This window comes from Triticum aestivum, chromosome 6D, assembly GCF_018294505.1.
Source record: "Triticum aestivum cultivar Chinese Spring chromosome 6D, IWGSC CS RefSeq v2.1, whole genome shotgun sequence".
Classification (NCBI taxonomy): Eukaryota; Viridiplantae; Streptophyta; class Magnoliopsida; order Poales; family Poaceae; genus Triticum; species Triticum aestivum.
Window position 1 is genome coordinate 492,439,598 of NC_057811.1, and position 72,089 is coordinate 492,511,686.

A 72,089-nucleotide genomic window follows, 5' to 3' on the forward strand; every position below is an offset into this window, starting at 1 on the left:
ATTTGCATGATATCGCATGCTTCGCCTGGGGGGGACATATTCTGCACCTTCTCCTTGTCCCATCCAGTACTTGTTTCATTTAACAGATCGCCCACTCTAGTGATGCCCGTGACAAACACCTGGCCCAGTGGCTTCAGGCTGCCTTTGCGCGGAATCCAGTTATCATGATGAATGCGCACTCTGGATCCATCTCCAATACGCCAAATTAGCCCCTCCAGGAGTAGTTCATGGCCGTGAATGATGCTTCTGAACGTGAAAGATCCCCCATCGGGGCAAGTTGCATTGAGTATGGAGCTGTTAGGGTAGTACCTCGCTTTGAGCACTCGCGCACACAAAGAGTTTGGCACCTGCAGCAGTCTCCAAGCTTGCTTGGCAAGCAAAGCTTGGTTGAAAACTTCCGTGTCCCTGAATCCAAGCACTCCTTCTTGCTTTCTCGAACACATTTTATCCCATGCAATCCAATGTACTCTTTTCTCACCATTGGCTTCACCCCAGCAGAAATTTGAAGAAATAGATGACAGATTCCCGCACATCTTTTTGGTGAGTTGAAAGCAGCTCATAGTGAAAGTAGGAGTAGACTGTAAACCTGATTTGATCAAAACCTCTCTGGCCATCTTGGATAGGCCCTGCCCCTTCCATCCTGAAACTTTCCCCTTTGCACTCTCATTTACATATTTAAAAGCTCCATCCTTGGATTTCCCTACCACCGTTGGTAGTCCCAAATATCTCTCACTGAGAGCCTCCGAAGAAATACCCATAGTTTGCTTAAGGGCCTCCTTTTCCTCCTCCGCACACCCATTTCCAAAGAATATCGCCGATTTCTCCAAGTTTACTTTTTGTCCAGAGGCCGCCTCATAATCCTGTAGGATAGCACGAAGACAAAGAAAGTTGTCGTGAGACCCTTCCAGAAAAACAATACTATCGTCAGCAAATAGTAAATGAGTGACCGTGGGGCCAGTGCTCCCGAACGATACACCCTTGATCCTTTTCTCCTCTTGTGCATGCTTCAGCAAAGCTGAGAATCCCTCCACACAGAATAGAAACAGATATGGTGACAACGGGTCCCCCTGCCGTAGACCCCTAGACGGCAAAAAACAGTGTGATAGGCCACCATTTAGCTTAACCGAGAACCTTGCTGTTCTGACACACCTCATGATCATCTCTCTCCAGTGAGAAGAGAAGCCATACTTTGTCATCACCTGGTCTAAAAAGATCCACTCTACCCTGTCATAGGCTTCCATCATATCCAGCTTAATCGCACAAAGAGTTTTCCTCCTCTTTCTTTTCCTAATTGCGTGAACGCACTCATAAGCCACCAACACATTATCCGTGATTAATCTCCCCGGGATGAACGCGCTCTGCTCCTCCGCAATCAACATCGGTAGCACCACCTTGAGTCTGTTTGCCAACGTTTTTGATGCAATCTTATACAAGACGTTGCATAGACTAATTGGTCGGAACTGAGTGAGTATTTCTGGTGAAGCCACCTTGGGAATCATCACGATGATTGTATCGTTAAATCCTTCCGGCGTCGTCCTCCCCGCCAAGAAATCTCGTATAGCTGCACACACCTCCTCTTTTACCAACGACCAGTGTCGTTGGTAAAACATTGTCGGAAAACCGTCTGGTCCCGGGGCCTTCACTACTAGGAAAAGGGCTATAGATGAAATGGCCACTAATGGCGCACCAGACATGTGGTGCGCCACTACTATATAGCAGTGGCGCACCATGTGCTGGTGCGCCATTAGTGTGACACTAATGGCGCACCAGACAGACGGTGCGCCATTAATAACAATTTTTTTCCCAAACATACTAATGGCGCACCAGGGCACAGTGCGCCATTACTAGTCACCAGGGTACAGTGCGCCATTACTAATTTAAACTAGTAATGGCGCATTGTTCCCTGGTGCGCCATTAGTGTTTTTTTTTGCAAACACTACTAATGGCGCACCACCAGCAGGTGCGCCATTAGTAACCAGGGTTACTAATGGCGCATTAGGTGGTGGTGCGCCATTAGTAATCTGGGACGAGCTAGATATTTTGGACAGCCACACCTACCCACTCACTTTCCCCACTTCATTCTCTCCACCTCCTCCTCCAAGCTTGTCTTGGCTGCCTCCTCCTCCTCACCTCATTTGCACCATAAATTCATCCAAATTAAGTGGTTAAATTACCTTTTTTGATAGGTAAGTAAGGGGGAAGCTATCTTTATGTTGTTCTCCCTCTCGAACAACGTGCACATGCACTTTTTATGGCCTAGCTAGATCTATGTATGTTTGTGGTGTTGCATATGTTTGTGGTGTTGCATATATGTTTGTGTTTGCAGGTACCGGTATTTGAAATGCGATAGTGGCCAATATTTTGCCGGAATGTTGATTCATTTCCGTTTCGGCGAGAATTTTGGCACTATGCATTCTTTTTTGTCCTATTTTTAGGGAAAGTCATGCCAAATTTTTTCTTGGTTCTAAAATATCGTTTTGCTCTACCCCGCAGGCGACCATGGTCCGCACGATGACCGAAGGCATCGTGAATAGGTTTTTGAGCTCCGAGAAGGCCGAGATGCTTGAAAAGAACGAGACGGAGACAAGATGTCCGTGTCGAAGATGCAAGCTGAAGAGCCTTATTGCGGACCCAGATTCCGGGCAGGTGCGGGACCACCTGCTCTTGCGTGGTTTCATCGATGGCTATCGGTGGCAAGGTGATGAAGATGACTATGAAGTCGTCCATGGGGGTCGGGCAAGAAATGAGGATGGGCAGCAAGACAACCACCGCGGCTCGGGCGGGCGAGAAGACGAAGAATCTCCAGGACATGATCACGACGGTGATGCTATACACAGTCATCATGTAGAAGATGCCGGACATGATGATGAGGAAGATGCGGGAGCAGACGAAGGGCATGATCATGAAGATGAAGATGCCGGCGGAGCAGACGACGATGGACCATCGATGGGCTGGGTGCAGGACCCTCATATTCAAGAGCTGCTTCTCAAGCAGACGGATAACGCAAAAGCTGCCGCCCGAGAGAAAGCCAAGGTGGATCAACTGGAGATAGACGCGGTTACTCCATTGTATGAAGGATGCAGGCCCGAGGATACCCGCCTGAAAGTAACGCTCATGGGTCTAGAGATGAAGGTAAAACACAAAATGACCGACGCATGCTTCGACGAGAACATGTCATTCTGGCGCGAACGTCTTCCCAAGGGGAACAAGTGCCCGACCAGTTTCGAGGAGGCGAAGAAAATCGTGTGTCCTATGGATTTACCGCACGTGAAATACCATGTGTGCATGAACAATTGCATCATTTATCGGGACGAGCACGCGGAGTCTACCATATGTCCGGTGTGCGGCGTCACTCGATACAAGAAGAGGAAGAAAGCTCCTCGAAAAGTGGTGTGGTACTTTCCGATCACTCCTCGTCTGCAGCGGTATTTCGCGGACCCTAAGGTAGCAAAGCTCCTACGTTGGCACGCGGATAGGGAGGAGAAGAAGCGAGAAGATGACGCAAATGATCCGGAGATAAATAAAAAAGACAAGATGCTGAGTCACCCTAAGGATGGGAGCCACTGGCAAGCGTTGAACTTCGAACACCGAGAATTTGGGAAGGATCCAAGGAACATCGTGCTGGGCGCGAGCACCGATGGAGTCAATCCGTTTGGCAGCCAGAGAAGCACACATAGCACCTGGCCTGTGTTTGTGTGGATGTACAACCTTCCCCCCTGGTTGTGCATGAAGAGGAAGTACATTCACATGAGTATGCTAATTGAAGGGACGAAACAACCAGGGAACGACATCAATCTGTATGTGGGGCTGCTGAAAGAGGAGCTAGACACGCTGTGGAAAACGCCAGCCAATACGTGGGACGCCGCAGAGAAAGAATATTTCCCTATGAGAGCCGCACTGCTCACGACGGTGCACGACTATCTCGGTTACGGATATCTCGCAGGGTAGGTGGTCCACGAATTTTCTGGATGCGTCAGGTGCATGGATGACACAACGTATCGCCATCTAGATAGAGATCTCGGTTCTTCGAAAACCGTGTTCATGGGACATCGAAGGTGGCTTCGCGATGATGACCCGTGGAGGAAACGCAAGGATCTGTTCGATGGTGAAACCGAACCCCAAAGACGCCCGCGTACGAGGAGCGGCGAGGAAATAGACGAGCTGTTGAAAAATTGGAAAGATTGCCCACTGCCGGGAAAGAAGTAAAAGGCGCCAGAGCCGGGAAAGAAGCGAAAGGCGCCAGAGCCACTGCTGAAGGTATGGAAAACAAGGTCAGTTTTCTGGGACTTGTCGTACTGGAAGATCCACCGTGTGCCTCACAGCCTTGATGTCATGCATATCACGAAGAACGTGTGCGAGAGTCTGCTTGGTACCCTGCTCAACATGCCAGAGAGGACCAAAGATGGGCCCAAAGCAAGGGCAGACTTGAAATCAATGGGCATCAGGGAGGAGCTTCACGCTAATGATGATGATGATGATGAGGTGAAGCAGGACACGGAAAGTCGTCGCAAAGGCAAAAAGGCCAAGAAGACCGGAAATGACTTCCCTCCCGCGTGCTTCACTCTAAGTCAGGAGGAGATCGATCAGTTTTTCACCTACCTCGTAGGAGTAAAACTTCCTTACGGTTACGCGGGGAAGATAAGCAGATACCTAGACTCAGCGAAGCAGAAGTTCAGCGGGATGAAGTCTCACGACTGTCACGTGCTGATGACGCAGATACTTCCAGTTGCAATCCGTGAGATCATGGACGCGCACGTCCGTGAAACGCTATTTGGCCTATGCAACTTTTTCGACGTCATCTCTCGGAAGTCGGTTGGCGTGAGGCAACTCAGAAGGCTACAGGAAGAGATCGTGGTGATACTATGCGAGCTTGAGATGTACTTCCCGCCCGCATTCTTCGACGTTAAGGTGCATCTGCTGGTCCATATTGTGGAGGATATCATCCAACTCGGGCCGACGTTCCTGCACAGCATGATGCCGTTCGAAAGGATGAATGGTGTCATCAAAGGATACGTTCGCAACATGTCACGTCCAGAGGGAAGCATAGCCAGGGGCTTTCTGACCGAAGAGTGCATCTCCTACTGCACGAATTATCTAGGCATCGAGAACCCCGTTGGTCTGCCCATCAACAGGCACCTCGGCAGGCTCGCTGGATGGGGTCACCGTGAGGGTCGCCGCGAAATGCATGTCGACTTCGATGGTCGACTCGCCAACTTTGAAAAAACAAACCTAGTCACGCTACAACACATAGACGTGGTCGATCCTTGGGTGGTAGAGCACAAAACCTTTATTGAGAAGACGTACAATGACCGAGGCCAACAGAGGACGGACGGAGATATAATCAAAGAGCACAACTCATGTTTCACGCGTTGGTTCAAGCAGAAGCTTCTGTCGTACCCTTTACATGAGGATTCTTCCGCGGAAGAACAACTCATATTCGCCTTGTCACAGGGCGCCGAGCACAACCTGATGACGTATGAGGCGTACGATATCAACGGCTACACATTCTACACCGAGGACAAGGACAGGAAGAGCGATGGTTATCAGAACTCCGGGGTAACGATGGAATTGTTGGGGAACGTAGCAGAAATTCAAAATTTTCCTACGTGTCACCAAGATCAATCTAGGAGATGCTAGCAACGGGAGGGGAGGAGTGCATCTACATACCCTTGTAGATCGCGAGCGGAAGCATTCAAGAGAACGGGGTTGATGGAGTCGTACTCGTCGTGATCCAAATCACCGATGATCCTAGCGCCGAACGGACGGCACCTCCGCGTTCAACACACATACGGAGCGGGGACGTCTCCTCCTTCTTGATCCAGCAAGGGGGGAGGAGAAGTTGATGGAGATACAGCAGCACGACGGCGTGGTGGTGGAAGTAGCGGGATCCCGGCAGGGCTTCGCCAAGCGCAAGCGGGAAGGAAGAGGTGTCACGGGAGGGAGGGAGGTGCCAGGGCTTGGGGTGCTGCTCCCATGCGCCTCCCCACTATATATAGGGGTGGAGGGGGCTGGTTTCTTGCCCTCCAAGTCCATTGGGGCGTTGGCAAATGTGGGGGAAAGAAATCCCATCATTTCCCTTCCCCACCCATTGTTATCCCCCTTTTTTAGGGATCTTGATCTTATCCCTTCGGGATATGATCTTATTCCTTCTAAGGTGGGATCTTGGTGCGCCTTGACCAGGGGTGTAGGGCCTTGCCCCCACTACCCACGTTCATGTGGGTCCCCCCATGCAGGTGGGCCCCATTTCGGAACCTTCTAGAACCTTCCCGGTACAATACCGAAAAATCTCGAACATTTTCCGGTGGCCAAAATAGGACTTCCCATATATAAATCTTTACCTCCGGACCATTCCGGAACTCCTCGTGACGTCCGGGATCTCATCCGGGACTCTGAACAACTTTCGGTTAACCGCATAGTAATATCTCTACAACTCTAGCGTCACCGAACCTTAAGTGTGTAGACCCTACGGGTTCGGGAGACATGCAGACATGACCGAGACGACTCTCCGGTCAATAACCAACAGCGGGATCTAGATACCCATGTTGGCTCCCACATGTTCCACGATGATCTCATCGGATGAACCACGATGTCGAGGATTCAATCAATCCCGTATACAATTCCCTTTGTCAATCAGTATGTTACTTGCCCGAGATTCGATCCTCGGTATCCCAATACCTTGTTCAATCTCATTACCGGCAAGTCACTTTACTCGTACCGTAACGCATGATCCTGTGGATAACTCCTTAGTCACATTGAGCTCATTATGATGATGCATTACCGAGTGGGCCCAGAGATACCTCTCCGTCATACGGAGTGACAAATCCCAGTCTCGATTCATGCCAACCCAACAGACACTTTCGGAGATACCTGTAGTGCACCTTTATAACCACCCAGTTACGTTGTGACGTTTGGTACACCCAAAGCATTCCTACGGTATCCGGGAGTTGCACAATCTCATGGTCTAAGGAAATGATACTTGACATTAGAAAAGCTCTAGCAAACGAACTACACGATCTTGTGCTATGCTTAGGATTGGGTCTTGTCCATCACATCATTCTCCTAATGATGTGATCCCGTTATCAATGACATCCAATGTCCATGGTCAAGAAACCATAACCATCTATTGATCAACGAGCTAGTCAACTAGAGGCTTACTAGGGACATGTTGTGGTCTATGTATTCACACATGTATTACGGTTTCCAGTTAATACAATTATAGCATGAACAACAGACAATTATCATGAACAAGGAAATACAATAATAACCATTTTATTATTGCCTCTAGGGCATATTTCCAACAGGAATCCTACACCGGTAACGACAAGGACAGATACTATGGAAGGATCGAGGAGATCTGGGAGCTGAGCTACGCTGGAGAGAAGGTCCCAATGTTCCGTGTCAGATGGGCCAAGAGCGTCATAAAAGAAGACCGGTATTTCACCACCATGGTTATACCCGAAGCCAAATCCAAGACCGCAGGCGCGAACGTCACCGCGAAAAATGAGCCATGGGTACTGGCTTCCCAAGTGGACCAATGCTTCTTCATTACCGACCCGTCAAAGCCCAGTCGTGTTGTCGTGAGGAGAGGCAAAAGGAAGATCATCGGAATGGATGGAGTTGCCAATGAGCAAGACTTCGAAAAGTACGGCGACCCGAAGATGGAACATGACGACGACGATGAAGTATCAGCATACACCACAAGAAGAAGCAGGACCACCCTACCTAAAGGACGTCCGTTCAAGAGAATAACTCCATTTACAAAAAATAAGGGCAAGAAGATTGTGAACAGATAGCTAGCTAAGATCGATTGTTCTTAAATTGTAGCCTTCATTTCTCGATTGTATTTCATGGGCACTTTTTGAACTCATGAATATTTTTAAATTTCATGGACACTCGATCTCGATCCCCCTCCATCTCGATCGCTATCCCACCTCGCCAGATCAGGTCCCCCTCGCAGCCGAGCACCCCCCGCACCCTCTACCCCGCTCCACCGGCCGCCGTCGCCGACCCCCCCCCCCCGCACCCTCCCCCGCTCCACCGCTGCCGACGACCCCCCGCACCCTCCCCGGCCCGCTCCACCGTCACAAATGAATGCAACTAAAATTGCAAAAAAAATTGATTATATTTTCAAATAATAAATTTGATGATTTTTTTCATATTCATAAATATTATTACTGTTTTTATAAAAAATTATTACTGTTTCATATTCATATTCATTTTCTAAAAAATTATTAGATGCAACAAAAAATAATAATAATAAAAAGATTACTAATGGCGCACCTTTGGCTGGTGTGCCATTGCTATATAAAAAAAAGTTTACTAATGGCGCACCGACCGTGGGTGCGCCATTGCTATATAAAAAAACATTCTAATGGCGCACCGCTTCTTGTGCGCCATTAGTAAGTTTCCCCCCTATAGCTAATTCCTCACTCTCCCTCGCCAGTTCCCCTTCGTCCCTCTCCCTCGCCAAGATCCACCCGCGTGCTGCCCCGACCCATGACGCCGCCGCCCCGACCCCCGCCGAACTCCACCCCCGCCGCCCCCCACCACTGCAGCTCCCCGGCGCCGCCGCCCCCGCGCCCCCCATCACTGCAGCTCCCCCGCGCCCCCGCGCCCCCCACCACTGCAGCTCCCCCGCGCCGCCGCCCCCGCGCCCCGAGCCGGAGGAGGAGGACCAGGAGGAGGTCTTCCTCTTCGACTACGAGGACCCGTACGAGCTCGGACGCCCTCGAGCCATCCCTTCGACGCCCGCCGATTTCCTCCGCCTCGGCCACCATCGCCACCGCTCGACGCCGAATTCGCGCCGCCTCGACTAGCTCCGGCTACCCCGAGTCGCCCTCGACCTCCCCGGTGAGCACCCGAGCCGCTTCCCCCTCTTCCCCCTCTTGATTTCCTTCTGATGTGTTCTAGGGTTGGGGGTTGGAGAATTTTGGACAAGGAAAGGGGGTTGGAGAATTAAGTAGCTAGGGTTGAGGGTTTGCAAGAGAAGAATCTTCAGGCTTACTCACTGTTCAATTTGTTGCTGTGAGTTTGAATTTGCTGTTCTCAGTACAGTAGTTTACACTGGTTGTCAAGCTGTAGAGGAAATTCAGTCAGTGGATACGAAGGTAGAGAAAAAATCCAGGACAAAGGTTGTACACTGCTGCTAAATGATGAACATATTATAGTGAAAATTCAGTTTGATGCCATCAAATTCATTTTAGTGCCTGTTATTCAGTTATGACTCCTTCACTGAAACTGTAGTGTTAGCTAAAACTGAGATGTAAACTAAAGGAGTTTGTGATTTGCAGAAGCTGTAGCATACTCCAACAAGTGATAAATGAACTTGTATGTCTCTTTGGTTTGGACAGTCGTTCAACTTAGATGTAATCGATGCTATTTATTAGTAGGACCATGAATCGTGCTATTAATGTCTTGCTTTTCTCTTCCGATCCTTTTGTTACATACTTATATATTGCTTATGTATTGTCTGTTGTTTGGCTAGTGCATAGAGATGCCATCGTATGTCGTGTACAAGGGTAAGGTTCCCGGAGTCTACGACGACTGGGAGGAGTGTCGGAGACAGGTTCACCGTTTCAGCGGTAACAGTTACAAAGGGTACACCACTAGGGCGGAGGCGGAATCTAGGTACGCGCGCTATCTAGCGGGAGAGAGGAGGGAGCGTTGGAGGAACCGGATGAAGACCAGTTTCATCGCGATGATGCTCATCGTGATGACCGCAGCTCTCTTCTATGTGATGGTAGTTTAGATGATCGATATCGACTTGTAATGTGAAGACAAACTCGCTACTCGCGGTCTCGAGACTTGTAATGTTCTATGTTTGTTCGGTCTTTTGAATTCGGAGACTAATATGATGAATTGTATTCGGAGACTAATCTTCTATTGTATTCGATGAATCTACTGTTGCTGTGTGGTGCTGCTTATATTCTGTCCAATAATATATTTTGTAATCTGTGCAAAAATCAGAAAAGAAAAAAATCCCTAATATACATACTAATGGCGCATCACCCCGACGTGCGCCATTAGTATGCCAAAGGATACTAATGGCGCATCACACCGCAGTGCGCCATTAGTATGCCAAAGGATACTAATGGCGCATCACCCCCAGTGCGCCATTAGTATGGCAAAGCACATGGGTAAATATGGCCCCCTGGGAGGCATACTAATGGCGCACCGCCTGATGCGCCATTAGTATACCAGATACTAATGGCGCACCAGTGGTGCGCCATTAGTAAAAAATACTAGTGGCGTGGTACTAGTGGCGCACCAGTAGTGCGCCATTACTAGGCAAAACTGGTGCGCCACTAGTAGGTCTTTTCCTAGTAGTGCTTCGTTGGCCCCATCTGAAAAAGTGCTTTCTCAATCTCCTCGTCTGTAAACAGAGCTAGCAGCCTCTCGTTCATATCATCCGTCACTGTCGTTTCAATGGGTTGTAAGATCCTGTCACCCTCCCGCGATCCCTCAGATGTGAACAGCACCTCATAAAATTTGCCGCCATGACTCACATGCCCTCATCATCAGTACACTTCGATCCATCCTCCCTCCTTAATGCCTTAACAGTATTTTTCCTCTTCCGATGCGAAGCTCTATTCTGAACAACCGTGATCTCTATCCACCAGCGCAACACATGTTCTCTCTTATGAAGGTGATGTGATGTTATCTAGCTCTGTTTTGAAGTTCATCTCTCTTATTGGTTAGTTTCTTATTATTGCTAATTAGTTACTTCTAATGGAGTGGAGTTGCTTCTGTTTAGCACTAAAATTGCCGCATCTAGCATTAAAGTTGCTTTTGAAGAAAAAAATCATTGAAACATATCATGTGTCAGAACCCGTGCAACAGACACCATCTGGGGAACCCGTCCCGAACGCGTGGGGAGCCAGTGCAGTCAGCTTAGGGGGTGTTTGTTTCCAGGGACTTTTTGGTGTAGGGACTAGAAAAAGTCCCTCTTAGAGACTTTTTAACCAAACAGGAGGGACTACTAGGGATTAAAAGTTGCTTTTTGGGACTAAATGAAGAAGGCTCTCAAGGAGAGTCTTTTTTGGAATTTTTGGAACTTTTCCAACAATGCCCCTCCATGCACCCATTGCCCCGCCGCCCCATGGTGTTGTTTGGTTGTTATTTTTCTGTATACTAGGGGTAACATGGTCATTTAATAAGCTTTAGGGAGAGACTAGGGACTTTTTAGTCCCTGGAAACAAACAGGGAGGAACTTTTTAGGGACTAGAGACTTTTTAGTTGGGACTAGAAAAAGTCCTAGGACTTATGAACCAAACAGGGCCTTAATTTGCTGCCCTTGACCCTTGGGATCTACACGAGCCGGATCATGTGTCAGGACCCATGCAAGACACATAGTCTGAATGGGTTGGAGGTTCCCTTTATTTATTCTACCTTCTAGAACTGGTAAACCCAGATATTTTGGCTCAAACACTTCCTGAGTGATTTCTACTATGCTTTTAATTTCACTTGATACTGACACTAGGCAATTGTCGGAAAATAAGATTTAACACATATAAGGGTTAATGAGTTGTCCGGTTGCTGCAGCATGTGTTCAGTACCTCTTTGACAATTGTCGCTTGGTCAGCCATCGCACGAAAGAAAAGCAATGTGTCGTCTGCAAACAAAAGATGAGAAATATCTAGGGCTCTTCTGCAAAATTTTAACGCCTCCAATCCATCCTCCCGAATTGCTTTATGTAATAATGCAAACAAACCATCAACCACAAAAAGAAATTAGGGAGACAATGGGTCATCTTGGCAAAGGCCCCGTGTATGGGTAAACTGGGTCAAGAACTTCCCATTAAATTTAACAGTATTTGACGGTTTTAACACACTCCATGATACGGTCAACCTATATAGCAGAGAATCCCCATTTCAAAAGAGACTTTTCCAAGAAATCCTAGTCAACGTGATTATAGGCCTTCGAGAGGTCCAACTTATACACTCAATGGCAATAATTGTGCTATCAGTGATAAGTCTCCCTGGTATAAAAGCACTTTGATTTTCTGATATAAGATCCGATAGTAATGGACGAAGCCGGTAACCAAACATTTCGACAGAATTTTATATATCACGTTAGACAAACAAATACGTCTAAAATCCTTTAGGTCAGTTGGTGAAGATACCTTAGGTATTAGAACAATAGACGTGTCATTAATTCCAGGTGGCATAGAACCGGTCGCAAAAAAATCCAACACTGCCGCCATAATTTCTTCCTTCAACACTTGCCGGTTACGCTGGAAAAACCCTCGCCCGAAAACCATCCGGTCTGGATGCCTTGATGGGTCCAATTTGGAACAACGCATCAGACACCTCCTTCTCTGTAAAGGGGTTATTAAGAATATCATTCATTTGCTGCGTCACTTTAGACTCGATGCATCCCAACAGAGCGTCCGCAGACAAAGTAGAGTCCTTGGTGTAAAGTTCTTGGAAATAAGAATTTGCCATCCGTTCCATGTCACTCAGAACTGTACACCACGTGCCATCATTTTTTTGAAGGCGGCGAATATGATTTTTTCCTTGCTGTCCACACCGCTTTTCTATGAAAATACTGGGTATTCCGGTCGCCCTCTTCAACCATGTGATTCGTGACCTCTGAAGCCACAACATCTCTTCTCGGTGGAGAAGTTCATCCGGGACATACATTTTCTCTCTAATCAATGATCTTTCTGCATTATTTAAATGCATATCTTCCAGTTGTGCGTGCAAGACTTCAATCTGCTTTGTAACCTGACCGGTGTGCTCCTTACTCCAGTCCCGTAACTCCTTCATCACGTCTTTTAAATTCGAAGCAACCTCACCAAGATTCCCTGCACATTTCTTTGACCAGGCTTGCACGATTACACCAGGAAGGGCCGCATGTCTTTCCCACATGATTTCGTACCGTCCGCCACCTCCTCGACGTTTGTCGGCTTTTGGCGCTTCGACCTGAACCAACAATGGAGAGCGGTCTGAAGCCGAAGATACCAGGTGGCGCGCACGAGCGTCCGGAAACAAATCTGTCCATGCCTCAGTCCGCGCAAACTCTATGCAAGCGCACTTGGAACATTCCTATTACCAAACTGATTGTTGTTGTATGTAAAGGGCACACCTAGGAAACCAATATCCATCAACTCACACACTTGCAAGCAATTAATCACGAAACTCCTCCACGTCTGACTCTTTCTCTAATACGGAGTACCAGAGATCATACCCCATGCGTAGCGATGGGCGGGGACATGTTGCAGTTATTTCAATGAGACACTTCTCCAATATCGGCTTGTGGAAATAGGTTCTCCAATATCCACATGTAGTAGAGCTATAGCCAAATGAAACAAAATGGTTCTTATGTGGCTCACAGGAGGAACCAAAACAAAAAAGGTTTCTTATCTGGCCGTGGGCATGTGGAAATAGGTTCTCCAAACCAAAATATTTTGAATAGTGAATAACGATGGAGTGCAATTCCTTATGCCAAAGTTGAAATAAAAAATCATTTAAACAAGAAAATATAAAATTGCAACGTTCGCCTATTACAGTTATGATGAACCTAAATTAGAAGAAGAGAAAGCAACCAAAAGAAGTGAAATACCACATTCCATCCAGGGTTCTTGTCTTTAAGGCCATTAATCTGACGAAGCAAATCTGGACGCAACAGGGGCACTCATCATATATATCATCACCAGTTCATTTTGCCGACCTCGGGCAGATTGGTCTCAAATGCCTTGACAAGGTTCCCCATGAAGGTCCGCGACGCTACGGTCAAGTTCACCATCCTCTCCCTGTAATCTTTGAACACCTTCTTCACCATCGAGACATCAGCGGCCTCGCCCTCACCATGGGAGGGGAAGATCTTCTTCCTGTCCACCTCGGCGCACTTGTGCAGTTGCTCCAGCGACGCGTTGGCCTCGGCCTGCAGGTAGTCGAACAGCTCGCGCTTCTTGCTGTCGCGCTCCGGGTCCAGGTAGTAGCCGTACGCGTGCGCCCACCGCAGCACCCGCCGGCCATAGACGATCTCCTTGTACGCCTCCATCACGAACTCAAGCTCAGTCACCGCCTTGACGCCGGCCGCCGCGGCCATCTCCTCGAGCTCCGACCTCTCCAGCTTGTCCATGTCCTGATGCGCCTTCTCCAGCGACTTGAGGTTGCCCGCCCACCGCTCGTAGTGGAACAGGTACCTGTCCAGCGACGCCCTGGCCTGCCGCGCTGTCGCCTCCTCCTTGGTCTCCACGGCGGCCTTGCTGCCGGTGGCGTCCCTCCTCGGCCGGTAGATGTCGCCCTCGCAGGCGTAGTGCTCCTGCGTCCCCGCCGGCTTGAAGCAGAGCCAGCAGAAGTGGTGGCCGCAGGGACAGCTCATGTGGTTGCAGCCATTGTTCTTCTCGATCGCGCGCCGGCACTTTGGGCAGACCTTAGTGTTGGCCAGCATCCAGTTCGCCGTCTCCGAGTCGGACTTGTTCTTCGCCAGCCACGCGCGCACCGTGCCGCACGACACCGGCCGGTGGGCCTCCTCGCCGCAGCTCCAGCAGAAGCCGTGCCTGCACTTGCAGAACACGTCCGTGGCGTCGTAGCCGGTGCAGCCTACGAACTCGACGGCGTGGGAGCAGCCGGCGCCAGGGCACCACTTGATCCGGCCACCGCTCTCCTCCACATACGACCGGAGCGCGAACCGTGCGTACCGCTCCCTGTCGGCGGCCCCGGCGACCGCGTCGATGAGGCCACGGACGACGGCGGCGGAGCAGGCCGGGTCCGGGCACCGCAGCGAGAGGCACCGGGGGCCGTCCCCGACGGCGGCGCCGACATACCCGCGCCAGCAGCCGCTGCAGTAGAAGTGGGAGGAGCACGACGCCGATCTCGTCGCACCTGCGGGGTACCGGTCGAAGCAGATGGCACAGATGAGCGGCCTGGGGCTGAGCGCCGTGGCAACGACGGGGGCGCCGCCGCCCGACGGCAGGCCGGCGGAGTCGCGGACGCGGCGGTCGTCCGAGAACCAGTCGTCCTGGAGGTTAGAGGGCATCCACTTGTATCGCCGGAGGAGCAAGGCCGCGAAGGCCGGCGGGATCGAGAGGACCTCGGCGATGCCGGCCGTGTCATCCGCCTGCCGTTTGAGGACGTCGTCCTCGGTTAGGACGACGTACGTCACTGGGGCGACGTGGACCCTTGTTTCCTCCGCGTCGCTCATGTATTCATCATCGTCGTAGACGCCGCCGCTGTCATCATCGTCGTCGTATTCATAGATGCAATCCTCGCCGTCATCCTCCATCTCCATGCAGTCGCTGTCTATTTCGCGTCTCTTGTTGCAGGAGCTCTGGCCGTCTCTTTCGCCTCTCTTGTTGCAGGAGCTCTCGCCGTCGACGCTATTGTAGCCGGATGCCATCCGCGCCGCCGGCTAGTGGCCTAGGGAAGCCCGCCCGTTCTTGACGAGGGTTTAGGGTAACCCTAGCGCACGTCGCCTAACCAATCTATGCTGCTTGACTTTCTCAAACTACTTTTTATATCCTCTAACCACTTTATGCCTTATTTAAGGACAAATCCTTTATCCCCAGTTTAAATCTGGGTGTCGCCTGACAAAAAAATACTTAGAATTTCTTATTATACTGATTGAACACGACAAATTCTTGCCCGTCGATAAGTACCTTGTTTTTAGGGGTGGACGTCGATACGTACCTGACGTTCGCTGTGGGAGACGTTCGGTACGATACTTTCCCCAGAACGAACGTTTTGTCGTTTGGTTGGACAACCTACCAGCCCGAACGCTCGTGTCAGCAGCAGCCAACTCTTCTAGGCCTTCTCGCCCAATACAATCAAAAGCAAAAAAGTTACAAATTGTCCAAAGCCAGACTGGGGGAGCAACTACTTAACGAGCGCTCCTTCGGGAGCCTCGCAACGATTAGCGCCACTTGACGCGCTCTTAGCCATTCGTCACGTGTCGCGCTCTGGACGCTTCCTTCGGATTTTGTTTTTTTATTTTTCCGCATGAGTTCTCGGCTTTTAAATGGTTTTTTTTCCGGGTTTTTTCGACGTTTTGGTTTTTCCCCGGTCTTTCTTAGCTTTTCGATCAAAAACAAATTTTCGAAAAAAAATAATTTTGCGCGAAAACAACGCGTTTTCTTTTTTTTCCCTTTCGCGAAAGTCACGATTTTTCTTCCGCGAGAGGCACGGTTGTGCTTTAGCGAGAGTCACGGCCGTGCCTTTCAGAAACGAAAAAAAACGCGTTTTTTGTTTTTTTTTTCGCGAGAGTCACGGTTTTGCTTCCACGAGAGGCACGATTGTGCTTTCGCGAGAGTCACGGCCGTGCCTCTCGGAAAGGGAAAAACAAAACGCGTTTTCTATTATTTTTTTCTTTCGTGAGAGTCACGGTTTTGCTTCCGCGAAAGGCACGGTTGTGCTTTCGCGAAAGTCACGGCCGTGCCTCTAGGAAAGAGAAAAAATACGCGTTTTCTGTTTTTTTATCTTTCACGAGAGTCAGGGTTTTGCTTTCGCGAGAGTCACGGCCGTGCCTCTCGGAAACGGAAAAAAAACGCGTTTTCTATTTTTTTCCTTCCACGAGAGTCACAGTTTTGCTTCCACGAGAGGCACGGTTGTGATTTCGCGAGAGGCACGGGCATGCCTCTTTCGGAAAGGGAAAAAACTGTGCTCCCGGTTCGGTTTTTTCGCCCGGTTTTTTCGTGAAAAAAAAGGTTCGTCAAAACCTATCAACATGGGATATAGTTTTGAAGATCTCGACGCGAGGAATCCAATGGTGAAAACGGTTTGAGATTTGGACGCACGGTTTAAGAGATAAAACATTGTGAATAAACGGATCTACGAAAAAAGGGAAAACTCCCCGGTTGCGACAAGTGGCGCGCTGCATGTGCACCACTTGTCGCGACCTGAGAAAGTGGAGTGTTCTTTGCAACAAGTACTCCTTAATTAGTGATTTCGCAGACTGGGCATGCAACCACGAGACAGAAAAGGCCGATACTTTTCCCGCAAAAAAGGCAGATACTAAACACACACAAAAATGAAGAAAAACCAACTGAAAAAACTGTACAAATAAAAATGCCAGAAATATCTACAAATTGCCATGCATATTTGCACTTGCTAAACTACCACACAAATACCTTGCAAGTCGACCATCGACTCGCTACTGACCCCGATCCGGGCTGACACTTTTTCTGTTCAGTTGCAAGTATCGCAACTAGATCACCTTTTTATTTCGCTCAGCTGCAAATCCACTCTCGACACGCAACTAAGTATGTAGTTGTTTTTGTCCTAGTTGTGAATCTACAACCAGCTCACAACTGGTCTCCGTCCACGCCTGACTTTTTTTTTGCCTTAGTTGCAAGTCCACTCTCGACTTGGTACCTAGCCCGACCTCATTTTCTACCTCAGTTGCAAGTCCACCCTCGACTTGCAACTAGTACGGAAGTTTTTTGTCCAGTTGCAAGGCCACCATCATCGACTCACAATGGGCTTGATGTTAGGCCCGACTCTTTTTTTTGACTTAGTTGCAAATCGATCCTCGACTCGCAACCGAGCCCAACCCCTTTTCTGCCTCAGTTCTAGGTCTAACATCGACTCACAACTAGGCCCAATTTTTTTATCCCAGTTGCAAGTCCACCGTCGACTCATAACTTGGCCCGATCATGTTTTTTGTCTTATTTGAAAGTCACCCTCCCCTCAAAAAAAAGTTGAAAGTCACCCTCAACTTGCCACTGGGCCCAGCAAGTTTTTTTTGCTTAAGCTGCCACTCTATCCTCGACTCGCAACTAGGCCCAAAGTTTTTCTGTCCCAGTTGCAAGTCCACCGTCGACTCGTAAATGGGCCTGTGACGCCCCCGATTCAATCGTACACTAATCATGCACGCAAACGTGTACGATCAAGATCAGGGACTCACGGGAAGATATCACAACATAACTCTAAAACATAAATAAGTCATACGAATAGATAAACTTCCCTGCAGGGGTGCACCACATAACCCAACACGCTCGATCCCATTTGGCCGGACACACTTTCCTGGGTCATGCCCGGCCTCGGAAGATCAACACGTCGCAGCCCCACCTAGGCTCAACAGAGAGGTCAACACGCCGGTCTAAATCCTATGCGCGCAGGGGTCTGGGCCCATCGCCCATTGCACACCTGCACGTTGCGAGGGCGGCCGAAAGTAGACCTAGCCTAGCAGGCGTTCCAGTCCAATCCGGCGCGCGCCGCTCCGTCGCTGACGTCAAGAAGAGCTTCGGCTGATACCACGACGCCGGGATACCCATAACTACTCCCGCGTAGATGGTTAGTGCGTATAGACCAAATGGCCAGACTCAGATCAAATACCAAGATCTCGTTAAGCGTGTTAAGTATCTGCGAACGCCGACCAGGGCCAGGCCCACCTCTCTCCTAGGTGGTCTCAACCTGCCCTGTCGCTCCGCCACAAAGTAACAGTCGGGGGCCGTCAGGAACCCAGGCCCACCTCTACCGGGGTGGAGCCACCTGTCCTTTCAGCCCCCTCATCAGAATCACTTGCGGGTACTCAACGAGCCGACCCGACTTTAGTCACCACATGTGTCATGTATATAATGTATATAGTATATACCCGTGATCACCTCCCAAAGTGATCACGGCCCAGTAGTATAGCATGGCAGACGGACAAGAGTGTAGGGCCACTGATGGAACACTAGCATCCTATACTAAGCAGTAGGATAGCAGGTAAGGGTAACAACTGTAGTAACAATGACAGGCTATGCATCAGGATAGGATTAACGGAAAGCAGTAACATGCTACACTACTCTAATGCAAGCAGTATAGAGAAGAATAGGCGATATCTGGTGATCAAGGGGGGGCTTGCCTGGTTGCTCTAGCAAGTAGGAGGGGTCGTTAACTCCGTAGTCGAACTGGGTAGCAGCAGCGTCGGTCTCGTAGTCTACTGGAGAAGGAGAGGGGGAAGAAACAGTAAATACGGAGCAAATAAAGCATCACAAAACATAAGGAGGCAAAACGCGGTGCTAGGTATGCCCTAACGCGGTAGTAAGTGATACCGGCGAAGGGGGGAAACATCCGGGAAAATATCCCCGGTGTTTCACGTTTTCGGACAGATGAACCGGAGGTGAAATGTTGCAGGTTCACTATGCTAGGGACGCGTGGCGGACGAACGGACTGCGTATTCAGATTCGTCTCGTCGTTCTGAGCAACTTTCATGTACAAAGTTTTTTCATCCGAGCTACGGATTATTTTATATTAATTTTTAAAGATTTAAATCATTTTTAGGATTTATTTAATTAATTTAATCAACATTATCCAGAATAGTAAAAGATGACGTCAGCATGACATCATGCCGACGTCAGCAGTCAACTGTGCAGTTGACTGGGTCAACTACGTGTGGGTCCCGCATGTCATACACTAGACTAACTAATCATGATTAATTAGTTTAGTTAATTGATTAAGTTAATCAAACTCAATTAATTAAGTTAATTAATTAATATATTTTTTATATTTTTTATTCTTTTTTTTAACGTTTTAGGGGCGGGCCCCCCTGTCATTGGGCCAGGGGCCTTAACGGGTTCGGGCGCTGGGCAACGAGCGCCGTTGCAGGCGAGGCACCCATCGGGCGGACCCGAGGCGACGAGGCGGCGAACCCGGTCGGCGACCACGGCCACGGTGGAGCGAGACGGGCACGCGCGGCTGGGCGCCGGTGGGTGCGGCCAGGGCGCGGAGGGAGTGGAGCAGGCGCAGGGGGAGAAGAACTCCGGACGCGGCCACGGGAGGTCGCGGGCGCAACGAGCGCGTCCCCGGAGCGAGGCAGGGCGTGTCCCCGGAGCGAGGCAGGGCGCGCGTGCGAGGACCCGGCCACGGTGGGCGCGCGCATAGACGATGGCGGGGTGAGGCCAGCACAGGGAGGAGGCCGCGGCCCCGGGGCGGTAGAGGGCGCGGGACGACGAGCACGGCCGGTCGGTGTCGCCCGTGTCCAGGGCGCGGCCCGCCCGCGGTGAGCGCGGGGCCGGAGCGCGCGGGGCGCGGCGAGGGAGTGCGAGGAGAGGGGGCGGGAGCTCACAGAGGAGGAGTAGAGTCAGGGCAGCGGGCGCGCGAGGAGGGCGAGGGGGACGAGCAGCGGAGAGGATGCAGGCCGACGGGGTGGCTCCGGTGTCGTGGCCTCCGGTGAGCTCCTCGGGCGGCGGCGCATCCAGATCGGGGAAGAGGGGAGGCGAGGCGGTCCGGTGATGGGGGGTTGAGGATGAGGCGGCGAGGTCAGGGCGACGGCATCGAGGCGCGGTCGTCGGCCCGATCTCGATCCAGAACTGGATCGAAGGGAGGGGGAGAGAGCGAGTGGGGGTCCGGGTGGTTGGTTAGGGTTTCGGGTGAGTGGATAAGGGGAGTGGGGGGAGTGCGCGGCAGGGTCGGCCGGCCTGGCGGCCTGGTGGGCCAAAGCCCAATTGGCCGGGGGGTTTCTTTTCTTTTTTTTTTGTGTTTCTTTTCTGTTTTATTTTAGTTACATTTTATTTTAGTTTTATAAAATGCCAAGTGAGTACCTAAATTAGTATTACTAATTAGTCCACTGCCACAATTAACTTGGCACCTAAGATAAAATATTTTGTAATTGTTTAGTATTTAAAGTATTTAAATAATAGTTTTGCTACTGTTTTATTACCATTTGAATATTTGAACATTTTATAAAAGTGTGGTTCTCCACCATAATTACCTACGCATTATTTGGCACAACCCGAACATTTTAGTTTTAAAATTTGAAAACTTTTGTTGATTGCCTTTTATTCAATTTTGAATTTGAATTGGTTTTTGAACTAATGCGGGATTAACTACAGTGACAGAGGTGACGTGGCATCAATAGCTGGGAATTACTGTAGTCTAATTGCTACTGTTTCATAACTAGGTTCCAATTAGGCCCGGCCAATTTTTTTGCCTTAGTTGTGAAGTCACACTCAAATTGCAACTCGGACCAACCATTTTTTCCTCCCTTACTTGCAAGTCCTCCCTTGAGTCACAACTGGACCGAAGGTTTTATTTGCCCACTCAACCTGGAACGTCTATCTTTCTACTTGAGCAAATAACTTGCTAGTTGGTTTTGTTCTTTTTCAATGCTAAACATAATTACACATGTGTATGAGTTTTTTTGTTCTCTCCAAGAGAAAACAAAAACCTTAGAATGTATATTTGACACAAAAACAAAATAGTATGTAGTTTTTTTCTCCCTGCTCTCTGTCACATTTTTTGATTTTCTATTCTGCAAACCTAAACATTTGAATTTTCCATCACCCTAAGGCGTATTTTCCGTTTTTCGAATTTGCCGTAAACATTTTTTGAGTCCATGAAAATTTTTTCATATATGTTTTTCTGGATTCATGACCATTTTTGGAATTTTATGAACATTTTTCTAATTTCTGAACAATTTACGAATACGTGAGCATGTATCAAATTCGTAAACATTTTTTGAATTTGCTGCTAACACGTTTTGAATTTGTGAAAAAAATTCGAATTCCAAACAATTTTAAAACCACAAACATTTTGAATACATGATTTTTTTGGTTTTCTGACTAGTTTTTATTTTTCTCTTCTATATTATTTATTTATTTTTTAGAAATTTCCGCATGTGTTTCAAAAAATTCAGTGTATATTGCTAAAAGGTTTATTGGAACAGAAGTTCACTGTATATAAAAAAGTTCAATGTATGTTAAAAAAAGTTAGTCATACTTCAATTTTTTTTCAGTGTGTATTTGAAAAAAATGTCATCCTATATGTGTGTTTAAAAAAATTCACCGTGTATGAAAAAATATTCGGTGTGTATTTAACAAATGAGCAACATATATTAGAACAATGTTTATAATAAAGAAAACCATACAAAAGATTACACAATTGGAAGAAAACCAGAAGAAAAACTAAACCTGAAAAAGAAAAAATAATACAAATTGTACTACTACGTGCGCTAGGCTACAGGCGGTAGCGGCTAGGCCCATTGGAGCACACTGTGGCTAACTGTACTTTTAGTTAGGCTGGGCTTGGACCCCAAAAGAAAACAAGAAAAAGGCCACAAACAGGTGATGCCATGAAACATAGTTATGTCACATTTCCCTCAAAAAAAAACATAGTTATGTCACATCCTAGACGCACTCTTTTCTATTTCAGTCAAAAAAAGCTGACACGCAATAGGTCACGACTCAAACTCTTTTCTAAATGTGAAAACTTTCTTCTCAATTATCTGTTTTCGATTCCGTTTGCACCAAGGTTTTGGATCCCAAGTGGACTTTTTTTCTCGCGGGGCAGCGGAATTCTCGGTTACCACGGTAACCAGGAAATACCGGAAAAATTTCGTACCGAGTTTAAAATTTGAATTGAAATTTAGTTTTTTTTTTATCATGCTATATGTTGTTTCGGTCCTACAGACCCCTTTTCCTGCCTTGAGATCAAGGTGTCGAATCCCGCCGTGGCCTTAGTTTTATTGCCCGTCTCCCTTTTTACACTGAAAAAGGGTGCAAAAAAGTGAATACACAAGACTCGAACCCGCGACCGCACTAATCGATGGGGAAGCACACGCAAACCGGTAGGCCACTCTGCCCATGCGTCTTTACAGAGTTCCTGCCTTATTTAACCCGACTCTGAATGTTTATATTCAAAATGCTGCGAATTTTTTTGGTCGGTACATAGATTTCTCGTGGGGTAACGAGAAACTCGGTAACCGCCCGGTATCCGAATTTTTCGCTCGGTACCCAAAACCATGGTTTGCACTGCTACGTTTCTTACGACGAGATCTACAAAACTACTTCCTCCGTTTCTAAATATAAGTCTTTATAGATATTCCACTACAAACTACATACGGATATATATAGACATATTTTAGAGTGTAGATTCACTTATTTTGCTCTGTATGTAGTCCATACTGAAATCTCTATAAAGACTTACATTTAGGAACGGAGGGAGTAGATGCATACGCTATGATATATTTTTGGATTGCGATAACGTGTGATCGTTCGGTATACTGGGACAGATCCGAATGATTGATTAATTTTCTTCTTCTTTCTTAGCTAATCAAGCATCCAATCACGTTCTTACTAGATACTGGGACAGATCCTCCAGCGCGTCACGCATCACCTCGTCCTTCATCGTCTCCGTCATCCCGTCAAGCTTCCTGAGGAGAGCGCTGACCCTGGCAACGCACCTCTGGATGTCGTGGCACTCCTTCTCGTTCTGCTTAACCGTCTCCACGACCTCCTTGATCTTGAGTGCGATTTCAACGATCTTCCCCACACTGCCCAATGCAATGTGTCAGCCATCTTACATTCTTACTCTTGCACGGTTGACTGCAACAACAATAATCTTCAAGACTATGTGAAGGAAAGGCATCAGATGCTGATCTTATGAGCTGATGATATGGACAAACCATTCTCGTATTGTCATATTTTCATCATAAGAATCAAATTAACTAGTCAAACAGGCACTGAGCTTATTTCCTCTTTGCCTTCGCTTCGCACCTCTACCTCCTTTGAGCAGGCAGAGGAAGCGATACCTGCCTGGTCTGCTAGCTATCCGCTCAGTCAGCACCCCGAAGTCTGCTCCGATCGACCCACACACTATATTAGTCGAACAATTTATGTCGTTAGTCGAAGAAGGAATCAGTGAAGACACGTGTTAATGACATATTACTAAGGCTGGCTGTCAGACCGTGACAACAGTTTTGAAATAAAACTAGGATTACTGAGTCTCCGGTCTTCACATAGAGAAGAAGGAAAAACAAAGCAGATCGATCTGAATGTTCAGCAGAACACAGTTTCATAGGGCACATGCATGAAAAAATGGCCCTGATTAATTTTGGCTGCAGATATGATGGTGCGATGCTACAAGCCTACAACTACAACATGATATAGCTCTACTATGAGAAACTAAAATTTTCTGCAACTAATACATGCAAATTAACATTTCAAATGATCCTGACAAAGAGTGGTCATCCTAGGTTATTTTTGTTTTGGCAAACATAATCATAGGATATCTTCTTTGGTTTCTCAACGACCAGCTCGTTCAGTCAAGCAAAGAAATGCAGTGAAGACAAGCAACAGCATCCAGCTGGAAGGGAAAGGAGGTGGATACATATATGGCTATATGCACATGGGATGGGACGTATAATATTGGAAGCAGAGACCGAGATCGAGTTGACCTGAGCCACCTGGTAGCTATCGAGAGCAGCGCCTGTTTTGATCATCAGTGCACAATAATTGGACAGGGGAAGCGTTTCTGAAGGGAAAGTGACCCTCTTTTCACCATGACTTTTGTAAGCAAGCAGGCAATGACCTGCAGACAAATCAATCAGTTTCTTTGGCAATGACTAAAGAAAATAGCAGACTTGGCAATAATGTTAACCATTTGGCCTGACCCTCGGTGATATCCATCAGCCTTTGTCCACCTCGAGTTGTGGCCTGGGTAAACAGCAGCCAATCATCGGCAAATAACAAATGGGAAATCCATGGTGTGTGGATCCCCACTCTGATTCCCTTCACAAAATAGTGAGGACCTGTGTACTTGAGGAGAGATGACAGGCCTTCAGGAGACATCGGATCACCTTGATGAATTCCACGTGACGGAGAGAAAACCTCCGAGAGATGTCCATTCACCCTCACAGGGAGCTTCACTGATTCGACACACACCAAAACCTCCTGAAAACCCAACTTGAGCATGATACTTCCGAGATACGGCCACTCGACCCGGTCATATGCCTTCACCATACCAAGCTTGACGCCCCATTTTGCCCTTCTTTCTCGTAGTGAATACACTCATAAGCAATCAGCACGTTATCGGTGATCAACCGATCAGGGACAAAAGTCGATTCCTCTTGTAAGATGATGTCATTCTAAGAATAGTAAAGTTCCAGGCATCATTTTTACTTTATTCTGTTTTTTCTCCCAATTTCCATTTGAAGCTGCAAATTTCGTTCTGCATCTGTGTAGAGCAATGTTTTAAATAGCGGGCTATGGAAAATAGCGGCAGGCCTCCAAATCAGTTATAGCGGAGCTATAGCGGGCTATTTGTGAAGGCGACCATTTAGCGGCATCCTGTTGAAGCTATAGCCGGCTATTTAAAACTGTGTTATAGAGTGTAAGCCAGAGGTAGGAAATACCATTTGCACCACTGAACAAATTGGGACGAATGATTATGTAGGCGAATGGAATGTCAAGGCACCTTGTGTTGTGGATACAGATGATCACTGGGCCAAGGATAAACCCTGACGGTGGCACAATATCGCTCAGCACTGTGGTAGGACTCCGTGTTTTCAAATTCATATCATTCTTAATTACTCTGTCAAGATTTTATAAGTTAGTTACTCCCCCGTTTCTAAATATAAGTCTTTTAAAAGATTTCACTATAGACTACTCTCTATGTCCCATAATATAAGAGTGTTTTTGACACTAATATAAGAGCGAAACGCTCTTATATTATGGGACGGAGAGAGTACATACCAAGCAAAATAAGTGAACTTATACTCTAAAAGGCGTATATATACATCTGAATGTAGTCTTTATAGTGGAATCTCTAGAAAGACATATATATTTAGGAACGGAGGGAGTAGAAAGTAATGCATGTAGTCTTGAACAGATCAAAAGATGAAATAGTGCATTGTATGAGCTATTTATCTATGAACTCAATACACTCTTACTTAATTTAACTATATGTCATTCTTGTAAATATAAACATGAAATCTTACATTCTTAAAGAATGGCCTGACGGGCCATCTGTGGCTCCAGAGTTGTACATCTTTCTTGCAATCAGCCCACAGTTGCGAGTGGGAGGGGGCTGATTGGTTGAAAACAACATTGTTGCGGTGCTTCCATAGATGCCAGCAAAACACAAGGATGAAACCCTGAAAGTGCTTCATGGCTTGTGTTGTCGGATGGGGAACACCCCATACAGCGGAGGTGCTGCATCCTTGGACGTTGATGCCTAGAGCGGACCAAGCTTGGGTTGCCAAGGGGTAGGGGAAGATGATGTGATAGCAGTCCTCCACGGCAGCATGGCAGAGTTCGCACTCGACATCATGGAGGACATTCTTCTTCAAGAGGTTGGCTCTGCACTGGATGCGTTGCTGCACCAGGAGCCACCCAGAGAAGTTGTAGAAAGCGCACAGAGGGGATCCAGTAGCAGAGAGGAGCTGTTTGTGACCGGACCTGGATGCGTTGCCTAACCTGTTAACTTGGTCTGCTTAGTGCCGACGGAGATTCAAGAACTCAGCATTGTTGCAACACATGGTAGACAGTTTAAGCATGCCGAAATGGTTACTCCTTCGAACTGCTTGCTCCATATTGTTCATACAGTCATCACTGATCGCTCCTGCTCTGAACTATGTGTCTCCACCATAAAGTTTTCAGCTCACATGGTATCTCTGCTTTCAACAACCATAAGAAAGGTGAGTCCTCTTTTAAAGCATCAAAAACTGTCCCCGCGTCGTCCGCCTGGGCGACTCGGGCGGCGACCCGATCCATTTTCCTCGGCAGTTCCTCGTGCTTCCTTCCCTCGCCGGCGCGGCTGACGGCGGCGGCGGGGCTCCATCCCCGTCGCAATTTAGGCAACACTTGACGAGGTGCAGCGGCGGTTTGGATGCTGTGAAGGCGGAAGTTGAAGCGGCGGCGACGGCGCTACATGTGGGGTTCAATCTGACGTTTGCATGGCTGTTGGGTGGCCAGATCGGATGCAAGTTGCCGCCATTCATGGATGCCATGTTTACCAATGGAGTGAGCCTCGCGGTGCCGTCAATTCCTCGGCAGAAGCACGAGATCCATTCCTCTTTTCCCAGGAAAGAGTGGAGATCTGCTCGCACTGGTCCGAACAACCGCCTGCTCTGCTGCATGATTGGGAAGTGGAGATCCATCCTGAGAATGTGCAGCATGCTCATGCCATGCCGATGCTCCTGGAGTGGCTCTTTGGCGTTGCGGCGCGGCAGGTTGAGGCGGTGGCTCGAGCGCAGTTGTTGCTGTCGTCGCCCGCATCTCTTGGAGGGAGGGAAGGCGTGGTCATGGTGGTCTTCTGCTTGGGCTCGGGCGCTAGGTCAGGTGGCGCCATGAATCTGCCGAACATGCTGCCGGGCGGTCATCGGCCACGGTGGTCACCTGAGAGGATTAAACTTGTATGATCTACGTCCATAGGTGAGGACGACAAGATAGTGGCTGCGAGTGGTGCTGTCGTCTTATGCAGATCAGCCTTGGCTGCCACTTGTGAGGATCAAGGTTTTGGTTACTGGTTGAAATTTCGAGATTTCCCATGGTTACCGCGTATTTCCGTGCCCCTCGGTAAATCCCCATACCAAGCAAAAAATACCAGTTTTTATTTTTTTTAATTTAAACGATCGATTTATAGTAAAGTACGTAGGATCTAATTAATGTCATGAGAGTTAGTTCTAACGTATTGGTAGCAACCTAGTTCCTGTTTTAAGAGGTCTCTGGTTCGAATGTTCATTCATTCACTCATTTGAATTCAAAATTCAACTATAAAATTCGTTCGAAATATTCTCGGTATTTCTCAGTAACCGTGGTATCCACGTTTACCAGTCCCCCTCGGTAAAATTGCCTCATTCGGTAACCAAAACCTTGGTGAGGACGGTGCAGGCCTCCAGAGCGTCCCAAACTTGGGATTTGGTGGTGCCACTGTCCTTTCTCCTTGCCGGGACTTCTTCGGGTGGTAGCGAGTACCTCTTCTCGAGTCTCGTCAGCCTACCTGTATGGGCGTGGTCATTGCTTGTCGTAAGGACCATGCACGTATGCAACTATTGGGACCGAGGCAAGTGGAGGAGAGAACACTATTTGACTTCGATTGGGCGGTATTTCTCGAGTACTCAGTCTTGAGCTCCGGGGTGAAAACTCTGGTCTGACCCTCATTGATTAGACCTGGCAATGGCGGCATTCTTTGCGTCGTTACCCTGATGATGGCATTGCTCGGATTTTGCTCGGATTTGATCTTTAGGGTGAAAACCATGATCTGACCTTTGGTGGTTGGATCCAGCGATGGCGACACATTTACGTCATTCCCTTTTTGGAGGCATCGCTTTTGGAGAACCCTTCTCGTCAGTGGCGGAGCCAGGATTGGCTGACGCCCCAAGCAAGAAACAAAGGGCTAGAAACTACCCCAAAAAAAACACCAGTTTCAAGGCATACAAAATCAATCTGTGTTCCATAAATAATAAGAAACCAAACATAATATTCGATTGCAGCATTTGTTCCATGATGGGTCAAGTAATAAAGCAAGACAAATCAAAAGACAATATCTAGCATATATAGATGATACAAAGATTGGTACCAAATTAAAGGATTGGTTGATCTGAGCCTCCCATGACTACATCTTCAATAGCAAAAGAAGCTAAACCTTCAATGATAAATTTTTAAAAGGCAAATCAGTGCATAATGTAGCCTTTATCGGAAAAGTGCATAGTGTAGTAGGTAAAACTATTTAATAACAGATGCAAAATGTGAAAACTTGTGTGCGTATCACTTATAATTCCATATTCATGGCAAGATGACAAGGTCATTGCAATTCATCAATGTCTTGTTTCTTTCACTCATCATGCCTTCCTGTAACAATAGAAACAGCGCAAGTCATACCGAATTTCCGAACAATTGCAAAATTTATTTCAGTTAACAATGTATTGCTCTAATCTAGCAGCAAAACAAGCTCTGCGGTGGCAAATTGGCAATGTACTAATGAGATCACTGCAATTAATAATGCAGGAAAGATCACACCCGGGCTCATAAAACAAAAGCAGTGAACTTTATAGTGCAACCATAATACAGAAATACTAGTCTGATTAACCACCACACAAGCATCAGAAGTTCAGAACAGAGCTCCACCGAACAGAGCTATACATCGAAGAGAACTAGGAAGGGATACATTTGCTCTTGCTCTGTTGTCTGCTCTGTGCTGCGGCTCGCCGGATGCCGGGCAGCACGCCTCCTCGCCGGGGTCGCCGCCTCGTCGGACAGAGCAGCAGCCCGCAGCGGCGCAACCTGATTGGGTGATGCCGCAGAAGGGGATTGAAGGGGATGGAACAGACCGACTGGGTAGGCACGACGGTAGGCAGCGGCGGGCGGTGCCGGCGGGCAGGGATGCAGGTCACGCAGCCACCTGAAGTCTAGGGTTCGTCCAAGTCGGGGGAACGGCCGACTGGTTGGTTCGGGTTCGTCCAAGTCGATGCACAGGCAGGTAGAGGCCGACAGACAACGAACGAGATGGGCCTCACGCCTCAGGCCGCCTTCGTTTTGCTACAGTGTACAAACGAGATGGGCCTCACACCCCAGCCAGCCGCCCGGGCTGCCTGGGGCTGTCTCCGCCCATGCTTCTCGTAGTCTTTGTGTTGTCAAGAGATGGTTGACGCTGATGGTCACTGCTATATTTCGTCAATTGTTGTTTTCATTTTATTTTTCTCTCCGTGTAGGCATAGTTTTGGTCTTGTATGACTTTGCTTTTTGCCGGCGTGATCATTTTGTGTGTGTATACATCCTAGTTATGCAGAGGTTGGGTGTGTATTCATTATGATTGTATCCCTCGATTCTACATTATGAGTCAAATAAAGACACCCTTTATCAAAAATAAGAAAGGTGAGTCATTTTACAATGCAAGGGGTCTGTCCTAAAAAAATCTGTGAAGCTAAGAATTCAAATCACAATTGATTTTTCCTTACTCTCCTCTTGATTCATGAAACCAGATTGCTGGTTGGATTGTCGTTTGATGATTTACACACGAGCTGGAGTCGCTCATGGTGGACGCCTGCTGCAGGGGTGGAGAAGCCGATCTGAAGAAGGGAGGAGAAACAGTGGAGGCCCAAAGAGCGCCGGCGGTGGTGGCACGATCCGAGACGCACGGCGGCGCTGACAGCAGAGGTCGCCTCGACTGATTATTTGCACAAGCCCCCGACACATTTGTATTGTTCGGCCGTGTATCTTGTTCGGTTGTGGCTTTATTTATAAAGCAGGACGAAAACCTGTTTCGAAAGAAAGATAGCCCCGACACATTTGCCACTAAGCCCCTAATTTGGATCGAAATTAATAGTCGCGATCCAAATATTTATAATTAGGACCCTGGATTTTGCTTATAGAACCCTGGTTGGGGTCCGCTCCTCCTCCCGCCCGTCCGCCGGGAGCGCAGAGCCCGAACCCGTCCACCATTCACTGCTGGAGACCTAGCATCAGCAAGCTCCCCATAAATTGCAGCGCAACAGCTCGTCGGCAGGCGAGGAGCCCCGTGGCCAGGGCGGCAGTCGCGTGGCGTCCCGGAGCTGCCTGCGGCCGTTGTCAGGCCCGGATGTTCGCCGAGGCCGGAAGCCGGCCGGTGCTTCTCCTGCAGGTGCAGACGGTGCTCTTCCCTGTTTGCAATTAGTGATGGATAGGACGAGAGCCGGCCGGTCCTTGCATCTCAAACAGTCGAGCAGGCACGGCTGAGCATGAAATATTTTCAGGCGTCGTGCTTAATTTGGAAGATGTGTAAGTCGAGGAGTAGCTGATAAGCTCGGTCTCATTGGAAATCTGAACTTGCGAGGATCAGGCATTGCCAACCTATACATAAGCGGCAGCAAGCCACACAATGTCAGAGCAGACGGTGTGAAGCCTTATGTTCTCACACATCTCAGACGACCATAAGGTGTTCGTGTAAATGCTTCTGAACTCGGCCGCTCCTTTGCTTCCGAAGACTGAAGCATTAGAAGGGTGTCACGCTTTCAGGTGCCTTGCTCAATTTGAATGATATCATTGAGGAAGCCACCACCTCTTTTGCATAACCCGGTCTCATTGGGATTCCAAACCGACAAGGATCACACAATGTCACACCGAATCGCTGAAAAATCTGGGACAGGATTGCATTGCCTGGCTAATGGCTACACGCACATTTTCCTCCCCGGTGGATTGCTTGATCATTCTTTACCTGATTTCAGTTATTCCCAATTTCTATATTGGAGGTGTAAATTTCATTCTGCATCTGTGTAAAGCGTAAGTCGGAATAAGCAAATACCATATGCATCACTGAACAATTGGGACTGAATGATCATGCCTGCAAGCAGCTTCTTCTGTGAGTCGCCGCGGCGGAGCCAGGAAACCCCCCTTTTTTTCAAGGATAAACCCTCACAGACGGAGGCACAATATTGCTCAGCACTGTCCTAGGACTCCGTATTTTGAAGTTCATAACATTCTTAATTATATTCAAATCACAACACAATGTTTGTTGAGTGTCTTGCATTCAGAGCTTTAGACATGATGAGTACTCTGCATATTATGATGATACATATGACCGCACCACAAGATATCGTTTACGATATTTTGTAAAAACTTGCATATTAATTCCATCGTTACTAACTAAATAATTATTGTTTTAAATGGAACCTCTTGTTGATGGTGACCTTCTTCTTCTCACCAGTGTTTTTGTCCTTGGCAGAGACATCCAGGATACCGTTGGCATCAATGTCGAAGCACACAATTATTTGTGGAACGCCTTTGGATGCTGGAGGAATGGAGAACTCAAACTCGCCCAACAGGTTATTGTCGCAAGTCTTGGCACCTTCACCCTCGTAAACCTGGATACGGATACAAGGTTGGTTGTCATAGTCGGTAGATATGACTATCTCCGTCTTGACGGGGATCGCCCTGTTCTTTGGAATCATCACTGTCATGTCGCCCCCTTTCGTCCCCAAACCAAGAGAAAGTGGGGTAGCATCCAACAAAAGGAGGTCGCTCATCCAACCCTCATTGTCGTTGTTCGGTCCGGTCAAAAGGGCAGCCTGTAAAGCAGCACCATAGGCAACAGCTTCGTCAGGGTTGATGCTCTTATAAAGCTCCTTCCCGTTGAAGAGCTCCTGAAGAAGCTGCTGAATCTTTGGAATTCTAGAGGAGCCACCAATAAGAACAACAGCATGAACTGAGCTCATGTCCATGCGAGCATCCCTGAGGCAGTCCTCCACAATGTCCATACACTTCCTGAAGAGATCCATGTTGAGCTCCTCAAACCTGGCACGGGTGATGGTTGAGTAGAAGTCGATGTCCTCATACAAACAACTGATCTCAATGACGGCCTCTTCAGTGGAGGAGAGGGTTCTCTTCGCCCTCTCGCAGGCTGTCCTCAGTCTCCTAAGAGCCCTGGGGTTGCCACTGATGTCCTTTTTCTTCTTTCTTTTAAACTCTTGGACGAAGTGGTTCACCATGCGGTTGTCAAAGTCCTCACCACCAAGGTGAGGGTCGCCAGCTGTGGCCAGGACCTCAAAAATATAAAACTCGATCTCGACAAGGGAGACATCAAAGGTACCACCTCCAAGGTCAAAGACGAGAGCATTCTCTACCACACCCCACTCGGTAACCTTGTTGTGAAGGCCATAAGCCATAGCAGCAGCAGTCGGCTCAGGGATGATACGCATTACATTCAGACTAGCAAGCACTCCTGCATTCCAGGTGGCCTGCCGCTGCAAGTCGGTGGAGCAAGCAGGAACAGTGACAACAGCATTCTTGATGGTGCTGCCAAGGTAGGCTTCAGCTGTCTCCCGCATCCTGACGAGAACCATTGAGGAAATCTCTTCAGCTGCGAATTGCTGCTCCACACCCTTGTATTTAACAGCAATCATAGGCTTGTCTTCAGGTCCAGAAATGACCTTGAAGGGCCAGTGCTTAATGTCATTCTGTACAGAAGCATCAGTAAATCTCCTACCAATGAGCCGCTTGGAATCTGCAGCAAGTATTTGACGTCAGTAACTGCATGCACTAATTTTACTAAGGAATGGTGCTTGAAGTAAATATAAAACATCACCAATACAAATTAATCACCCAAACTTGAATAGAGGGCAAGATAAATTATTTTCCGGTGCAAGCAATAATAACTTCCTGCAACCCGAGTGCATTATATTTTCTATAGGACGCAACGACGTTCTATAAACGGCAGTAGGTAACATTTAGCAAACACTGTCATGCAGACGAAAAAAACTTTAAAAAAATTGTAAAGAACTTAGAGAATCATCTTGCATTTAAAACCGACCTTAACGAAATATTAGGCCTCGCGTTTGTTCCAACCCAGAGCCCAAAAATAAAGCGCCAAGCAGGCAGGTTACACCGAATTACTAACTAGGAAAGCTAGGGCTATATAGTAACAGAAGGTTCATTTAGCAGCAAGCTGTGCCCCTTGTTATTTTTTTTAGAGAAAAGACTAGACCGAGCGCAAGATAGGGCTTGAACCTAATGGCGGGCTAGGGGCCTCAACCCTTGCCACGAGAAGGCAAGATCCAGCATCCAAACCGTCTCCGAGGACAGCTCCCGCACCAGATCCGGCGGGAGGAGCAATGGCGGGGGCACGCCAGTGGGAACCACCAGTCCCAGGCTCCGCGGCACCCACACGCTGGGGAAGAGGGCAGGAGCAAGGGGGCGGACTGGGCGCGGGAGGAGGGCGAACTCCAGCCTAGCTGGGCGCGAGGGGAAGCCCCTCCGCCACCAACCGCAATCTCCCCTTGTTATTTGCCATACTCATAGCCACAGAAGAAGCCTTTTTTCAAAGAATACTCTGTTCATCATCAAGGTAAAACAGATTGATGGCCGAACAGTAGTCAAGGGATGAATGGTACTAGTGGTGTAGCAAAAAGGACGCACTGATGTTAAAGGAAAAAACATAAGGCCACTCAAAAGCATACCCACAACAATTGTAAAGTCAAGTAACCATGCTATGAGCCCGCGATACAGAATTATTCAGACTGAGATATCCAGTCTAAGTTGCCAAAGCGAGACCAAAGACACGAACGTCACATTTTGTTGTCTGGCTCCCCGCTCCACGCCGCGTCTGCGCCGCTAGCCACTCCGGCTCCGACGGCCACCTCTCTCGGCCGGCATGGCGAGCCGTGTGCAGCTCTCTGGCTCCCCGTCCGGCAGTTTGAGCCCTCCCACTACCTTGGGCTCGTCTCCCCACCCCCCACCCCGGTTGCGCTCCCTCATCGTCGTCCCACCGGCACCGCGGGCCGACCCGGCGCCACCTTCGGGTGGGGCGCCATGGCAGCAGGTCCGGGGCCGGAAGGAGCATCGGCCACCTGGCCCTCGTCTCAGGCTGGCAAGCTTGCTCTTCTCCCGCCCACCGCGCTCAGCTCTGCTCGCGTCGCTCCATGGCTGTTGCTACAGCTGCGGCGACGATGACGGACACACCTCGCGCCACTGCACCAACCCTACGAAGTGTCTTTGCTGCGGCGGGCGCTACCACACTTCCCGCCGCTGCACCCGCCGGAGGAGCCCCTCGGACTCGCTGCCTGCGCGGCCCGCCCCCGTTCTTCGCCTGCGCGCGTCGGCTGCGTCCTCGGGCAACCTTGCGCCGCCGCCACCGGGTGCAATATGGATGGCCTCCCCCTCGCCCACTATACTCCCACCACCGCCACCGGGCCTCCCTCCGGCTGTGGCGGCATGCCTGGATAGAGCCTGGTCGTACGTGGTTCACGCTGGCTCGATCGGTGGACAGTATGGTCGGCCCCCAGTTTTCAGCTCCGTTCGAAGGACCTGTCGCGGCGGCGCCGCCGCAGGAGGAGTCGGTGGACTGTTGTTTCCTGGAGGCCGGTGACGACCTGTGTGCGCTGGAGGACGAGCTGGAGCGGGCGGTAGTCCTCGCTACGGTCGGCCCGCGGCCAAGCGTGGACCTTGCCGCGGCCGCGGTGGCGCTTCATGTGGAGTTCGACATCGGCCCGTTGGATATGTCCATCCGTGCGTTTTACCTAAACCTGATCATTCGCCGGGCAGGGTCGGGTTCGGGCCGGGCTTGGCAAAGCCCGATGAAAAAAATCCCAAGCCCAAGCCCGGACCGGCCCGAAGCACATGAACAGTGGCGTTTTTGCTAGAAGTATTCTTGCGGCCCGAAGCACATGAACAGGTGAAAGCCCGATGAAAAAAATCCCATGACAGGACATGCTGGTGCCACCAGCGTTGTCTTGCGGCTCCAGAAGGGTCTCACACCAACCAGCGTGGACCGGGACCTCACCTAAGCAGTCCCCGGCCTCCGTTCAATGGCCGTTCTTGCTAGAAGTATTGGCGTTGATGGGTTTTGGCGCATGGTGGATTTCCTGGATCCGTGGCTTACTTGCGACATCATCCACCAAGATATCTATGAATGGAATCCCTGGTGACACGGTTTTCAATTGCCAAGGTTTAAGACAATGAAGCCGCTCTCACCCATGCTCTTCATACCATGTTTGGAGCCACTCCAACGACTGTTTGAGCATGCGACAGCAGTGGGATTGTTAGCCCCTCTGGCTAGGACTGGGCTGCGACATCGGATCTCCATGTATGCCGATGATGTGATGATTTTTCTGAAGCCAAAGGAGAGGGACATCCTGGCATGCTCGTCCATCATGGACTTGCTTGGACACCCCTCGGGACTCAAGATTAACCGGCAGAAAAGCTCTGCACTGCCGATTCAGTGCACGCCAGAGGACATCCAGCTAGTGTCTGAGTTGCTGGAGTGCGCAAATGCCACGTTCCCATGTCGGTACCTCGGATTAGCATTGTCCATTAGAAAACAAATAGCAGCACACTTCCAAGATATGGTGGACCAGCTGGCGACGCACCTGCCGGCATGGAAAGCAGCGTCCCTACCTAAGAGGAGCCGAATGTTGCTTGTACAATCTGTACTGTGCCTTCAGTGTGCACTCGATGCTTGCCATGGGGCTACCACCAAAAACAATCAAGGCGATGGTCAAAATATGCAGAAGCTTCTTCTGGTGTGGAATGGAAGACGCCGGGGGTCATCAAGTGCACCCCTGCACTGCCGCTTCTTTGTATGGTTAGCTCTGAGAGATAGAGTGTGGACTTCAAACAGGCTGGCGAGACGTGGTCTTCCACACCGTGACACTTGCCCGTTTTGCGACCAAGGCGACAAAACAATAAACCACCTCCTGATCCAATGTGTAATTGCAAGGAAATTCTGGACCAAGGTAGGCCTAATAGTGGGCATGATCGGCCTATCACCATTGGTGGGAGATGAGCTACCGACATGGTGCACACGGACAATACTCCCTGGAAGGTATGCCAAGCCCGTACACACCACCTGCTAGTCATGTGGGAGTTGTGGAAGCACATAAACTCAATTGTGCTTGAAGGAGTGAGACTGGACGTGCAACATGTGCTACGACGGATAACCTCTGAGTGTGTGGCGTGGAATCAGGCAGGCATCCTACATGCCGACCTCCAAATCTCATTTGCAGGAGTAGATGGGTGGACCGATGGCGAGTAGTTCACTTAGGATGATATGTGGTCGAGTGCGTTGCGTAAATGCCTTGTAAATAACTGTGGTCGGGGTTTCTTCCCCTTTCCTTTCGTGAATTTTTTTTGTTTGCCAAAGCAATAAACCACATGGACATGGGTTGAGAACAATAACACAGACAATAAACATAATAAGCGCCGCCCAAAACTACAGCAAGTAAAATAAGAATCGGCAATTGTAAACGAGTACTCCTAGAAGATTACCAAGTACACCCTCAGATCCACGGATCTAATTCAAGAACTAGAAAAGAAAAAGTCAAATGAATGGGGGAAGATCTGTCAGGAGCCGAGGAGGGAGTTGACTAGCAGATTGGCAAGGAAGACTCACCGAAGATTGTGTTAGCCGGATTCATATCGGCCTGGTTCTTGGCCGCATCCCCGATGAGGCGCTTGGAGCTGGTGAAGGCAACGTAGGATGGGGTGGTTCTGTTGCCTTGCTCGTTGGCGACGATCTCGACGTGGCCGTTCTGCCAGACGGCGACGCAGGAGTAGGTCGTGCCAAGATCGATCCCAATGGCGCCTTCCCAGGCCATCTTACAAGTTTACAGCCAATCCAATTGGGGGAGTATTAGACATTATCGGCGCCACTCAACCGAGAACTAGAAAACAAGATGAGCTCACCATATGGGTCGACAAGCGCGGCCACTAGGTGAGCTTCCTCCTAGGGGACCTTCAAGTTCCAAGAAGTGGAGCATTACAAGACATGCGAGCTTTAGTCAACGGGAAAGGGGAGATCATATATACCACCATGGTCAGATCTACTACAAGCTTGTTCTGGCTGCAGAATAGAGAAGGATCAGGGCTGTACCTGCACCTTGACCACCTGCTTGTTGCCCTCCTCCCCCGCCGGATTTCTTCTTGTCTTCTTCCTCCGGCGGCTTCTTCTCAACCTCCACCGCTGCTTGCTCCGTAGGCGGCGACGGGAAAGGGAGCCAGGGTAGCGGCGTCGTGCAGGCCGAGGCCGGGATGGTTGGCGAACGTGCTGAGCGGTGATGAGCAAGGCCAAGGGCGTGCCACCTATCTGCTATGTGGTTTTGTTGCTGAGAGAGAGAGAGAGAGAGAGAGAGAGAGAGAGAGCAGGCTACAAGCGATGAATAGAAATGCGCCTACGCGATGACGAAGACTTTTAGCTACCAATAATGCAACAATACTAGTCGATCAGCAGGTGAATTAAATAGCGGCCGGGCCGCCGCTGAAAACAATTGAAGGACCAACGAGGCAGCGTCCTAAAGTACATTTTCTGTGCCAATCAATGGGAATATGACAAAACAAGATGAGCAGCTAGAGGTGGGAACGCGAGTGGAGAAAGACGGAAAGGGGTAAGATAAGGCCTTCTACTATGTAGTCGTCGGTGCCCAATGCGTTGAAAATATTACCGGCTGGACAGCGATACCCTGAGGATTTTATTTGGCACCGTTCTCACAATGTTGTGTTCGCAGACTGATAAAAAGTGGGATCCGGATGCCCTATTCACGTGAGTTTCTTCAGCCTAGTTAGCTCTCTACAGTGGGCCATGAGCTAATTGTTTTTTTGCTTTCTGCATTTGGCATCAGCTGGGCATCGGAGCAGCTACTTGCTCCGGTTCCCTGATTTTTTTTCATGGCACCGGCTGGATAATGGAGGGCACCGGTGCCAAATGAACAAGTCAGAAGTCAGAACCGATCGAATTCGAGAAGGTTCCTTTGGATGGGGGTTGTTGCCGTTGGATGCTGGTTCAACGGTGTTGGGCGCATGGGACAGGGTGGAGAGTGCTCCGGTCAAAGGAAAAACAAAGACAATCCATTGTCAAGAAGAAATACTCCTAACTTCTGTATTTTTCTAAATTAATGGGAACATGGAGACTTGGACCAAGGCATGGTTATCAAGACAATCTCCATTTTTCTAATACAAGTTGCCAACTTTAACTCAATAACAAATAATCCTATAAATTGTTTTTTAAGGCCTACTTCGCAATATATGAGTTTTTTAGTCCTATAAATTGTTTCCATGTGTGGCCCTTTGGAACAAAGAATCCTTCAAAATCCCTATGGAATTGCTTAATCCGTAGGAATTTTAGACGAAATCTAGCATGAGGTCCAACCACTTGGAAACTTTTCTTTGTGTCAATCTCTCTCTTCTCATTCCTTCATTTTTCCTACATTGCATCCAAACACTCTACTACAAACTTTCTTACATTGTCAAATCGTACAGGATTGCAAATATAATGCAACTCTCCTATGTTTTTTTTCCTATTCCTACCTTTTGAGATTCCTCCATTCTAAAGAGGCCCTAAGGATGAAATGACCAAATATAGTGATAAAGCCATCTTTAGTGTTCTAGAACGTTTGTGCAGTATTCCTATAAAGGGAAAAATAGAAAATTGCATTTATTTCGGGAAACAGGAAGGTCAAGTATTTGAAAACAAATAAGTGGTAACAGATGACAAGTATTTGAAAATGAACCTTTGTATTTTCTAAGATGAAATGACCAAAATAACCTTATAAAGTTATCTTTAAGTTTTCATGGAATATTCCGATAGTATTCTATAAGAACAAACTGAAAATAGTTTATTCCATAAAACCTGAAAGTGCATGTATTCTTATTAGTGTTAGTTGGATTTTTAATTACTGCTTGGTGCCCTCGACCAGTAATCAATAGTCATTGTTGCTTGAGGCATCACGTACACTACAGGTTTGAGGCACCAGCCAGTAGTGATAGGTGGGACCACTATCGTTTCTCAATGACTCAGCCAGTTTTTTTGTACAGTACCGCCAACACCACTACCGTAGTACCTGATCATGACAAGCTGTTCGTGAAAACCACTTCTTTTGTTGTATTACAATATGGAACAAATGCAATCCATGTCCATGGTGGGTATCATAGCAATTTAACCCTCATCTGGGGCGCTACGGGCGGCAACTCTTACTAGCTGTTTAGCATCTCAAGAACATCCGCCATGGTAGGCCTACATTTCGGATCCCACTCAATGCACTTCAATCCGACCTCTCTACACCTGTTAATCTTCATTAGCTGAGACTCGTCAGCTAGCGCCGGATCAAATAACCCTTTCATTGATCTAATCATCTCAATTGAACTCTGCATAAAAAAACAGTTTCAATGAAGGTAAGCATAGTTTTGCAAATAATCGGTGAATTACGGTGCAGTGCAAGATTTGAGATATAAATAAGGCGAAAAGCTAGCGTCTAAACAAAGTTCCCATTGGACGCAACAAGAAATAGTAGCAACTGCAACATGAATAAAATAACCTTTCCAATATCCGGCAGTCTAGGTAAAAAAAAGCAACATGTTCCTAGCTGCATTTCTGGATTCCATTAGGGAAAAAACGCCCATTCCAACCAGCAAAATTATTTGTTTAAGCAACTTTTAACATTTCTGGTGTTAATAAACACTTGTAATATTTGGATCCACCACAGTCCTTATCTATAAGGGCACATCTAGAGTGGGTATTTTTTTTCTTCTTATAGTTCAAGGGACCGGCAGTAGGTATTTTATCTTAAGATATATATACCAAAAGTAAAAAAAATAAAAAACCTAAATCTTCATTGTTCACGAGAAATCATATATGGTATGAAATTGCGTAGGCCATAAGTAAATCAAAGGAACTTTGTAATCTTATATAAAAAAATAACCAACATGGACCTATATATATTCATTTTTAACATAGAATTATGATGATTATATTAGTATTGGTAAGCATAGGGATCATCTTACTATCACTAATTTGAGGATCCTTTTAAAGTCTCCATAATAATCCTCATGGTATCCGCTAGGAACAAATATCATGAGAGAGGGAGGGAGGGAGAGAGAAGGGAGAAATCAATTTGATTACCTCTAGGCCTCAAATTTATCCATGAATTTCTAACAATTATCTTTCTTAAAATTTGTAGTCCGTGCAGGAGCTCTAGTTTGATAAAATGATGAATTTTAATATACTAACTGTGCTACTATGTGGGTTAATAATTGGCTTGTTCTACAAGAAGCAATGAAGAAGTTGGTGCTCATATCAAGCTTCTAAATTTAATACGTACTCACCCATTCTGGTATATCATCGTATGATGAAAGTCTCCTGCCGGTAATGATCTGAATGAGGATGACTCCAAAAGAGAACACATCGGACTTCAATGATACATTAGCTCGACTAATTTTTTCTGGAGCGATATAACCCCTGAATGATAAAAAAAAGTAATGAATAATTTTATAGAAGAGACATGAGAAAAGATGAAAGCAATGAACTCAATCCAGTTACAATGTGCCCGCTAAGGTGTCCCCAGAGATCGTATCATCATCACCATCTAGTACTACAGATGATCCAAAATTGATGATCACAGGGTCCATATCTGAACGGACGAGGATGTTGTTTGGTTTCAAATCCATATAGAGAACCCATTTCTTATGTAGATAATGTAAGCCCTTGGCTATGCCCTGAATTATCTTGAAACAGGAGGGCCAATCAAGACGAGATGCTGCATAATTTAAAAAGAAGAAGAAGAAGAAAGTATTAGTTATTATATATTGTGAGAACAAGCGAAATTAGGTCCATATGTGAAGTAGTATTTTTACTTGAGGACATGCCATTAATAATAATGTTTTCCAAGCTTTTAGCATTCGACATGTATTCTTCGACCAAAAAGCATAGCCTTTTTTCAACTTTGGCATATCCCAAAAGTTTAACTATGTTTCTGTGTTCAAGCTTTGCACGAATATTGAGCTCATGCTGCAGTTCAAGATCATTAGAGACTGGAAACTTCTTGATGGCGGCTACAACATCTAGTCCGTTGTGCAATAATACACCCTGAAAAGATAAAACACAAGTTAATTTTTTGGCAGAAAAGACAAAGTTATGATTCACTTCATGACAATAAACCTGAAAGAAAAATATGAACCCTTTGTATCATAGTGTCGTGCTGTAATTTTAATTTAGAGTGTGATGCTATGTGTAAATCTATTTGGTGCAGAAGCCAGAAGTTGCTTTTTGTGAAGAAAGAGACCGTGGATAATACTTTTTTGTAATAGTATAACATTAACACAAATCACTCCAATATCATGCTACGGTGGAATATGCAGTGTATGTGGCCAAAGAAACAATACGTTGGGAGTAGGTAACCATATTTTAATTTATGGAAAAGACCATTTTACTCCCGTATGATACTCCCATTTTAGTATATGTCATGGCCTTTGAGCCAGACAACTAATATTACAGTTATGTCAAGTCGAGCCTTATGGGTCGGGAAAAGCCATGTTGTACCAAGAAATTGAAAGCAATCGCATCGTCTTCTCAAAATTCATGAAATGTGTTTACTTATATCTTGTATCAAATTGATCAAATGTGACAATGATGATTGTCCGAAAATCCAACACAAAATTAGCAAACGAAGCAAGGGAGTACCTTGTAGTAGCCTCTTTCAACATAACTATCTTCTGAGAAGTCGTTTGTAGCAGCCTCCAACTGAGACAAACTGAACTGTGCAATGCCTGTCAGGGAAGCAGACGCATGAGATGGGGAGGTGGCCATGCGTGCACGGATCATACCACTAGTCAGGAAGATCAGAAATAATAGTTTTGCCTTCAAAACTCGTTCGCATAGTTTTGCTTCCAAAACTTGTTCGCACGATGATTATAATTAGCCATTCAGTAAAAAATAAATATATAGGCTAGCTGCTAGATAGCCTACCTAATTTAAATAAAATAATGTGTGAAGCCATGGGACAGGAATTACATCATCGGTCCAAGTAACAGAAATGCATTGGCACACCTTACCTGACAAGGGATCAGACTCTGCCCTTCTTACTGTTGCTACCATGGTCTTCCCTTTGTCATTTTTCCTTACTCCAGGTCTGCTATTGCCATTGGAAATTCAAAATAAGAGGCCTTCTGACATATTGCAAGTTTGGATTTAAAAAAAAAGTCATTTAAATGCTTATTTTGAGTAGTCCCTTGAAATAGATAAAAGAGGCGTGTTTGGATGGTTATATAGTTAATTTGTCTGGCTCAAAGAGCTAGCTACAGGGCATACGAAATGTACTTACGTACATAAATTATGTGGATGGTTATATCGTTAATTTGCTTATGTAAAAAATGAATAATCCATCTTAAATATTGGAATACTGTACCTCATATACTTAGCTCGATCGAACGTGCAGTGCTCTTGCAACAGCTAGCAGCCAAGGAATAAAAAGTTGCACTCTTAAAGTTTCAAATTGCATAATAACCTTAATTTTGTCAGCATGAGTGCTAAAGGGCCATTAGTGAGTAGTTTAAGTCTAGTTTAGAGTGATGTGTCCTGCTTTGGACGGCTGATCTTCCAAATTAAACTAGTTAGTAACTTTGGGAATTTGCTATGTATGTTAAGGTTACACTAGTTGATAACATTTTGTTGCATGTTTGTTTAAAGCCTAGGATACATTACACTGTACTGCTACCCCATCTTAGTAGACATGGCATCTTTTTAAGAAAGAACGGAAGAAAGGTTAATAGTCCACATCTTAATTATATCATCAAAATGCAAATGTTAATTTACAACAAAATGAGACATGAATTTGCACTGCAGATATCTTAACGTACCTAGCTTGATCGGTTCTTGGTTGACTACTTTGTGGGTTTTCCGCCTGTCCTGCATACTGAAGTGCAAAAAATATGTGCAAAAGATATGATTAATTGCTGCTCGATCTATCTAGGAATACTTCTATTAGTAAGTATTATGGGCCTACTTTATATATGGGTTCTGCGAGGCCCATTATAGAGAAGGGATAAACTGTCTAACTCGTTATAAATTATAGGCTCAATTTGGCATGGCTTCAGATCTGAGATTCACTTCAGATCTATCTATATTCTATACAAGTTTGCATGCTAAGATTAAGAACCTTATGAAAACTCTATCTTTTGTCTAGAGAAAACACAGTTGAAGCAAATAGCTCAGGACCTCAGGTGTGTGTTACCAATTAATAGCTCCAATTAATCGATTAACTAATTAAGCCATAAAGATACCTGTGTGACGAGTTTGTCCAAAGCAATCTTTATGTCGACATCGACGGCGAAGGCACCCAGCTGGAGTTTCCTTGATATATCTTCATGTGCCCGGCGCAGCTGCTTGGACATGGCTCGCACACAGGTAGCGGAGCAGGAAGCACTTGCCATGGCACGTGTCGATGAGCAGGAGGGCGTCATCAAGGCAATTCGCCATGGCCTCCAGCGTATCGCGCATCGCGGGGTCCTCCATGACCTCCATCTTCTCCTTGAGCCGCTCCGTGTGAGAGCTGACATGAGCCGCAAGCTTGCCGATCTCCACGCAATCCTTCTTGTTCTGCTTAGCCGTTTCCACGGCCGTCTTGATGGCGAGCGCGACTTTCACGACCCTCTCCACGCTGCCGAGTGTGATATCGGCCATCGTAATTAATTTGCCGTGCGTCGTTGACCACGATCAGCTACATCATCAGATCGAAAAACAGCCTTGGATCACTAGCAGCTTCTTCTCACAATGATCGGACTTGGTTAGGCAAGAAGGAAGCTAAGCATACCAACCTGTTATTGTTGGTTCTACTCCTTTCTTCTCGTCGGCCGGCTTAGCTTCCTCCGATCCTCGCTCCCCCTGCACAAAGCGTGCTTGATGAGATCTGATCCGATGAGGCCGTCAACAACTCAACAAGTATATAGAAACAATATATATGGTACTCCCCAATCAAAGAGGGAGGGCGTTGTCTGTAACAGGCTGTGAGCCACGTTTAAAATAAAAGAATTAGGACCACGCCAAGTCAACTTGATGATCTTCTTCTTGCACCAAGAAATTGAGTGCCAAATGTTGTTTGGATGGTCAAAGTGAGGAATTTAGTGGAGACATACCGGCCGCCGAAGATCGGGTTGGAGGCGGGGCGAGAGGGTGGTGCCTGGAGGTAGGTGGGCGAGACGGGTTACCTGCGCCGGGCCGCTGGAGCTCGGGGTGGAGGCACGCCGGCTGCCGGAGCACGGCGTGGAGGTGGGCTGCTGGAGCTCGGGGTGGAGGCACGCCGGCTGCTGGAGCACGGCGTGGAGGTGGGCCGCTGGAGCTCGGGGTGGAGGCACGCCGGCTGCCGGAGCTCGGCGTGGAGGTGGGCCGCTGGAGCTCCGGGTGGAGGTGGTCGGGATGGGTTACCTGCGTGGAGGCACGCCGGCTGCCGGAGCTCGCGGTGGAGGTGGTCGGGATGGGCTATCTGCGCCGGGCCGCTGGAGCTCCGGGTGGAGGCACGCCGGCCGCCGGAGCTCTGGGTGGAGGTGGGCGGGATGGGTTACCTGCGCCGGGCCGCTGGAGCTCGGGGTGGAGGCACGCCGGCCGCCGGAGCTCGGGGTAGAGGTGGGCGGGATGTGCTACGTACGTGCACCGCCGCCGTTCCTGGGCACGCACGGGCGAGACCTGTCTCGAGTGGGGATGAATGGAATGCCAAGTCCAACCAAACGGCGGCAATTGGGTATTGGCATTAGTTTGGGCCTTACCTAATTATTATGCAAACTGTTATATATTCTTTTTTCTTTTTCGCTGGTACAAACTGTTGTAAGTATATTCAACCAAGACTTGGGACCAAGGCGAGTAAGTCCTTCTTGTTAACAAGGTAGCTGTTGCATCTACTACTAATCGGTTTGTCCTTTAAGTGATCTAAACGCTTTTATATTTTTTTATTTATACAGGAGTAGCCTCCTAGGTAGCTAGAAAACACATCGCAGATCGATGGATTTGATTAATTCTTGCTAGTTCATTGACTCTGCACCGCGCGAGATCACAGTGCATGTTGTTAGATGGATACGAACGAGGCGCACAATAAGTTAGTCACCAGCCGGCCGGCTTAAACACCACAAAACATACTTGCCCACTAGTCATAAGTATACTTGAGCGTTGCCTCAAAAACAAAGTATACTTAGGGTTCAGTTGCTAGATGTTATCCAGCTCGATCTGTGTGCGATGGCGAATCCCAAAAAAATGGAGTGTCGGAAAAATAGAAATAAGAACTCATTTGGAACCTTTTTCGGTTCTTGCTGCTACTGTGCAACGCGGTTTTTTTTAGAACTCTCGCCATTTTATTGATTAATAGCAATGTTTATATCTCCAACCGGGACTAAAGGTCTGTCTTCAGTCCCGGTTTTAGACCCCTACCCGTCCTCTCCTCTGTTTTTTCCTCATAGAAGGTGGAAGATGTGTGCTAGTTTGTTTTCTCTTTCTATGCACAAGAGGTGCTCGATGAAATGCCTGATAGAATGATGCCACTTGAGTTCACAAAACAAACATGATATGACGTGCCCGAGCCACACTTAAGCTTTCTCCTATGTTCTTCCTCCAAGCTCCATTTTCTCCAAGATTTGTCTAGATTTGGCGGCGCACCAACATTTTCCCCAAGATTTGTTTAGATTTGGCGGTGCACCAACTATCTAAGTGTTCTAAAAGGTTAGCAACTTCATCTTTTTATCTCTCATTGCTAGTTTAGCTCATTTCATGCTCTAGAAGTAGAGTGATTTGTGGGTTTTAGTGGAGTGTACGTGGGAGTTTATTTGATTTAGATGCAATTTGAGCTCAATAACTTCTTAGTTTGCACATGTGTAGGTGCAGAGTTTTGTAGGACAGTAGCAAATTTCCCTCAAGTGGATGATCTAAGTTTTATCAATCCGTGGGAGGCGTAGGATGAACATTGTCTCTCTCAAACAACACTGCAACCAAATAACAAAGAGTCTCTTGTGTCCCCAACACGCCCAATACAATAGTAAATTGTATATGTGCACTAGTTCGGCAAAGAGATGGTGATACGTGTGTAATATGTATGGTAGAAATGTATTTTTATAATCTGAATAAATAAAAACAGCAAGCTAGAAAACGATAAAAGTGAGCACAAATGGTTTTGCAATGCTTAAAAACAAGGCATAGGGTTCGTACTTTCGCTACTGCAATCTTTCAACAATTGTAACTAGATAAATCTCCGCGCGTTGCTGCGGGATATTTTGTGCTAAAATTTCTAATGTGGAGAGATAGAAAAATAGCAACTTGCATGTTCGTCAAATCATTTCTATTTTTGTGGGGAAAGCATATCTTTCAAATGTGTGCATACAAAAGAATTGCTTGCGTCGAATTGTAACAATAGTGTTAATACAAAGAATTGAAATGATGAGTTAATACAAAAAATTCGAAACAAAAAAGTCTTTAAGTGATGACACTTGCCTGATACATACATGAAAAGAGTGCATCAGAATCAGCATATAGCTAAAAGTAATAAATTTGGATGTTGGATCCATGGACGTGCAATTATCATGTTACCTGAGCTGATCAACTATTCTTATTCTTGGAGTAACGTCAAAATGCAAGTAACCCATAACTATCTTCCAGAACAAAATAAGACAAAAAAATGTTGCCACATACACGAAAACTTGTACAGAAATGTCACCTAGTTTAACTGAACTTAAAATCTACTACCAATGCATCAAAGTCAACAATCACTAACCTGCAACTCTCAAAAACAAACAAAATGACATCTTTAGATGTGAACTAATGGATAATAGTATAGCAATAGAATAAATGAAAAGTCAGAAGAACGAAAATTTATTCCATCAGGAACTATGAATGTGTCCAATGTAACTTTGAATATACGATGATCAAGGCCTTCGACCTAAAAAAGACAATGATCATTAAGTCAGCATCAGAAATACTACATGGAGGTGCTAGGTAAGGAGTTGATGGCGAGGTTCATATCGAGAATGGTATTATAAAGCCCATCGCGTGTCTCCTCAGATGCCCATTAATTTATGAGTTTGTAATGGCTATTTCAAGCTGCACCACTCACCTCTCATGTCACTGGAGAAGAAGAGAGAAACCAGTCAGTTTGGCCTGGCTGTCCAGGAGGGACTGAGCGCATAATTACTTGACATGGTCAAGTATATTGCAACAACAGGTCAAGAGGATCACAACACCTCCAATTCCAGAAACGTCGTCGATGTCCCCACTCATAAGCTTACCACCGATAGAAAGGAGCAGCCAAGACGGCTTCCTCAGTAGCTGCAGAGTCAGCTCACCTAAAAAATGCTATCATTGCCATGCTAGAAGCTCGACCATGTTGTATCTTCCTCATTTAGTCCTCGAAGCTGAACTGCAGCTCCAACTCCTTGTGTTAAGAGACTATAGTGTTCATAATTTATGTCCCTGCAAAAAAGTTCATATTTCTAGAACACTATTCAGTTTTGCTGATCTGCCATCGAGCAAACAAAAGAAACTCCAGAATATTCTATTTATGCATCCATAGCATATGCTCTTTACCTAAAACCTACATGGAACATTTACACAGACGTTAGTATAGAGGAACTATTGTGGAATTTCAAAAAGGAAGCGAGCCATCATGATATGTAGTAAAACATGTATACCAAGTCAGAAACATAAAATTTGCATGTACCTTCAGACTGTAGCGTGTGTGGGAATTAACCTTCAGTAAGAAAATAAAAAGTAGAAAAACGTTCAGAGTTGGACTGCACCAAGTAACACATCACTTTGAAATTGGTTGAGTTATTTTATTTACCACCTAGGACGTAATGCTTATAACCAGTCCACCTGAAGCATGAAAGATGACAATGACCAACACCACGAAAGAAGACAGTTTTCAGTACACTGTTTAGAAAGCAGCAAGATAATTTATGATGCCCTGTGTATACATCAAGATATTTAACTCAGTCCACCTGAAACATGAAAGGAGACGGTGACCAGAAGCACGAAAGAAGACAGTCTTCAGTATGAATTTCTGAAAGCAGCAAGATAATTTATGATGCCTTGTGCATACATCAAGATATTTAACAAAAAATTAGATTGAGAGAGGCTACTTGCAGATGGTGGCACATAGAGCTATTCAACAGGAACAAATTACTTGGTAATGTAATACTTGAAAGATGAATATGTGCTGATGCATAAATTCCATTGGACATACTTGAATCAGACAAATGCCCAACGCAGCCGTAGAGCTGCTGCAAGTAGTGCAGATGTTGTATATCATGATGTGTACCCCACCCAGCCTCTACATCGATCTTCTTGAGATCCGGTCGTTCCTCCGCCATCGCCATCGCACCCGCCGGTTCTGCCCCGGGACGGCCGCCGTAAACCCTAGAGGAGGCTGGCTTCTCTTGCCGTCGCTTCGTCAGGGCTTGAGATGGTGGGGATGGGAGACGGGAGGCCAGCTTATGAGGGATTCAGAACATTTACTTTGGGGAGGTTTTCTTTCGCTTCCGCTTCCACTGGTCGAGGAACAGAGATCCAAACGGGAGGGACGTGGTCACGTGGATTGTGGAACACCGAGGGGTCATCTCGTAGGATGGTAGGTTTGGAGAGATGCTAAACACACGGAGTTGCTACAGGGCGTTTACGGAGTGGTTAATGGTGATTGGTTGAAATTTGATTAAGTTAGGCGGGGCCCCACAGTGAAAATCGCGCGGGGGGTGGGGGGCGGGGGGGCAATTAGAGAAGAGCAGGCAGCACGGTCCGTGAAAGTCCGTCGCGGGAGCCCCGTGTGTGTGTAGTATTATCGGTAGGCTCGTGGGTTGTAATAGCAGTAACTTAAGCCACCCATTGGTAAAAAACATTCGGGGGGATATGACATCAAGCGCTAGGTGAACATGGAGAAAAAAACGAAGAGATAAAAGTGACGTGGGTGAAAATTGCTGAGGTGGCTAATGATGATGTGGATGGGCTGCATGTTGAGAGAATTGGTAGTAGTGGGGATCAACTTCTTAAGAATGTAAGATATATTGGATCATATAACCATCCATCAACGTGCGATGAAGAATCACTCCAAAGTTCTTATCTAAGGGGGAATATAAGAAGAAATTATTTGTAGGTATGAAACCACATCAAAGTTATTCTTTTCGGTCAATCTTTTGAGCTATTTCTATAAGTGTCACAAACAACCCTAAAGTTCGTACTAAAATAACAACATACGATACACATCAACCAACTCTAATGTCACCTAGATACTCCAATGTCACCGCGAGTATCCGTGAGTTAATTATACGATATGCATCAAACAATTTCAGATTCATAATACTCAATCCAACACAAAGAACCTCAAAGAGTGCCCCAAGATTTCTACCGAAGAAACAAGGAAAAGAACGTGCATCAACCGTTATGCCTAGATTACCCCAATGTCACTTCGGGAATCCGCGAGTTGAGTGACAAAACATACATCAAGTGTTCTCAAATCCATAACACCATATGATCCAACTATATTAACAAAGCTCGCGGTACATCAAGACCGTGCCAAATTACACGAGGGAGAGAGAGAGAGAGAGATTAAACACATAGCTACTGGTACAAACCCTTAACCCCGAGTGTGGACTAATCCCTCCTTATCATGGTGGCCGCTGAGATGATGAAGATGGCCTTCGGTGATGATTTCCCCCTCCGGCAGGGTGCTGGAACGGGCTCCCAATTAAATTTTCATGGAAACAGCGGCTTGCGGTGGAGGAACTTTCGATCTAGGGTTATTTTTAGGGGTTTCTGAATATATAGGATTTTTTGGCGTCGGTCTCACGCTGATGGGGGTGGCGCGCCCTGGTGGGTAGTGGCCGCCTCCAGCCCCTTTTGGTCCTCCCACGAAGCTTCTGGTGCCTCTTTTGTTCCAAAAATAAATCGTCAAAAAGTTTCGCTGCATTTGAAGAACTTTTATTTCTGCTCAAAAAACAACACCACGGTAGTTCTGCTGAAAACAGCGTCAGTCCGGGTTAGTTCCATTCAAATCATACTAAAACCATATAGAATTGTTGTAAACATGGCATGAATACTTCATAAATTATAGATACATTGGAGACATATCATCATCCCCAAACTTAATTCCTGCTCATCCTCGAGTAGGTAAATCATAAAAAAATATGAAGTGTGAATGCTTGCATATTGTATAGGTTTGATCAACGTTAATTTCAATCACTTTTCCTAGCATCATAACAACAACTCTTCCTCATAAAAGTCATCATGATAAAGTAGCAATCGGTTTACATGTTATGGTTCAAACAATGCCTTCTCTTGAAACTTAACAACATATATTCTTAGTCACCAAACAATTGCAATTCAACTTATTCAACAAAGTCTAAGTAAGAGCTCCACATACTCAATCATCATATAGTCTTCTATGATTGACAGTACACAAAGCATATTTTAGAACAAATGGCATCCATTGAACACAGAGAAAGATATGGGCTTAATGTTTCGTCTCCCAACTCATTTATCATAAAGATAATTGTCAGCAATAATAATTCATGATCAAATATATTTGATTGGTCATATGTGCCTAGATCTTTCCTCACCAGATGATTCTTGCCAACTAGAGAATAATTGAGGTTGAAATGAGAATGCATACTATTGACTCTTTGATGCGGCTCGAACTACGTTGGTATTTCTCCAAAGAGGAAGGGATGATGCAACACAACTACGGTAGGTATTTCCCTCAATGATGTGACCAAGGTTATCGAACCAGTAGGAGAACCAAGCAACACTATTTAAACGGTACCTGCACATAAAGAACAAATACTTGCAACCCGACATGTTAAAGGGGTTGGCAATCCCTTCCGGGTAACGGTGCCAGAAATTGTCACGTTGACGGGATAAAAATTGTGATAGATTGGATAATAGATCTCGAATAAACGCGAATAAAATAAAGTGCAGCAAAGTATTTTGGGATATATCTCAAAGGCAAATATGATAAGGAAGAGACCCGGGGGCCATAGATTTCACTAGTGCCTTCTCGCAAGAAAAATAGTATACGGTGGGTAAACAAATTACTGTTGGCCAATTGATAGAACTTTAAATAATTATGACAATATCCAGGCAATGATCATTATATAGGCATCACGTCCAAGATTAGTAGACCGACTCCTGCCTGCATCTACTACTATTACTCCGCACATCGACCGCTATCCAGCATGCATCTAATGTATTAAGTTCATGGAAAACGGAGTAATGCAATAAGAACGATGACATGATGTAGACAAGATCTATTCATGTAGGAATAGACTCCATCTTGTTATCCTTAATAGCAACGATACATACGTGTCATATCCCCTTCTGTCACTGGGATTGAGCACCGTAAGATTGAACCCATCACAAAGCACATCTTCTCATGGCAAGAAAAATCGATCTAGTCGGCCTAACTAAACCAAAGATTCGAAGAAGAAATACGAGGCTATAAGCAATCATGCATATAAGAGATCAAAACTCAAATAACTTTCATGGATAAAATAGATATGATCATAAACTCAAAGTTCATCGGATCCCAACATACACACCGCAAAAAAGAGTTACATCAAATAGATCTCCAAAAGACCATTGTATTGAGAATCAAAAGAGAGAGAGAGAGAGAGAGAGAGAGAGAGAGAGAGAGAGAGAGAGAGAGAGAGAGAGAGAGAGAGAGGAAGCCATCTAGCTACTAACTACGGACCCGTAGGTCTACAATGAACTACTCACACATCATCGGAGAGGCACCTATGAGGATGATGAACCCCTCCGTGATGGTGTCTAGATTGGATCTAGTGGTTCTGTAACTTGCGGCGGCTGGAATTGTGTTTCGTCGGCTCCCCTAGGGTTTTTGGATTTTCGGGGTATTTATAGACCAAAGAGGCGGTGCGAGAGGCGGCCGAGGTGGGCACAACCCACCAGGGCGCGTGTGGGCCCCCCGCGCGCCCAGGTGGGTTATGCTCCCCTCGGAAGCCCCCTCTGGTACTTCCTCGGCCCATCGTGTGTCTTTTGGTCCAAAAAAATCTCCAAAAAGTTTCGCTGTGTTTGGACTCCGTTTGGTATTGATTTTCACCGAAGTAAGAAACAAGCAAAAAACAGCAACTAGCACTGGGCACTATGTCAATAGGTTAGTCCCAAAAAATGATATAAAGTTGTTATAAAATGATTGTAAAACATCCAAGAATGATAATATAACAGCATGGAACAATAAAAAATTATAGATACGTTGGAGACGTATCACTCTTGCATAAAAGTAAATACTGAAAAGTAAAAGATAGGCCCTTCGCAGAGGGAAGCAAAGGTTTTCATGCGCTTTTTATTTTTGGATACGCAAGCTCTTAATGAAAAGGAACGTCACGTTATATCGCCTCTTATGATAGCAACCTTTATTATGCAGTCCGTCACTTTTACTACCTTGCAATCGCAAGTTTGTACAACGCTTATTTTCCCTTACAATAAAAGATCAAACATATTTAGGAGCATCGATTACAATTTACTTGACTGATCTTACTCGATCCATAGGTAGATATGGTGGGCACTCATGGAAAGAAACTGGGTTTAAGGGTTTTTGGATGCACAAGTAATATTTCTACTTAATATGAATTTTTGGCTAGAAAAAGATCCTAAGCAAGCACCACATGTTGGAGGATCCATAACAATATAACTTCTATGCAAATATACACAAGCATAACTCATTACGTTGTCTTCCTTGTCCAACTTCAACTAATTTGCTCAATTTCAAAAATAATTAATGGGTGGGTATCTCATCACTCAAGCATAACTCATTAATGACTAAATAATTATTGTTTTAAATGGAACCTCTTGTTGATGGTGACCTCCATCTTCTGGCCAGTGGTTTTGTCCTTGGCAGAGATATCCAGGATGCCGTTGGCATCGATCTCGAAGTGCACAGTTATTTATGGAATGCCTTTGGATGCTGGAGGAATGGAGAACTCAAACTCGCCCAATAGGTTATTGTCACAAGTCTTGGTTCCTTCACCCTCGTAAACCTGGATACGAATACAAGGTTGGTTGTCATAGAAGGTAGATATGACTATCTCCTTGAAGGTGGGTAGCGACGTGTTCCTTGGCATCATCACTGTCATGTCGCCCCCTTTCGTCCCCAAACCAAGAGAAGTGGGGTAGCATCCACCAAAAGGAGGTCCATAATCAAATTTCTCATTCTATCAAGTCAAAACGGCAGCCTGCAAAGCAGCACCAAAGGCAGCAGCTTCGTCTAGATTGATGCTCTTATTGAGCTCCTTCCCATTGAAGAGCTCCTGGAAGAGCTGCTGAATCTTTGGAATTCTAGAGGAGCCACCAATAAGAACAACAACATGAACTGAGCTCATTTCCATGCAAGCATCACTGAGGCAGTCCTCCACAATCTCCATACACTTCCTGAAGAGATCCATGTTGAGCTCCTCAAACCTAGCACGGATGATGGTTGAGTAGAAGTTGATGTCCGATCATACAAACAATTGACCTCAATGACCGTGTCTTTAGTGGAGGAGAGGGTCCTCTTCGCCCTCACGCAGGCTGTCCTCAGTCTCCTAAGAGCCTTGGGGTTGCCTCTGATGTCCTTCTTGTTCTTTCTTTAAACTCATGGACAAATTGGTTCACCATGTGGTTGTCAAAGTCCTCACCACCAAGGTGAGAGTCGCCAGCTCTGGCCTTGACCTAAAAAATATAAGACTCGATACAGACAAGGGAGTCATCAAAGGTACCACCTGCAAGGTCAAAGACGAGAGCATTCTCTACCAGATCACCCCTCTCGATAACCTTGTTGTGAAGGCCATAAGCCATAGTAGCAACAGTCGGCTTAGTGATGATACACATTACATTAAGACTAGCAAGCACTCCTGCATTCCAGGTGGCCTGCCGCTGCAAGTCGGTGGAGCAAGCAGGAACAATGACAACAACATCCTTGACGGTGCTGCCAAGGTAGGCTTCAACAGTCTCCCGCATCTTGACGAGAACCATTGAGGAAATCTCTTCAGCTGCATTGGATGCTCGGCTCCCGCATCCATGTCCAGGAACTGGTCCCTCCTTGTTCGTGGACGGTGATACGTCTCCAACGTATTTATAATTTATGAAGTATTCATGCCATGTTTACAATAGTTTTATATGGTTTTGGTATGATTTGATTAGAACTAACCCGGACTGACGCTGTTTTCAGCAGAACTACCATGGTGTTCTTTTTGTGCAGAAATAAAAGTTCTCGGAATGCGATGAAAATCAACGGAGAATTTTTCTGGAAAATATAAAAAATACTGGAACGAAGAGTTACCGGAGGGGAGGCCCGTGGGCCCCATGAGGGTGGAGGGCGCGCCCCTGTGCCTCATGGACTTCCCGTGGGGCCCCCTGACTTGTTCTCGACGCCAACCTCTCTTATAAATACCCAAACTTCCAGAAAATAACCTAGATCGGAAGTTCCGCCACCGCAAGCCTCTGTAGCCACGAGAAATCAATCTAGGCCCTCTCTGGAACCCTGCCGGAGGGGGCCATCATCACCGGAGGCCATGGAGGAGGATTCCGGAGGGGCCATCATCGCCATGAAGGCCAAGATCCAAAGGGAGAACCTCTCCCTATCCAGGGGGGAGGCCATGGAGGAGGAAGCACAAGGGGGAGAACCTCTCCTCCTCTCTCTCAGTGGCGCTGGAGTGACATCGGGAGGGGAATCATCATCGCGGTGATCGTCTTCATCAACATCAACATCATCATCACCATCCTCATCTTTTTTACGCGGTCCACTCTCCCGCACCCCGCTGTAATCCCTACTAGAACATGGTGCTTTATGCCACATATTATGATCCAGTGATGTGTTGCCATCCTATGATGTTTTGAGCAGATATCCTTTGTCTTTGGGTTGATTGATGATATAGATTGGTATGACTTGTATGTTTTATTTTGGTGATGTCCTATTGTGCCCTCCGTGTCGCGCAAGCGTGAGGGATTCCCGTTGTAGGGTGTTGCAATACGTTCATGATTCGCTTATAGTGGGTTGCTTGAGTGACAGAAGCATAAACCCGAGTAAGGGGGTTATTGTGTATGGGATAAAGGGGACTTGATATGTTAATGCTATGGTTGGGTTTTACCTTAATGATCTTTCGTAGTTGCGGATGCTTGCTAGAGTTCCAATCATAAGTGCATATGATCCAAGAAGAGAAAGTATGTTAGCTTATGCCTCTCCCTCATATGAGTTTGCAATGACGACTACCGGTCTTGTTAACGATTGCCTAGGATAATTCCGCACACCGACCCATCATTATTCCACACTCGCTATTTATAATATTTGGTAATATATTCTAACTTTATGATAACAGCGCCTACTTTTATATTTTAGCTCTCCGATACCATGCAAAGTTCATACCCACAACATAGTTTTATTTCTCGTTTCTAGTTGGAAGCAAACATTCGGTGTACGTAGAGTCGTATCTGTGGCAGATAGGACTTGAGAGAATATTGATCTTACCTTTAGCTCCTTGTGGGTTCGACACTCCATACTTATCACTTCCACCTTTGGGAATTGCTACGATGATTCCCTGCACTTGGGGATTATCAGATGGATGCCAGAGAAAATTGCCAGGTCAGTGTTGGAGATGCCCTTATTACCAAACCCCACTAATATGTTTAATCTGGTTTCAATTTTGGAAACAGCCAACGAAAGGTGCGCACCAGGCCATCACCATGCTAATCCAACGACCATCATGATAAAGGGTTTTCCCCGCTTATATTATAAAGCAACAGTCCAAGCATACAAACGACCATACAACAAAGGAAAATAAAAGAGCAAGAACAGTAAAGATACAAGACACCGAAAGAGCCACTAACAAACGACCATACAACAAAGGAAAATAAAAGAGCAAGAACAGTAAAGATACAAGACACCGAAAGAGCCACTAACAAGCGTCGAATGCAACAAGCGCAAGCCTGAGCATCGAGGCCCTCGGCGAACACGGTCTTGCACACGACAAGACAAAGGCAGGGTAGTGACCCGCGGCCGGAGGAGGCCGCGCTCCGTCAACTCCGCCGAGGCCTAGTCGATCAACCAGTCGTCTCTACCTCCGATGAAGTCCCACTCCCCACTCGCTCTGGATTGTAGGACGCCACGCCGTCGGCAGGTAAAGCCTCTCATCACCGAGCTGAAGGCCAAAACCAACTGGATGCCGGGGAGAAGACTACGAGCACGGCCACCTCCACTCGCAGCGCCACACCCCATACATCACCATGTCATTGCCGGATCAACGTCAACAGAAAGCAGTCGGGCAGGATCATCCCTGAAGAAGACAACCGCCCCCTGCACCGAAGCCCTGGCCACCCCTCCGCCAACCAAAGGTGGCGCCTTCAAGAAGAACAACGACGATGACGTGTCATCACCACCCAACCGGAGAATTTGGGCTTTCACCTGGTCGCGGAGGTAGAGGGTGAGGGAAGGACCTCAATACCACCACCAGAGGAGAACGACGCAGGACCACCGCCGGCATCGTGACCGCAACAGTCGGCCAAGGGCTTCCCCTGGTCCGTGCTCACTAGGGCTGCAAGAAAAGCTCGAGGCTCATGAGCCGCTCGAGATCGACTCGTATTTTGGCTCGACTCGAGATTGACTCGAAAAGAAATGAGTTGAGCATGAACACTTTATGCGGCTCGACTGAGAAATGAGCTGATCTTGAGTCAACACTAGATCGCTCGATTTTAGCTCGATAGCCCGATATCATATAATTGTATTACCTAAATTTGATATATATATATTTGAAAATGGAAAATTATTACCATATAGACAGTTATAAAAACATTACCATATATGTTGTGTGCGATTTTTCTCCATATTACCTACTACCATACATAGAAGCTTAATTATGTGTGGAGAAATTTTAGCCCCAATATGGTATGTGGTCAGCCATGTGCAAAATATCATGTTATTTTGGTCAAATTTTGAGATTAGACGCTTTTGCTAGTTCATCCATGATCTCTTGCTATTACTACCTCCGTCCGGGTTTATTAGGCCCCTGGTATTTTGAGCCAAACTTTGACCATTCATATGATTAATAATATACAAAATATATGCTACAAAAAGTACATGGTTGGAATTGTATTCCAAAGAGCTTTTCGAAGGTATAATTTTTGTGACATATAGTTTACATTTTATTAGTTAAATTTTTTGTTCAAACTTTAGCCAAATATGAGAAGGGGCCCAATAAACCCAGACGGAGGTAGTAAGTACTAGTCTTCAGTTGAAAAATTATAAGTTGAATTATATAATGGTTTCTTATATTGTGTTTTGGCTTGTCTTGTTTAATATTTTTTCTTATAGGTAATTTAAAAAATCATCTTATTTAGCTCAAGATCGGACTCGAGATCGTTACAAGCTGAGCATGAGCCAATTTCTACAGCTTGACCTCGAGCTTCGATAAGTTCGAGCTTGTCGAATTTTAGTATAAGTTGAGCTGAGCCTAATACAACTCGCTCGAACTCGACTCGTTTGCAGCCCTGGTGCCCACCCAACCCTCCATCGCCAACCGGCCGCCAGAGCTAGGCACATGGATGCCGGCAACGAAAACCGACGGGGCAGGAAGAAGCTTAAGGGAGGAGGCCACCACTCTAGATCCTCTCAAGGGGCCAACAGGGAGACCCTAGGAGCCAGCTCCATGTCCTCCGTCGGCCCGCCGCCCAAGCGGCCAGGCACGGCGCCCTTCCGCATCCACACCGACCACCCACCGACGGGGAGCCGCTGCGCCTCCCGGCAACGACCGCCATCACAGATCTGGCGCATCACGCCAGGAACCACCTCCCGACGCACGCCCATGGACGACCACCACAGGCCCTTTGCACCGCCGCCATGCACCAGCCACACTGCACGAGCCTGCCGCCGCACCGCCCCGCCCACTTCTAGCACCGCGCCACCACTCGATCTCGCCGACCCGTGCCAGCCACCATTGGAGCAGGGGAAGACATGCCATGCAGCCGCGGACACAGACAGAGCTTCGCCGTTCCGCGCGAGCCGGCGGCAGCGAGGGGAGAGGTAGGGGATGGGCTCGGGGGGCAGCGGCTAGGGTTTCCCCTCCGCGTTGCTCGCACGAGCGACATGGAGGGGGAGGGGGAGTAGCTTCCATCCAATGGTTTGATAGTTAGCTAGGATCAGTAGTCTGATTACAAAATTAGTTAGGGTGGGTATCTCATCACAAGGCATCAAATCTCTTAAATAATCATGAGCACTGATGAGCGATATGCATTCCTTCTATCACTACAATTATACGCAAATTGTGTGCAATAGCTTTGATGTTTGCTATCTCCACTCACCACAAAACAAAGTTTATTGAACAACCCAAAATGATCATGGACTCGTAACTGGTGGCTGCTCTCGGCGTCCTCGCGTGGGGTGCAACAGCGGTCACCGGCGGCATGGCAGTGAGGCTGTGTCGGGGGCGGAGGCTTGTGTGACGTGATGACCAGATCCATCTGCTTGTGTGGAGGCTGGCTGCTACTAGGCATTGGGCCTGCCACGTCTCGGTGGAGTTAGGCCAAGGGACCATGGTTGTTGCTGTCATGCGTGATGCGGCGTCGTGGGTCTTGGCTGCCGAACAATTCTGCTTTCCGGCTTCAGATCCGGCCATGTCGGTCCCTAGGTCGGTGGCTTGGACAAAACTCTCTTCTGCGAGATGGCAATTGACGGTGATGTGCTGCACGATTTGGTGCAGTGGCCTCTCCGGGTTGCAATGGCCACCGAAAGATCTTTGCGAGAATTTCTCTCTTCAGATCCGGTGGTTGTCTTTGATGGTGAGATGCAATATATGGACGACAGCTTGACGCAGAGGGTAAGGTTGTGCAGTGGCGGAGATTGGTTTTGTAGCCCATCACACGCAGTTGCTAGGATAGCGAAAAAGTGGTGGCGACAACATATGATTGACTCCGGTGGTGGTGCTTCTCAAGTATGTGGTCTTGAGCTCCGGGGTGAAAACCTAGGTCTCACACGAGTTGGTCATACATGGCAATGGCGATGCTTTGCGTCGTGATCTTGTTGAAGGCATTGCTCAGATAAGCTCAGGCTGGTTCTTCAGGGAGAAAACCTAGAATGATGGTTGGATCCGGTGACGGCGGCATAGAATGCTGCTCCCTTCGTGAAGGCGTTGCTGTTGAGGAACCTCATTGTCTTATGTGTCATGAGATGGTTGATGCGGATACGGTTGTTGCTGTACATTGTTGATTGCAAATTTTGTTTGATTTGATGTTTTTCTCCTCTCGTTTAGGCATAGCTTTGGTCTTATATGACTTTGCTATGTGCCGGCGGGTTTTTGTGTGTGTGCGTTGGTGTTGACTGTGTGCATCCTAACTCTCCAGAGGCCGAGTGTATGCTTACTGTGTTTGTATCCACTTGATGCTTCATTTTTTTTTTGAGGAACAAGAGTAAAGTTACTCAAGAGGAGTACGTTCCGAGAGCATCAGGGTCTGAAGAGGATCAGGAACTGACGCGATCATAAGTACATCTCCATTCAGTCTAGCTATCGCTGCCATTTCGTGTGCAAGGTTGTTGCATTTCCTCCCAACAAAGGTAATTTTGTGAGATGCGAATCTCTACAGTGCTTCTTTGATGTCATGGATTATCCCATAGTGCGGAGAGCGAGGCACACCTGGGGCATTTAGCAAATCAGTTGCAACCTTGCAATCCATTTCCAGCTCCACTGGCCCACGATACTTTGCTCCCAAAGTCTGCACTCCAATTAAGGCTGCACGCAGCTCTGCCTCCTCGACACAGCTTGAGGTCGCAAGATACTTGCCCACTGAAAGGAATACGTGTCCTTTGTAGTCCCTAGCAACGGCACCAGCCCAGCTTTGCCCACTGTCCGGGAGGAAGGCTGCATCAGAGTTGATCTTTGCGATTCCCCGCTCGGGTGCAGTCCACCTCATGTGTTCCTGGGTTGCCTCCCGGATGGTTGTCTCCGTCAGCATGGCAGGGGCCTTCTCTGAATCAGAGATGGGATTTAGCGCAGCTTGCTGGAGGTCCTCCTCATATTTTAACAGGAAGGAGACCGACTGCCTGATTGTTTCTTTCCCGTTACCATGGACACAGTTATCCCTCAGAAACCAGCACCTCCATAGAAGCAGCAGAATCCTCGTTTGTGTGGCCTCAGGTACAGTGCTTAGCAGAAGTTGCAGCCAATCTGGTCCAGTACACCGGAAACAAGCTTCCGGTGGCAGGTCCCAATCTTTCCTCAGGGCATCCCTAAGGGCTCTGCTCTTTGTACACTCAATGACTGCATGAAATTCATCTTCCTCTCTACAACCACATAGATTGCAAGTATTATCCAACTCCAACGTTCTTCTGAACTTGTTCTTTTTCGTTGCTAGTGTATTTGTTGCGATCCTCCACCCAGATATTCTTACTTTAGGTGGAACCCTTCCCAAATGCTCCTATCTTGCGCTGTCCCGGATGAGCTAGATGTTGCAGGAACAGTTTGGCCTTTGAGTGATGCAGCAAGCTTATAAGCGCTTTTTACTGAAAACACACCGTTCCGCTCGCAGTGCCAAGCAATACAGCCCTCCACCTCGGCGCTCAGAATGCGGACTTTGCAGATCTCTTCCGCATCGAAGTCATGAAAGATTTGCTTAATGAGATCAACATTCCACTCCTTCCTATCCGGGAGCATTAGTTGGTTCACCCATCGGAGTCTCGATCTCCTCACAAACGCAGCTGTTTTAAGACCTTCATTTCTAGGAATCCACTGATCTCTCTGTATTTGGATGTTCTTTCCATTTCCCACCCTCCAGATGATTCCTTTCTTAAGTAATTCCAGGCCAGCCTCTATCCCTCTCCAGACCGGTGACGCATCTGACGCAAAAACAGTGTCAAGCAGATTGCCATGCGGGTAGTACTTTGACTTGATCACTCTGGCGCATAGGCTATCCGGATTTTGGAGGAGTCTCCAACTCTGTTTAGCTAGAAGAGCTAGATTGAAAAGGTGCATGTCTCTGAATCCTATACCTCCCGCTCGTTTTGGCTTTATCATACGTTCCCAAGACATCCAGTGTACTTTCCTATGGCCCTCCTCTTCTCCCCACCAAAAGTCTCTAATCATCCTTTCGTATTTCTCGCAAAAGCCTTTCGAGAAGAGGAACATACCCATTGTGTAGCACGGTAGTGCCTGAACTATATTTCACGTGAACTTCTTTTGCTGCATACGACATGAAGTTCTCAGAGACGTCACTGCATCTTTTTCCGAATTTGTCCATGATAGGCTGGAAGTTTTCATCCTTCATCCTGCCCTCGGGTGTGGGTAGTCTGAGGTACTTGCTCTCAAATGCCACGGCCACTACCCCCAGCACGTTTTTGATTTCATCTCTGGTACTTGCTGGGCAATGTTCACTGAATAAGAGTGAGCATTTGCTCTCACTCAACAATTGCCCAGTACACTTCTGGAATATGTACAACACTTTCCTCATGGTAACCGCTTGTTCCACCGTGGGTTTGAAGAATAACAGACTGTCATCGGCGAACAAAAGGTTGGATATGCCCGGGCTATTCCTTGCAATTTTAATAGGTGTCAGATTTCCTTCCTCGATCTCCTTATTGATGAGCCTGACCAGGCCGTCCGCTACGAAGAGAAAAAGATAGGGGCTAAGAGGGTCTCCCTGTCGCAGCCCCCTGGTTGGGATGAAAGGAGCCAGAAGTTCCCCATTAAACCTTACTGAATATCTGACCGTACGCACACATTGCATGACCCAGTTAATCCACTTCTGGCGGAAGCCACATCTTTCTAGTGTCCCCTCGAGGAATCTCCAATCAACCCTATCATAAGCTTTTGCCAGATCTAACTTGTAAGCACAGTGGGTATTATGACTGATTCTGCTGTGTTGGATTTTGTGAAAACACTCGAAGGCAATAGTAGCATTATCAGTTATCATGCGTCCCGGGATGAACGCGCTCTGAGTCTTTGATATGATCTCATCCAAGAAAGGACGAAGTCGGTTTACTAGGCACTTGGATATCACTTTGTAAATGACGTTGCAAAGACTAATGGGTCTGTAATCCTTCAGCGATTGTGGGTCTTTGCCTTTTGGAATAAGAACAATGATAGTATCATTAATCCCTTCTGGTAAGTCATCATTCTCAAAGAAATTTAGAACTCCTCTTATCACATCCTCCTTTACCACATCCCAATTCTGTTGAAAGAAGCGTGCTGGAAAACCGTCCGGCCCGGGAGCTTTGAGAGGTCCAATCTGAAACAAGGCGTCGGATATTTCCTTGGGTGAGAACGGTTTTGTAAGGACAATGTTCATATCCTCTGTGATGCACTTTTGGACAAGGTCTAGTAGACCATCAGGGACCACATCAGTCTCCTGCTTGTATAGCTCCTGAAAGAAATTCCTCGTCATATCATGTAGATCCTCTCTGTTTTCTATCCACACTCCTGCACTATTCTTCAGTTTTGAGATGTCATTCTTTTTCTTCCGCCATGTTGCTTTCCACTGGAACCATTTAGTGTTTCGATCGCCTTCCCTTAGGTATATGGCCCTCGATCTTTGCCTCCACATGATTTCTTCCCTCAGCAAGAGTTCATCTAGTTCAGCTGAGAGTTTTTTGATCTCTCTCTGGTTAGCTTCCGACCATTGGTCGTTCCATAAATAGCTTAATCTCTTCCGAATCGATGCTGACTTCTTTATTACTGACCCAAAGTCTCTGTTGGCCCAGCCTTTTAAATCTTGCTGCATGCGACTGATTTTGCTGCACACTTCCTGTAGGTTGTTTGCTGTAGCTGTGTGGTTCCATCCCTCTTCTATTGCCGTTTTTAGGGATGCAGCTCGTTCCCACATGTGCTCGTATCGGAAAGGACGTTGTATCTTTTCTCCTACCGGCCTCCATTCCTTCCGTCCTCCCAGTCTCAAGAGGATTGGCAGGTGGTCCGAGCGGGAGGAACAGATGTGTTCAACCGTTGCATACTTAAAATGTTCAGACCAAGAAGGGGTAGCAACTCCTCTATCCAACCTCGCTCTTACATTGTTGCGTCCGTCTTGCTTGTTGTTGTATGTCCAGATAGGTCCTTTGTATCCCAGGTCCATCAGGTTGCACTCTGACAGTACCTTTCTAAAGTTTTCCATGTTCCTCTCTGACCTCTTTGCTACTGAAATGTGTTCAGATTGACACATAGTTTCATTGAAGTCACCTATCATCATCCAGGGAGCACTAGAATTAGGTTTGATTCTACGCAAAAGATTCCACATATTATGTCTTTCATGAGCCTTTGGTTCGCCGTAAACAAATGTACCACGCCATTGTATCCCATTTGAGCTCAAACGGATCAGCACATCATTATACCTCGGTCCAACGGCAAGCTTTATTACTTCCACATTTTCATCATAGAAAAGCGCGATGCCGGCACTTTTTCCAGTGCCCGGCTGCGCAATACAGTGTTTGAGGCCAAGCCTCCACTTCAGATTATTAACGTACGGGGTGCTTTGCCGCGTTTCAGAGAGGAACACCACCTTGGGTTTGTACGTATGCACGAGGCATACGAGTTCTTGGACTGTCCGGGGTTGCCCAAGTCCCCGGCAGTTCCAACTTAGGACCGTCATTTGCCCTGACGGGCACCGCCATTAGCGCCCGTCAGTGTGCCGGTAGCCCCTGAGCCGGTCGCTTCCGTTCCACCTGAACCTTCCATGCTTTTGTCCTCTCCCTCTGTATCACCTGTCTTATTCTTTTTGCTCTTGTCCTCTCTCTTTCCATTGGTGCCTGTACTATCCTTGTGTTTGTCGCTGCCCGTACCACGATCCCCACGCTTTCCCAGAACCGAGGATGATCCATCAGCTGGTTTTACACCCGGTTTCCTCAGCACCAGCAGAGTGTTCTTGTCATTTGTTTTGTGAACCCCATTAGCTTTCACCTTTTCCCCTGAGCCACAAACCTGCTGCTTGCCTGCATCCTTCTTGACTGTCTGGTTCTCTGCCTGTACCTCCTGCTTGTGCTCATTTTCCACATCGCCAATCTGCATTCCGTTCTGCAGCTGATCTTCAGGCCCCCCAACGATCAGGCCCTCAAGGTTGGCCTGGGGAGCCGGCGGCGCCAGGGTTGGTGAAGGGGCAGTCGCCAGGTCCGAACGATAGCGAGGAACGGGGCCAAAGCCCGGAGGGGCTTCCATGCTGGACTCTTTGGAACTCTGATCGTCGTTCGCTTCATGAGCATCAACGATCGAGCGAGGTGGGGAATTGTTGGTGGCGGCCCCCTCGTCGATCGCAGCAGGGACAGAGTCCGAAGTAGGATGTGGAGGGGTTTTGTTGGTGTTGGACCCCCTCCACCTCCATTCCAAGTTTTGAATCTGGCGTCTCCTCCGTCGTGCTTTTTCCAGGTCCGAGCCTGATGGCACTAACCGCTGCAATCGCAGCCTGCACCGTCGGGTCCATCAGCACATCCTCAGGGATGTCCATGCTATTTCCTGCTGCATGCCTCTCCGATTCTGCTCTTATCCCACATCCGAGCTCCGAGTCAAAGTGCAGATAGCGACGGGCGTTGACAGTGCCAAGGTTGACATAGCTATTCCTACCATTACTGTGCTTGAAAGGAGAAGCGTGCAATGCCACCGAGAACCTCATCTTTTGGAGGTCTACGGGTAGCTTACAATCGCGCTGGCTATGACCGAGGAAACCACAGTAGCTACAGAAACGAGGGACTCTCTCATATTTGACCTCTAGGAAGAAAACTTCATTTTCAGCAAAATCATGAGACTCTAAGGTGCTACAGAGGGGCTCATCTACATCATGGTTAATGCGGATTCTGAGATAGTCGCCCATATATTACCTTCCCTGTCCGTGTGCACCTCGAGCACTTCACCGAGCCTTCTGCCGATCACACGCGCCACTGGTTCAGAGAGCATGATCGGGGGTGCATCATAGATGCGAACCCAAATCGGCATGTGCGCGATCTCCACGTCGCTTGGCCTGGCGCTCCCGTCCACTGCGGTCACCAAGAAGGCGTCTCCGCGGTGTGTCCATGGACCATTTCTGAGGATGAATCTGAGGATGAACTTGATGCTTCATTTTGAGTCAATAAAATCCATCCTTTATCAAAAACTAGAGCTGTTAGCCAGATTCACATACACAACCTCGGCGGTTGGGCTAGCTAGCTACCAGAACGTGCTCGTTATAATGAGAGCGATGGAGCAGTCCTTAAGGAACTTGGCGTCCTCCGTGGCCAGTGGTGAAGTCACGCCTAGCACGCGGAACCCATTCTCACGCGTGTAGGTGTCCGATACCACGGCGTTGACCGTTGAGGTTCGCCGCCGGGAAAATATCGTGTACTCCCAACTGATGGTGTGCTCCGGCTACACCACATGAACACCAACCGTTAGATACATATTGTAGGCACAGGATCCAACCCGAACGCTCCATCCTTGGAAATTTGCAAAAGACACCCCAGATGCGTACAGAATTAGTGTATTTCCCCTGTCACCTACCTCCAAGCCGTGCGACTGTTCCCAAATTAGACAAGGAGCACGAACAGGTTAGGGCTTGGGGCCTCCGTCGGCGGACCTGCGACGCTGGGCGAACGAGGTCGCCGCAGCGCTGACGTACTGTGCTCCGACGTCCTGGGGAAACTCCCCGCCATTCTCCACCTCGCCCTCCCTCTTCCCGATCCGGCGCCTAGCTTCGCCGTCCATCGACGCTGAAGAAAGGAACTCCAATCTTCAGGTATGTTGTTAGATTTTACAACCTTGTGTTATTTTGTGAGTTTGGTTGTAATCCATCGTCCCCTTTATGCTGATTTTGTGAGATGTAGCTAATTCTAGCTTGAAAAAAAAAAGATGCAGCAATATCTCTCTGTATTGTACCAGGCGTAGGAAATTAATCACTGAAATATATGCTATATTTTACTCGGATTAGTATTCGAGCAATTAGGTGTTCCTAATTGTTCATTGCCTCATTGCATAGAAATTGCTCAAACACTATACAATTTCAGCAACTCATTGCCTGTACATGAGTACAGACTAATTTCAGTGGTATTGTACAATTTCAGCAACTCATTGCTGAAATTAACAATTTGCCAGTACAGTGCTGTACTGATTACTCCAATTAGGTGATGAGTACAGACTAATTTCATCTACCTGTTCAAGTATCTGGAGATGAAGTGCTTGTTGGCAAGATCGAGATTCATATGCCCGTGCAATGTGTATGACTTCACCAATTTCTGAGAGTTCACTTTCTATTGGTTTAGTATATTCCATTCGACTAAGCTGGTGTTGTTTTGGTTTACTGAATTAACTATCTTAGCTCTTTAGCACCATTTTCACAACACTCTTGTTGCTTAGTACATATATGTGCCCAGTGCAGTCAGATATTTCTCTCTTCACCACTTTGCCATGGAATTGTTGTTTTTTAGACTACAATGTGCTGCAGCTATCACACGAAGCTAACTCTTAGGAGCAAAGTAAAGTTCAATAATTTGAATCCTTTGTTGGAACGACATAATTTAAATAGTATATCTTTTGTCAGGTTTTCACAATACACTTTTCTTCTTGTTTGCAGAGCAAGTAGCGTCCGAGAAGGGTCACCATCAATCAGTACATTATTCTAGTTACCTTCTAATTTGATAAAGGTCGTATGCCCCTTCGTATGCTCTTGATGGTTGGTAAGCACCGTGAAGTGCCTCTCCTTATCAGCAACAATTGAGACCAGGAAGATTCATCGCCAGATTTGAGACCAGGAAGATTCATTGCCAGATTTGACTCTTGTGCATCTCTGTCGTAACTATCTAAGTTCCTAGTATGTGCTTACCTCGATGGCCCGTGTGCTTCCTTGCTTCAGAACAATATGGAGCAATTACCTAACGTCGTGCTTATATTTTGTAAAACTAGAAGTGCTCTGGTTGAATGTGGCACTATGTAACTATGTGTTACTGGACATGTTCACTAATTCTGTTATTAAGTGAAACCTGGACCTATATATTTGCTACCAGTGATGTTCCATCTTAATGCCTGCTATGCTAAAGTTTTTCGGCACAATTAGTTTATCATGATGATGTCCACTTTAATTTTTCAACATTTTGCTAAATTTTTACTAGGGTGTAGTTTTTTTTAGTAAACCCGTGGTCTGTACTATGGTCATTTTGCTCCATCGGGAAGCATTTTGCCTCTGAAGTGCTAAATTTGTTCTGAGATGATTCATATACTATTTCAGATTTGGAAGAGAAATATTCAATGACGTGTTACTTTCTAATTTGACAAAGGTGGTTAATATACCTGATGTTGTTGTCTTTCCATTTTCTGCTGCTGATTTTATCAATTGAAGTCTTGGTTCATGGACTTGCTAATTCTTTATACTCTTTGAATCACCTTTACCTTCTTAAATCAATTTGTTGAATGTTTGTCTTGAGCACTTCCTACGGAATATATGTCTACTTTGTATATTGTCTTGCAAAATTCATGAAGCTATCTGTACCATAGAACTACCACTCAAAAGAAAATGTACCATAGAATTGTTGTTGTGCATATATGTGTGTGTGCGCGGATCAGTTGAATTCCTGGGCCTGAAACGATCAGCTAACGAGGTATAGGATGTGCCTTTTATTTCTGTTCCAAACCCAGGGCAGCACAACTTCTGGAGCTAGATTATTGGACTGTTGCAGTTTTTCTGTACTTATGTAGGGTGGTTGCTGCAAATTCCGCACGATGGGACGTCCACACTCTATCCTGTAGCTACATATTCCAACCAAGGGCTCTGATGTGGCTGGTGCAGCCGGAGTACTCCATGCTTGGAAGTACAGGATATGCTCTCGCTCGCCGCCACCTCGAGCAAGTTGACCGCGGCTGAGTACAGCACGCGGCAATCAGAAAGGCGCGCATTTTATTTATTTTTTGAAAAGGAGGATGTACCCCCGGCCTCTGCATCTGGGCGATGCATGCAGTCATTTTATTAATTATTCGCAAAGACCGTACGAACTAATACATCAGTACGCCTAAAGCGACCATCCAGGCAACACCTGTTGCTACTCCTATCCCTTTGATGAAGGGGTGCCGATTGTCCGAGCCTAATACCAAACAAACATCGCACCAAAGTCTAACATCTAACGTCGGATGCCCCAGCCTAGCCACATACCGGGACTGGGTCACACACCGGTCCGGCGCACTCACAGAGGGCACCACATGCGCACCCTGCAAGGCCCGACATCATCGTCTTCCATCGATCCATCTTCAGAGCAGAAACTTACGCATCGACCGTGCCAGGGCTCTCTGTCATCAACGCCACCACGACGCCAGATACTCGTCCTCCTGCGCGAGTTCATCCCCGCACATCGGACGCCGAATTTGCACCGCGCCACGCCGTCGAGATCCGTCGCCATCAATGTGTAGGATGAAGCACCGCTCCACCAAAGTTGCGGTCCACTAGTCCCTCGAGTTCGTGCACACCTCGAAGAACGACGTCCCCAGGGGGAAACGACACGAGCGTCGCCGTCTTCCGATCAACTAATCTAGGGTTTCCCCCGGAGGTAGCAGATATTGGCCGAGAACTTCTCCACGACGATGCCTCAAGAAGGGAATGACACCGAAGAGCGCCGCCATCGTAGGTCTTTGCATCTAGCCGAGAGCAGGTTTTCACCGAGATCTGTTCGAAGAACTTCATCCGGCTTTTTGTGCATGGATCGCCACCTTCTATTCCGGGGACCGGACCAAAAGGACCCAGCCACCACCGCATGACCGGCCACGGCACCACCACGGTGGCAGAGCAGCCGGTTACGTCAGGCCCATCGCGCTAGCCCGCCGCGCCACACCAGATCCATCGGTCCGCCTAAGCCCATCTGGGCCCGACGAGATCCGAGGTTCAGGCCACTGCCACAGGGGCGCCGCCGCCGGGATCCCGCCGCACCGCGCCGCCGAATCACCGGAGTGTCCATGTCGCCGACGCCAGATGGAGACACCACCGTGCGCGAAGGAGAAGTCCCCGCCGCCGCCGTCACGGCCAACGGCCAGGGCTTCGTCGGCGTGAACTCGGGCGGCGGCGGGAGGGAGATCGGGGCGAGGAGGCCTAGGGTGCGGCGGCGCGTTCTCCCCCGTGTCGCCAAGGGCTGGCGATGCGGGGGTCAGGCTTTGTCAGAAAGGTGCGCATGGATCTTCTTGTCCTTCTCTAAAGCCATGAGGGTGTCGATTCGCTTGAGGGTGTCCGATGCTGCTGCGCGACTGATCTGTGTGGCGACGACGCCAAGGCCGTGGTTATTGGCGGTGGCGCTGGCTTTGTCAGCTTGGAAAAACTTGATGCAATAGTCGTAGCCGATGTCCTTGTTAGTTCTGGCGACGTACTTGCACATGTGATCTAGAGTGGAAGCGCTGCTGGACGAGACGAGGGTCAAGAGGATACAACAGGAGAGAGATTGCCAATGCTTCCTCATGGTTTGTTACTTTGTGCCACGATTACGGATTGCCTTACCTTGATTGATGAGTATCCCTATGTGCTGTTTATGTATGTATGGTGTTTCTTTGATAATACTCCCTTCGTTCCTAAATACTTGTCTTTCTAGGCATTTCAACAAATGACTACATACGGAGTAAAATGAGTGAATCTACACTTTAAAATATGTCTACATACATCCGTATGTGATAGTCATTTGAAATGCCTAGAAAGACAAGTATTTAGGAACGGAGGGAGTAAATCGTATGAACTTCGATGGTGAATATATATAGCCCTGCTCGTACGTAAAATATGGAAATACTTGATTAGTATATATTTTTTTGGAATCCAATAACTCCCGAACATTCGGATTTTGAGCATTTCGTCCCGAACGTTTTTACATGGCAACTTTAGTTCATAGGGGATGGCAACTTTAGTTGATAGGGGATGGCAACTTTAGTTGATAGGGATGGCAACTTTGTCTTTTTTCGTTTTTTTTTCAGAAAATTGCCATGTTTCCCTAATCTCATGTAAACTAAACTTGCCATCTAAAACGTTCGGGTTGCCATGCTTAAATCCCGAACGTGCGGGAGTTATCATTACCGATTTTTTTCGAAAAGGGGCACTTTTATTACTTGATTGGTATATACTATTAATCTTTGGGAGAAAACCGATTGAAAAGGGCAAGTATAATGAGTATATGTTATAAATTTTGCTATTTATAAATAAAAACAAAATCATTTTATTTCTTTTCCACGGACCGAATAACCGTCCATATCTTGTTCCCAAATTGGCCAAGGCAGGCAGACAAATGCCTGCACAATTTAGGCGTGTTTGGTTGCCCGCATTAGGCCCAGCCTGGCCCGCGCGGGAAGAATTTGGCTCGTTTGGTTTCCTGTGTTAACTGTGCGGCCCGCATCGCACGAAACTTAAAGCACGTCCAGGCCAGGCCCAGGGGAAACGCACGAATCGGCAGTAGCTCGCGAGCCTGGCTCGGGCGAGGCAGGGGAGGGCGACGCGCTTCTCCCCTCGTGCGAGCAGGAGAGATGGCGCGAGCTCGCCCGCGTCGCCGAAAATTCGGCGGGAGGATTTCGGCTCACCTCCCGTCGAGTCCACCCCTATTTAGCCCCTCCCTCACCGCCCCAACTCCCGCCACCATTCTTCCTCCGTTCGAGCTTTCCCGCCGACGCGCATCAGCACCGACGAGCAAGTAAGCGGCACATCTTCATCGGCCGGCGGTCCACGGCGTCAGCGCTCCTTCACCGGCCGGCGTTCATCTTCCACGTCCGTCCCCCCTCGTCCTCAAGCTGCAGCCATGGCCTCCGTGAGTTCAATCCCCCTTTCTCTCTGTTCCTTCTAGCTAGATCTGAGCTGCAGCTAGGGTTTGATCTGGATGTATGGTTGATTAGTGGTCTAATCTATGAGCTGATATGGTTGATTGCTATGCTGCGGTTGCAATTTATGATAGGGCTAGATGTTCAAGCATGTGGTAGGCTAGATTAATAGTAGAGTTTGAAGTTGAACCCTTTTAGTTAGTGTTTTTTAATATAAAGTGTAGTGTCACCCTTTTTCTGACAGATAGTGTTGCCCTTAGTGTAAAGTCTAATATCGTCTTTCGTGTGTTTGCCTTCTCCTTTCGCCATGTCAAAATACGTGGCATGGTGGCCCCATATTTAGAAAATCTTCATATCATGTGGCCTAAGAAACCTCTTGTGATGCCCCGAGACCAAAGGATGAGAAGCTCAAGGGGATTTGGGGATCTTGCGATGACAAGGATTCCCGCAATTGATTTATCAGATACAATGAAGAAAGAGCGACAAAAGGGCTAAATCAATCTTTAACAAAAACTTAAATCAGTCTAATTTTAGTTCTTCTTTCTTCTCATTCATGGCATAGCTGGATAAATACAGGTTTTTTTGCGCAAAAGCTGGATAAATATAGTTGGAGAGTACTTCCTCCGTCCGAAAATACTTGTCCTAGAAATGGATGTATCTAGACTTACTTTAGCTATAGATACATCCATTTTATTCATTTCGAGGACAAGTATTTCCGGACGGAGGGAGTACAAAGTAATTAAGTGTAATGGTGAATTTGTAACTTAAATGTTGTTACACTACATAATTAACCTTTCAACCTAAAGAGAACGTAAGGTTCTGTGTTCGGCTCGTTGTTCATCCAACCTTATGCACGTCCCTCCTCCCTCTCATCTTCCTCTATCTATTTTGAATTTTTTTCGTTTTCACCAGTTTTCCCTGAAAACTGCATCAACGGCTTCACCTTTTATTAACTTACAAATATAAACGTTGTGTAACATGTCGGTTGTTGGATGGCAAGCTCCTCGTAAACACCTTGTATATTTTAAAAGAATTATCTATTTGTGTTAACTAATCATAAACCAGAAACACCTATGAAGATGTTTTATATACTGTTAACTTTAAAGATCTCTGCCAAGATACTTAAGGACACACACACACACACACACACACACACACACACACACACACACACTATATCCTTGTAAGTGTCACAAATTATTATGAGAAGCCATGTTAATTTGTATATCTTATTTTTGTAACATCTAAGAGGTCTCGTACAAGTTTTGTAAGATGTAGCATATAAAAATACCAAAATTAATGTAAGTCATATTTATACATTATAAGTTCACATAATATTTATTTTTGTTATTTTATGCAGATGAGTTATAAATAAGTATATAAGTATCTAGCTTGGCGTACATGTTCAATGGTTGACTATCTAAAATTCGTCGCCTACTCTGATGTTAAAAGCTAATTCAAATATCTTCATCATTCTTGTTCTTGTTCTCCTGCTCATTAATCA

At 46.9% G+C, this 72,089-nt stretch overlaps 1 protein-coding gene, 1 long non-coding RNA gene and 2 pseudogenes across 3 annotated transcripts; 1 reads left to right on the plus strand and 3 right to left on the minus strand.

The window, feature by feature from the left end:
• Positions 1-31,081: 31,081 nt before the first annotated feature.
• Positions 31,082-37,304, minus strand: LOC123146355 (heat shock cognate 70 kDa protein). 2 transcript variants are annotated; one of them, XM_044566008.1, is made up of 4 exons: positions 36,984-37,304; positions 36,797-36,885; positions 36,504-36,708; positions 31,082-32,621 (listed from the first exon to the last, which is right to left on the minus strand). In XM_044566008.1, exons 2-4 carry the CDS (start codon positions 36,797-36,799, stop codon positions 31,273-31,275), a joined length of 1,557 nt encoding a protein of 518 aa, XP_044421943.1. In that variant the 5' UTR covers positions 36,800-36,885; positions 36,984-37,304; the 3' UTR covers positions 31,082-31,272. The 2 variants fall into 2 exon arrangements, with proteins under 2 accessions (XP_044421943.1, XP_044421942.1); XM_044566007.1 differs by having other exon boundaries at positions 36,797-36,845; positions 36,984-37,303.
• A 1,659-nt stretch (positions 37,305-38,963) lies between these two features.
• LOC123142264 (cysteine-rich receptor-like protein kinase 8) lies at positions 38,964-44,598 on the minus strand (annotated as a pseudogene).
• Positions 44,599-52,684: 8,086 nt separating this feature from the next.
• On the minus strand, positions 52,685-56,371 carry LOC123142816 (heat shock cognate 70 kDa protein-like; annotated as a pseudogene).
• Positions 56,372-65,316: 8,945 nt separating this feature from the next.
• LOC123142265 (uncharacterized) lies at positions 65,317-66,812 on the plus strand. The gene is made up of 2 exons (XR_006470566.1): positions 65,317-65,561; positions 66,396-66,812. It is a non-coding gene; the product is annotated as an uncharacterized lncRNA (long non-coding RNA).
• The last annotated feature ends 5,277 nt before the right edge of the window (positions 66,813-72,089 follow it).

Excerpts from the sequence above, each read along its gene's own strand:
- LOC123146355 (XM_044566008.1), bottom strand. Across the intron at positions 32,622-36,503 it reads TCCGGCTAACACAATCTTCG|ATTCCAAGCGGCTCATTGGT; the intron begins GTGAGTCTTCCT and ends TACTTGCTGCAG.